Source organism: Pan troglodytes, chromosome 20 (assembly GCF_028858775.2).
Source record: "Pan troglodytes isolate AG18354 chromosome 20, NHGRI_mPanTro3-v2.0_pri, whole genome shotgun sequence".
NCBI classification, from domain to species: Eukaryota; Metazoa; Chordata; class Mammalia; order Primates; family Hominidae; genus Pan; species Pan troglodytes.
The window spans coordinates 20,856,654-20,925,315 of NC_072418.2; the positions used below are offsets into that span (position 1 = coordinate 20,856,654).

At 54.5% G+C, this 68,662-nt stretch overlaps 4 protein-coding genes across 13 annotated transcripts; all 4 read right to left on the reverse strand.

Moving 5' to 3' along the window:
* Positions 1-944: 944 nt before the first annotated feature.
* Positions 945-26,416, reverse strand: PDE4C (phosphodiesterase 4C). 5 transcript variants are annotated; one of them, XM_054673529.2, is made up of 15 exons: positions 25,917-26,416; positions 15,135-15,326; positions 14,276-14,312; positions 14,120-14,193; positions 13,866-13,918; positions 13,392-13,504; positions 13,215-13,308; positions 12,223-12,386; positions 11,929-12,027; positions 11,323-11,487; positions 11,139-11,238; positions 9,733-9,887; positions 6,352-6,474; positions 4,732-4,914; positions 945-4,248 (listed from the first exon to the last, which is right to left on the reverse strand). In XM_054673529.2, the coding sequence occupies exons 1-15, from the start codon at positions 26,156-26,158 to the stop codon at positions 3,901-3,903; spliced, it is 2,142 nt and encodes a 713-aa protein (XP_054529504.1). In that variant the 5' UTR covers positions 26,159-26,416; the 3' UTR covers positions 945-3,900. The 5 variants fall into 5 exon arrangements, with proteins under 5 accessions (XP_054529504.1, XP_016790989.1, XP_016790986.1 ...); XM_016935500.4 differs by lacking the exon at positions 25,917-26,416 and adding an exon at positions 19,258-19,444; XM_016935497.4 differs by lacking the exon at positions 25,917-26,416 and adding an exon at positions 18,514-19,426.
* A 16,504-nt stretch (positions 26,417-42,920) lies between these two features.
* CIST1 (colon, intestine and stomach enriched 1) lies at positions 42,921-48,630 on the reverse strand. Its single transcript, XM_009435018.5, has 4 exons — positions 48,195-48,630; positions 45,027-45,434; positions 43,283-43,443; positions 42,921-43,148 (listed from the first exon to the last, which is right to left on the reverse strand). The coding sequence occupies exons 1-4, from the start codon at positions 48,538-48,540 to the stop codon at positions 43,101-43,103; spliced, it is 963 nt and encodes a 320-aa protein (XP_009433293.1). The 5' UTR covers positions 48,541-48,630; the 3' UTR covers positions 42,921-43,100.
* A 1,447-nt stretch (positions 48,631-50,077) lies between these two features.
* On the reverse strand, positions 50,078-67,476 carry IQCN (IQ motif containing N). 6 transcript variants are annotated; one of them, XM_001173887.5, is made up of 4 exons: positions 67,355-67,476; positions 62,436-62,557; positions 57,884-60,486; positions 50,078-51,086 (listed from the first exon to the last, which is right to left on the reverse strand). In XM_001173887.5, exons 2-4 carry the CDS (start codon positions 62,446-62,448, stop codon positions 50,160-50,162), a joined length of 3,543 nt encoding a protein of 1,180 aa, XP_001173887.1. In that variant the 5' UTR covers positions 62,449-62,557; positions 67,355-67,476; the 3' UTR covers positions 50,078-50,159. The 6 variants fall into 6 exon arrangements, with proteins under 6 accessions (XP_001173887.1, XP_016790995.1, XP_001173906.1 ...); XM_016935506.4 differs by having other exon boundaries at positions 50,078-51,173; positions 67,355-67,455; XM_001173906.6 differs by having other exon boundaries at positions 57,323-60,486; positions 67,355-67,452.
* On the reverse strand, positions 53,778-56,312 carry LOC104003289 (mucin-2-like). The gene is given in 2 exon segments (XM_054673533.2): positions 53,778-54,284; positions 54,287-56,312. Coding segments are annotated over 2 exon segments (2,349 nt in total). The 5' UTR covers positions 56,226-56,312; the 3' UTR covers positions 53,778-53,874.
* Positions 67,477-68,662: the final 1,186 nt, after the last annotated feature.

The following is a 68,662-nucleotide window of genomic DNA, read 5'->3' on the forward strand; positions in this document are numbered from 1 at the left end:
TAAAACAAAAATAAAAACAAAAACCCAATGGGTGAGGCTGGGGGCTGAGAGAGCATTCCAGGTAGTGGGAACAGCTTGTTTGAAGGCCCTGTGGTGGGACCAGGCTTGCAGTGTGGCCAGAGCAGATGCAGTCAGTAAGGGGAGAGGGACAAATGCCTTTGGCTCAAACTGAAGGAGAACATATGAATATTCATTTATAAGAAATATGAATATTCTAGGGCTGGGTGCAGTGGCTCATGCCTGTAATCCCAGCACTTTGGGAGGCCGAGGCAGGCGGATCATGAGGTCAGGATTTCAAGACCAGCCTGGCCAACATGGTGAAAACCCAGTCTCTACTAAAAATACAAAAATTAGCTGGGCATGGTGGTGGGCACCTGTAATCCCAGCTACTCAGGAGACTGAGGCAGGAGAATCGTTTGAACCCGGGAGGCAGAGGTTGCAGTTAGCCGAGATCACACCATTGCACTCCCGCCTGGGCGACAAGGCGAGACGCAAAGAAAGAAAGAAAGAGAAAGGGAAAAGGAAAGAAAAGAAAGACAGAGAAAGAAAGAAAAGAAAAGAAAGAAAAAAATATGAATTTTTTTTTTTTTTTTTTTTGAGACAGTCTCGCTCTGTCACCCAGGCTAGAGTGCAGTGGCTCGATCTTGGCTCACTGCAAGCTCCGCCTCCCGGGTTCAGGCCATTCTCCTGCCTCAGCCTCCCGAGTAGCTGGGACTACAGGCGCCTGCAACCACGCCCGGCTAATTTTTTGTATTTTTAGTAGAGACGGGGTTTCACTGTTAGCCAGGATGGTCTCGATCTCCTGACCTCGTGATCCGCCCGCCTCGGCCTCCCAAAGTGCTGGGATTACAGGCGTGAGCCACCGCGCCCAGCCAAAAATATGAATATCTTATAACAGATGGAGAAAAACTAGAGGGAAATAAGTCAAAATACTGCAGATAATCCATGGGTGGAGATACAGCAGAATTTTATTTCCTTCTTTATACATTTCCATTATTTCCAAATTTTTTACAGCGAACATGGTATTAATTTGTAAGCGGACTGGGGGGAAAAATCTTGGAAAAAAAATTCCCTAAATATCTGCTTTTTAAAAGTCTGGAAGGAAATGCACCAAGTTCGTGAACCCGGATGACTTTTAGTTCTGGCACTGTGGAATTTTATCATTAACTGTGATGATGATGAATTCTGAGTGGTTATAATATTTATGAACGAAGCCAGCTGCTCTGGAAGCCGAGGGCGGCTGTGATGACGCCTGTATCTTGTATAAATATTCAGGCACGCGAAGAGGGAGGCAGAGGGGAGGGATGGATACTGAGGCTTCCGGAGGCGGGGATCGAACCCTAGGCTTGAGCATGGTGCTGCCCACTCCGCTCGGAGGCCCGACCAGCAGGACGAGCTCTTCCTGGCGAGGTGCGGTAAGTGGGACCATCAGGGCTGGAGGATGCCACCCCTCCGACCCACCCCCCAACCCCCGACAAGCGCGCCCCGCCGTGTCTCCCACGCCCGCCACCAGGGGGCGCCGCTGGCTAACATTGGGCGCCCAGATGCTTGACTTTGAGCTGGCAAGAGGACCTCTCTGCGCCTCAGTTTCCTCATCAGTGAAATGGCCAGGACACTCAATTTAGTCAATCGAATGTCTTAAGATGTAAAGATTTTATTTAACCCCAGATAAATGCTCAGTACCCCAAATGTCTAAGATATTTCAGGGAGGTCACAGACAACAACCCCCCACACCTAGTCGGAGTTTATCCAAGTACTAGGATCAGGTTACAGAGGGGAAACTGAGGCCCAGAAGAGGCTATGATGGCAAGAAAGCCTCAGGGGCCTCCCTTCCTCTAGGGGGAGTCTGAGGCAGTTTCAGGAATCAGGAGACCTGCTAGAGAGGGAAAATCGTGTGTTTTTGTTGCTGTCCTAGGGAAGGAGGAACACGTAGGGGACCCACTATGGCGTTCTGAGGACAGAGAAAGCAGGGGGCTCCTACATCCAGAGACAGCAAAGACAGAAAATAAAGCGACTTAAAGCAACAACTGGTGCACAGGTGCAATCAGTCTTCAGAGACATGCCGGGCACAGAGCCCCCTCTTTTCATTGTTGTTGTCGTTGCCCAGGCTGGAGCGCAGTGGCGCGACCTCGGCTCACCACAACCTCCACCTCCCGGGTTCAAGTGATTCTCCTGCCTCAGCCTCTCAAGTAGCTGGGATTACAGGCACCTGCCACCATGCCCGGCTAATTTTTTTTTTTTCTTTTTGAGACGGAGTCTTGCTCTGTCACCCAGGCTGGAGTGCAATGGCACGATCTCGGCTCACTGCAAGCCCCGCCTTCCAGGTTCAAGGGATTCTCCTGCCTCAGCCTCCCGAGTAGCTGGGATTCAGGCATCCACCACCATGCCCAGCTAATTTGTGTATTTTTAGTAGAGATGGGGTTTCACCGTGTTGGCCAGGCTGGTCTTGAACTCCTGACCTCGTGATCCACCCGCCTCGGCCTCCCAAAGTTCTGGGATTACAGGTGTGAGCCGCCGCACCCAGCCTCTAATTTTTTGTATTTTTAGTAGAGACAGGGTTTCACTATGTTGGCCAGGCTGATTTCGAACTCCTGATCTCAGGCGATCCACCCTCACTCAGCCTCCCAAAGTGCTAGGATTACAGGCGTGAGCCACCTGGCCCGGCTATTTTTTTTTTTTTTCTTTTTTGAGACAGTGTCTTGCTCTGTCGCCCAGGCTGGAGTGCAGTGGCATGATGTCGGCTCACTGCAACCTCCGCCTCCTGAGTTCAAGTGATTCTCCTGCCTCAGCCTTCCGAGTAGCTGGGATTACAGGTGCCCGCCACCATGCCCAGCCAATTTTTGTATTTTTAGTAGAGATGGGGTTTCACCATGTTGGCCAGGCTGGTCTCGAACTCCTAACCTCAGGTGATCCACCTGCTTCAGCCTCCCAAAGTGCTGGGATTATAGGCATGGGCCACTGTGCTCGGCCTCAGAGCCCCCTCTCTTTCCTTTCCTTCTCTTTTCTTTTTATTTTTAGACAGGATCTTGCTGTGTTGCCCAGGCTGGAGTGCAGTGATGTAGTCATAGCTCTCTTCAGCCTCCAACTCCTGGGCTCAAGCGATCCCCTTTGTCTCAACCTTCTGAGTAGCTGGGACTACAGGTGCACACCACCATGCCTGGCTAATTTTTTTTTTAAGAGACGGTGGGGGTCTTGCTATGTTGCCCAGGCTGGTCTCAAACTCCTGAGCTTAAGCAGTCCTCCCACCTCAGCTTCCCAAAGTGCCGGGATTACAGGCATAAGCCACTATGCCTTGCCCAGCCCTTCTCTTCTGCTCCTCTTCCTGCCCCCTACCGCAGTTTCGGAAACAAAACTGGGTATGAATGAAGCTTTGGTGCTGAAAATTTCCCCATTCACATTTCCATGCTCTTGCAGAGAGCCGCTTGGTAGAGGAAGACGGAGAGATGCCTTTCGGATGGTCTCCTGACTCCCCACCCTTTGTGCAGGGCTACTACAGAGGCAGAAAGCTGGCACGAAGTAGATGAGCAATAAATATTTGATAAAGAAAGAAATAATTGACAGATGTGACTCAAGAGTGACCACTGGAGAGGGTGGACTAGAGGCTCCAGCAGACAGCACCTCTCCTCACAGGGATAGAAGCCCAGGAGAAAGACACCAAGGGCATCGTAAGAGGCTGCCCCTTAGAGAGCTCTTTTAGGCAAGTCTAGGGTCAGAGTGGACCCCAGCCAGGTGCCTCCAATTAGACCCTGGGAGCCACCTATAACTAAGAGCTTGATTGTCTCCCTAAATGGGTGGGAAAGTGAAGCAGGAGCCACATGGAGCCTCTTCCTGGAAAGTCTGCCTGCCAAGAGCCAAAGGGCTTTACCATCCATTGCCCCTGCAGTTCACGCAGGGCTGGCCCTAAGTCCTCTGGTTGTCGAGGGGTAAGTCCCCAGGGTCTGGGCCGGCTTCAGGGGACAGGAGTTCAGTGTCAGGCAACTCCAAGGCCTCTTTGGCTAAAGCTGTCTCTTCCCCCTCCTCTTCTTCCTCCTCATCCTCTTCCTCTGCCTCCTCCAGAGTCAGTTCAAACTGGAATCTGTCAGGCCCGTCCCGCTCGGGGTTGGTGAGGTCTGAGGGACTTCGGGGGATCTTGCTCTGGTACCACTCTCGATTGTCCTCCAGCGTGTCCAGCAGGTCCTGTGCGTCTGGGTGGACCAGGTCAGCCCAAGTCTCCCACAGTGGGTGAGCAATGTAGTCAATGAAACCCACCTGTGGCGGGGGGTGGGGCAGGTCGACATTTGGTGAGTTACAGTGAACCCTAGACTCAATCCAGCCTCCAGATCTTTAGCCAAGTTGTTCCCTCTGCCTGGAATGCCGCTTCCCAACAACTGCTCATCCTTCAAAACCCTTTTCAAATAACTCATTCTCTAGAATGCCGCCCTTAACCCTCCTGGCCTCCTCCAACCCCAACCCTAACCCCACAGGGCTGAATGTACGTGTCCCCCAGACTGGAAGCCCCTCCAGGGTCCTGCATGTCACCTAGAACAGATGTTTCCAAACCCCAGAAATGCATGTCCCTCTCCCTGAAGCCCAGAGAGAATGGATCCCAGGTCTAACTCGGCCCAGACAGCACCCTTCGGGCACACTCCCTGGCTAGCCAGCCAGGGCCAAACCAGGGCTCGTGGGGTTGGCTCAGCCCCTCCCTTTTACTTCCTCCCAGTGTCTACCAGCTTAGCCCAGTCCCCTGCCAACCTGGGACTTCTCCACTGAGGCCGTATGCTTGTCACACATGGGACTGATGTCCAGGCCCGACTCACGCTCGCGGTCTCCCTGCTGGAAGAACTCGGCCATGATGCGGTCCGTCCACTGGCGGTACAGGGGCAGCGGCTTGGTGGGGTTGCTCAGATCAGCACAGTGCACCAGGTTCTGCAAGACCTACAGAGATCGAGGCTTGGGAGGGCACTGGCGGGGCCCAGCCACACCTAGACCTGGCACCTCCACAGACAGGCTTGGTGCCATGGACACATTCATCTTACAGGTGGGGAAACTGAGGCCTGAGACCTGAAGAAGTGGTTAAGGCACAGGCATGTGACTCTTGCCATTTCTTCAAGTTTGGCATCCAGTTGGCACTTCATAAATGAAGCTAAATGAGAACTGCAAAAATGGAGGCCCTCTCCGATTTTTTTTTTTTTTAATGAGTTAGGGTCTCACTCTGTGACCCTGGCTGGAGTGCAGTGGCAAGATCTTGGCTCACTGCAACCTCTGCCTCCCAGGCTCAAATGATCCTCCCACCCCAGCCTCCCGAGTAACTGGAACTATAGGCATGCGCCACCATGCCCGGCTAATTTTTGTATTTTTGTAGAGACGGGGTGTTGCCCAGGCTGGTCTCGAACTCCTGAGCTCAAGCGATCCACCCATCTCAGCCTCTCAAAGTGCTGGGATTACAGGTGTGAGCCACTGAGCCCAGCTTTTTTTTTTTTTTTTTTTAAGAGACAGGGTCTCACTCAGTTGCCCAGGCTGGAGTGCAATGGTGCAATCACAGCTCACTGCAGCCTCTAACTCCTGGCCTCAAGCAATCCTCACACCTTGGCCTCCCAAAGTGCTGGGATTACAGGCATGAGCCACTGCGCCCAGCCTTCACTCTAAATGTGTAAGAAACCTGGCTAAAATTGTTTTTGTTTGTTTGTTTTGGTTTGTTTTTTTGAGATGGAGTCTTGCTTTGTCACCCAGGCTGGAGTGCAGTGGGGTGATTTTGGCTCACTGCAACCTCCACCTCCCAGGTTCAAGCAATTCTCTGCCTCAGCCTCCTGAGTAGCTGAAATTACAGGCGCCCGCCACCACACCCAGCTAATTTTTGTATTTTTAGTAGAGATGGGGTTTCACCATCTTGGCCAGGCTGGTCTTGAACTCCTGACCTCATGATCTGCCTGCCTCGGCCTCCCAAAGTGCTGGGATTACAGGCGTGAGCCACTGCGCCCGGCTGCTAAAGTTGTTTTTAAAGTAAAACCGGCCGGGTGCGGTGGCTCACGCCTGTAATCCCAGCACTTTGGGAGGCCGAGGTGGGCGGATCTCAATCTCATGGAGATTGAGACCATGGTGAAACCCCGTCTCTACTAAAAATACAAAAAAAATTAGCTAGGCGCGGTGCCGGGCACCTGTAGTCCCAGCTACTCGGGAGGCTGAGGCAGGAGAATGGCGTGAACCTGGGAGGCAGAGCTTGCACTGAGCCAAGATGGCGCCACTGCACTCCAGCCTGGGCGACAGAGTGAGACTCCGTCTCAATAAATAAATACATAAATAAATACATAAATAAATAAATAAAGTAAAACCAAAATTTAAAAAGGAAGCCCCAGTGCCCATCCAGCTACACACCTGGATTCGGTCGGAATAGTTGTCCAGGAGGAGGACACCGAGGCTTGTCACCTTCTTGGTCTCCACCATGGTCTTGAGGTCGGCCAGGAGGTTCATGTGTTTGGACATGTCTGTGGCCAGCACCTGGGGGCAGGCAAGGGAAGGTGACAGGCGCGAGGACCCTGCCCACCCCAACCCTCACTCCCAACTCCCAGATGCCACTCTGGCTCAGACTCAGCCCTCTGGGCCTCAGCATACTCATCTGTGAAATGGAAGGATGCAACTGCATTCACTGCAAACTCTGCTCAAAAGAGGGGCTCAGTCAGGGGCCCCTTTTGGGAGGTCGTTTGGGTTGGCCATGAATTCCACATGTGTGACAGGGTGTAGTGGGGAGGTGATCAAATCTGTGCGCCTGGGACTTGTCAGACAGAGTCTCCCACAGTGGGTGGGCAGTGTAGTCAATGAAACCCACCTGTGGGGTGGGTGGGGCAGGAAGGCATTCGTTGAGTCACAGCAAACCCTAGAACCAATCCAGCCTCCAGATCTTTAGCCACGTTGTTCCCTCTGCCTGGAATGCCGCTTCCCAACTCCTACTCATCCTTCAAAGCCCTTTTCAAATAACCCACCCTCAGGCTGGGCGCCGTGGCTCACGCCTGTAATCCCAGCACTTTGGGAGGCCGAGGCAGGTGGATCACGAGGTCAGGAGATCGAGACCATCCTGGCTAACATGGTGAAACCCCGTCTCTACTAAAAATACAAAAAGTTAGCCTGGCATGGTGGTGGGCACCGGTAGTCCCAGCTACTCGGAAGGCCGAGGCAGGAGAATGGCATGAACCCAGGAGGCGGAGCTTGCAGGGAGCCGAGATCCTGCAACAGATCTGGGCGACAGAGCAAGACTCCATCTCAAAAAAAAATAAATAAATAACCCATCCTCTAGGATGCCTCTGTTGACCCTTCTGGCCTCCTCCAACCCCAACTGTGACCCCACAGGGCTGGTTAGGGGCTAGGGTGACTTGTGCCTGAGGACAGTGGGGAGGATGAGTTCTGTGCAAAGGGGCTGGAAGAGTTGGGTACATGGGAGGGAACTAAAAGAGGTGGCTGTGGCTGGAAGAAGGGAGCTCAAGAGAAAGGGAGGTGAGATTGAAGAGACTGAGGGCCTCTGGCAGCTGGGGGAGATTGTCCAGAGGCTATGGGAGCCACAGGGGAGTTTGCAGCTCACTGTGGGGAGGGATGTGACTTCATACCCCTCAAACTTCCATGTAGCCACCATGTGCCCTGGAGGGCTATTTCTAGGCACAGATGTTTAAAAACCAGATTAACCCAGCCGGGCGCCGTGGCTCACACCTGTAATCCCAACACTTTGGGAGGCAGAGGTGGGTGGATTACCAGAGGTCAGAAGTTCAAGACCAGCATGGCCAACATGGTGAAACCCCGTCTCCACTAAAAATACAAAAAATTAGCCGGGTGTGGTGGCAGGCGCCTGTAATCCCAGCTACTCAGAGGCTGAGGCAGGAGAATCACTTGAACCCAGGAGGTGGAGGTTGCAGTGAGCCAGGATCACACCATTGCACTCCAGCCTGAGTGACAGAGCAAGACTCCATTTCAAAAAAAAAAAAAAAAAAAAAAAAACTTAACCCACCCATGTGGACTCAGCCCAGCCAGGAGTGACTCAGATGTGGTTCACCGGCTTCTCTGAGAGTCAGACAAAAGTCTCAAAACTTCTCCTCAAATCTCTCATCTGTCCCAAATGCTGTCTCCCCACCCTGTGGGTACCCACCACTCAAGACCCCAACTCCACCTCACCAAACGTTTAGTTCTTTCTCACTCCAAGCCTTGGCTTTCTCTAAGCCCTCCTCACGTGGGGTTCCCTCTGCTGAGAACACAGCCTTCCTCATTCTGCACACCCTGGCTTCAATGTTCCCTCTCCAAGAAGCCCTTTCTGACCTCTTTGGCTGGTCTGGGCTCCGAAAGCACCTTGAACCTTCCTCCTCACAGCTCTGCCTGCAGGTCCCTAGTCAAGGGTTAGAATTTCATAATGGCCGGAACTGTCTTTGCACAGATCAAGCACACAATAGGTGCTCAATAAATGCTTGTTAAGTGAATGAATGAGGCATGAGACCCCAAAACTTACTGATGTGCCCCTACCTAAAAAAAAAAAAAAAATTCAAATGGATAGATGTGTATAATTTTTTTTTTGAGACAGAGTCTTGCTCTGTTGCCAGGCTGGAATGCAGTGTGCGATCTCCGCTCACTGCAATCTCCGCCTCCCGGGTTCAAATGATTCTCCTGACTCAGCCTCCCGAGTAGCTGAGACTACAGGTGCATGCCACCACACCCAGCTAATTTTTGTATTTTTAGTAGAGACAGGGTTTCACCATGTTGGCCAGGATGGTCTTGATCTCTTGACCTCATGATCCGCCTGCCTCGGCCTCCCAAACTGTTGGGATTACAGGCCTGAGCCACCGTGCCTGGCTGCTTAATTTTTTTCTTTTCTTTTTTTTTTTTTTGAGACAGAGTCTCATTCTGTTGCTGAGGCTGGAGTGCCGTGGTGCAATCTCCGCTCACTGCCACCTCCACCTCCCAGGTTCAAGCGATTCTCCTGCCTCAGCCTCCCAAGTAGCTGGGATCACAGGTGCCCGCCACCAGGCCCAGCTAATTTTTGTATTTTTAGTAAAAACAGGGGTTTCACCATGTTGATCAGGCTGGTCTCGAACTCTTGACCTCAAGTGATCCACCCGCCTCAGCCTCCCAAAGTGCTGGGATTACAGGCGTGAGCCACCGCGCCCGGCCCAGATGTGCTTAATTTAAGGCTTAGCAAAAGTTGCACCTGACACCCCAGAAACGGTTTCCACATTGCCTGGGTACAGCCAGGATCTGCTGGGCCCAGCAGAGGGCCTGGGGTTTGGGCAGTCACTAGCCCCCCTTTTTTTTTTTTTTTGAGATGGAGTCTCACTCTGTTGCTGAGACTGGAGTGCAGTGGTGCGATCTCAGCTCACTAGCTCACTAGCTCACTACAGCCTCTGCCTCCCGGGTTCTAGCAATTCTCCTGCCTCAGTCTCCCAAGTAGCTGGGATGACAGGTGCACACCACCGCACCCAGCTAATTTTTGTATTTTTAGTAGAGACGAGGTTTCACCATGTTGGTCAGGCTGGTCTCGAACTCCTGACCTCAGGTGATCCGCCTGCCTCTGCTTCCCAAAGTGTTAGGATTACAGGCATGAGCCACCGCCCCTGGCCCCACTGTTCCATTTCACAGATGAGGAAGCTCAGACAGAGTGAGGACATGCCTGGGTCTGGATGAACCGCCGGCCATGCCAATATCACCCCACCCTGCTGTCTGCAGATGAGAAGGATGCCCCGCTCCCCTCTGCCCCTCCCGCCCCGCTTACTGCCCTGGCCTCACCATGTCAATGACCATCCTGCGCAGACTCAGTCGCTGCTTGGCGCTGAGGTTCTGGAAGATATCGCAGTTCTCTGCCTGCAGCAGCTTGAAGCCCACAGCCAGGTGATGGTTCTCCAGCACCGAGGCGTCATTGTACATAAGCGCCAGCTCTGAGTCTGTGAGGGTATGGGACTGAGAGCCCCAAGATCCACCCACCCCACCCACTCTACCCAAAAGCAGCTTTTGGAAATCCTTAGCAAACTCCTACCCATGCGTTGAAGGCCCAACTCTAGCATGCCCTCCTGTAAGAAACCATCCAGGTCCCTGGCGCTTCCCTGACTGCAGGGCTAGGGTTGTCTGTGTTTGGCTCTGCCTACCCAAGACTGGGAAGGCTCCTCATGGACCCCCTATGGCCAGTGACAGTGAGTACTCAGTAATGTTTTTTTTTTTCTTTTTCTTTTTTAGAGACAGGGTCTTGCTGTCACCCAGGCTGGAGTGCAGTGGTGCAATCACGGTTCCCTGCAGCCTCAACCTCCTGGCCTCAAGTGATCCTCCCATCTCAGCCTCCTGAGTAGTTGGGATTACAGGTGTGTGCCACCACACTTGGCTAACTTTTGTTATTTTTTTGAGAGACAGGGTCTCACTGTATTGCCCAGGCTGGTCTCGAACTCCTGGCTTCAAGCAATCCTCCCGCCTCGGCCTCCCACAGTGTTGGGATTACAGGTGTGAGCCATGGCACCCAGTCTCTGGACTCTAGGTCCTTTGAGTGAGGGGCCTCCACTCTCACCCCCAGCACTCCAGGGCTTGTACACAAAAGGTGCCCAATAATTGCCTGTCAACTGAGTTTTTCAGATTCCTCATAGGATCCTAAACTTTAAGATCTTGGTGGAACTGGCTGGGCGCGGTGGCTCGTGCCTGTAATCCCAGCACTTTGGGAGGCTGAGGCAGACAGATCGCTTGAGGCCAGGAGTTTGAGACCAGCCTGGGCAACAGAGCGAAACCCTGTCTCTACGAAAAATACAAAAATTAGCCAGGCATGGTAGTGTGTGTCTGTAATCCCAGCTACTCGGGAGGCTGAGGCTAGAGAATCGCTTGAACCTGGGAGGTAGAGGTTGCAGTGAGCCGAAATCGCGCCACTGCACTCCAGCCTGGGTGACAGAGCAAGACACTGTCTTTAAAAATAAATAAATAAAGGTCTTGGTGGAACCAGATCAGCTCTGCCACAGCTCATTATTCTGTCATTTGTTGGCACCTACTGTGTACCCAGACCTGCTCCAAGACCCTGAAGGGAGGGAAAACTGTCATAGTCATTTCATAGACAGGGAGACTGGGCTCAGGGCAGATGGGAACCCCCTGAGATCACCTGGTGGACAGGGTGGAGGCAGGGTCCACCTCCTCTCCTGCACCCACTTCCCACTCCCACTTACTGGTGTTAATCAGAAACTGGTTGGAGACCCCAGGATGGTCCACGTCGTGGATGGCGCTTGCAAAGAGGGCAGCCAGGATTTCCAAGTCTGTGAACACAGCCTGAGCAGGCAGAGGGCACAGGCGGTGAGGGGGGGTTCTCTGGGCCCTGCACCCGCCCACCTGCCTGCAGTCATGGCGCGGTACCTCGAGGGCGGGCGTAGCCAGCAGCACATGCGTGGACTGGGCCACGTCGGCGGCATGTAGGCTGTTGTGATAGGCCACATTGGCGTGGTAGTGACCCTCCAGCATCAGCAGGTAGGTGGCCAGTGTGTCTGCTGGGATCTGGAATGTCTTCAGCAGGTCCCGCTCCTGGTCCATCACAGATCCTGGCTCAGGGCCTTGGCCTTGGGGCTGCAGCACATGCTGTTCCTACCCCTCTCTTCTGAACTCCTATCTATGCCTCAAGCACCTGCTCCTCTGAGATGCCCTCTGTGCTCTCCTGAACTCCTCCACTCTGTGTTATTTGGTGGTCCATCCCTGACCCTACAGGACTGGGGGTGTCTCTGTCCAGCTCTTCTCTCCAGAGTTCTCTCCTCTTCAGGGCCAGGGGCCGGGCCAGGGCTGAGGCTTCTGGACAACAAACTGTTCATCTGAGTGAACTCCTATTCATCCTTCAATACCCTGCTCAAATTATCCCCTTCAGAAATGTCAGGGAGGATTTGAAAAATGAGTGTCCCTGAGGTCTGTGGTAGGAAGCAGTGAGGGAAACCCCGGAAGTTTTTCCTTGGAAGCCAAGGGCAGGGTAGGTACCTGAAAAATGCTGAATATGATAGCTGTGAGGGGCCGGTTCCCACTTAGCTCCGCCACCTTGAACACGTCAAGTCCCCACTTGTTGGTGTCTTCTAGCTCCTAAGATATGAAGGGCTGAAGCTTAATTAACCCCAGCCCAACTTCCCCAGACTCTAGAGCCTCCATCCTCCCACCCCAGGTTCCACAGTGAGCCCCAACTGCCCAGTATATAGGTGGGCAAACAGGCCCGAGATGGGGCATCCAGACAGAGCCAGGGACCAAACCTTGATCTTGGCATTGTGGTTGGGGACCCACCTTGGCCAGTTGCTCCTCCTGGTCAGTCTGGACCCCAAAGCGTGGGACAGTGGCTGAGGAGAGGCTGGCACTGTGGCAGAGCCCATGTAGGCCACTGATCCGGGACATGGGCTGTGGGGCCTCCTCAGCGGTCACCTTGGGCAGCTCCACCTCGGTCTGCTGGTCTGCGGATGGGCCAGGGTGAAGCTCAGAGAAGCCGATTTCACCTGCTGGGGCCTGGCCTCAGGACCTGAATTTTGCCAAACCCCAGGATCAACCTATTTCCCTTTCTACAGGAACCAAAGTAAGTTCGGAGTAAAGACCCTGTCGGCCGGACGCGGTGGCTCACGCCTGTAATCCCAGTGCTTTGGGAGGTCGAGGTGGGCAGATCACTTGAGGTCAGGAGTTCGAGACCAGTCTGAGCAATACGGTGAAACCCCATCGCTACTAAAAATACAAAAATTAGTCACGTATGGTGGCAGGCACCTGTAACCCCAGCTACTCAGGAGGCTGAGGTGGGAGAATTGCTTGAACCCAGGAGGCGGAGGTTGCAGTGGCTGAGATTGCACCACTGCACTCCCGCCTGGGCAACAAAGTGAAACTCTGTATCAAAAAAAAAAAAAAAGATCCTGTCTTGCCTGTAGCTACCTACCCCTCTCCTCTGTTCACAGCTGATCTCAGTAAACCCTTCTGCTAGGCTTGGCCCCTGGGTGCCTAGGGCTCAGCATTTTCCCCCAAACAGCCTAATATCCTTTCCGTCTCCCAAGCTAGTGTCTGGTTCCCTCCATCTCCTCCTAGGCAAATTTCTACTCATGCTTCAAAACCGTAGCTTTAATGTCCCCTGCTCCTGGAAGTTCCCCTTGTTCCTCCCTCTGATCCAGCCCTGACTCATGGGGCTGAAGGTGTCGGTGTCTGGCTGTATCTCCCCCAGACTGAGGTCTATCATAGGAATCTTTCTTTTGTTTCTTAGTACTCCTAAAATGTCGTCCAGGCAGTGACTCAACAAAGCTCACCCAGGAAGGTCCGGGAGATGTACTCGGACACCTGGTTCCCGGAGCGGCTGGTTTCGGACAGGTGGGTCAACTCCCGGTTCAGGATCCGCTTGAACTGGGGCGGAGGGAAGGTGAAGACCGTGATGATGGGGCACCGTGGGCCGAGGCAGGTGAGCTCAGCGATCTGCCCCACCTCACCTTGTTGGAGGCCATCTCCCCCACCGAGTGCCGGGTCTGCAGCGTCTCCAACTGATCCAGGCACCAGTCCAGCTCGTCTAGCGTCTCCAATGCCAGCTTCTGCCCCGTGTCCTCTGGGAGCCGAGGCAGTCAGGGGCCTGCCCAACCCCCCGCTCAGGGACCCCACGCCTCTCACGACTTCGTCTCTTCATCTGGACCCTGAAACTGTTCCCACGGGGGCCACCCAGGACTCCTGGACCCAAGTTCCAGATCTGTTCCCCGAGTGCCTATGTGACCATGAGATCTCTGGGCCTCAGCCTCCTCATCTGTAATATGAGTGTGGTGGGGTCCATCCCCGAGGGCGTTATTGTTTGTTTTTGCAGGGGCGGGGCTACAATTAGCCCCAGTCTAAGGGGCTCATGGACTGGGGAGGTCACTATGGAAAGGAAGCTCCCAGCTGTCCTCAGCGGGGGAGGGAAGGAACAGGTACTTTACCTGCAGGCGGAGGGAGCTGATTGCTGGATGAAGGGTTTCCGACGGGTCCCTGCCTGCGGTACAGCAGCCTCAGGCGTGGCTGCTCCGCCCATCTCGCCCCGCCCCCAAGTCCACCAGGCCCCGCCCCTCAAACCCACCTGGAGGCGCCGGAGCCCCAGCCTCAATTTGCAGCCCGCTTTCCGCCAGGCCCCGCCCCACCCCGCCCACCTTGTCTCTGCCGGCCCCGCCCCCGCCCCGCCCCGCCCTCTACCTACTTGGCTGCTCCTAGGCATTGCTGGCGGGCAAGGGCCGCCACGTTGCTCCGAACGGTCCGCAGACTGGCCAGGACCTGTTGGGAGGAGGTGGTAGGCGGTGGGAAGGAGAGGCCGGATCCGGAGGGGGTCAGGGCAGGGAGGGCGGGGGACACCCACCTGGGCAAAGGGCGTCACAATCATGTCCTCTCCATGTCTGCGAGGAGACGGCCATCAGGGAGAGCTCTCTCCCATCTTCCAGCTTTTTACCCACACCATATGCCCTCAGCTGAGGGGGTCCTGCTCTCAGGACTTCTCCTCCAGGCTCCTTCTTAGTCCCTGGGGTCCCCTCATGCGACTCTCCCTGAGACCCAGCACAGCCCCTCCAACCATTCACTCACTTTATCGGCATTTCATAAATGGGGAAACTGAGTCCTAGGGGTAAGTAGATATTTCCCTTTTCATTATGCCTACTAGGAAGCTCAAATCAAAGTATTTCTTCATTTGCCGCTAATTGGCCTTAATTTTTTTTTTTTTTTTTTTTTTTTCTGAGGCAGACTCTTGCTCTTTCGCCCAGGCTGGAGTGCAGTGGTGCCATCTCGGCTCACTACAACCTCCGCCTCCTGGGTTCAAGCGATTCTCGTGCCTCAGCCTCCTGAGTAGCTGGGACTACAGGTGCGCGCCACCACACCTGGCTAATTTTTGTATTTTTTAGTAGTGACAGGGTTTCACCATGTTGGCCAGGCTGGTCCTGAACACCTGACCTCAGGTGATCCACCCACCTCGGCCTCCCAAAGTGTTGAGATTACAGGCGTGAGCCACCGTGCCCGGCCGACCTTAATGTTTTTGGATTACCACCCCTACTCCAGCAAAAGGCCAAGTTCTCTACACACTTGATTGAATATATGAGCTGTCTGGCAAACTCCTACTTAAACTTCAAAACCTTCCTTAAATGGCTATTTGAAGGAGCTTGCTGAATAGAGGAACAAAGGAAGGAGGGAGGGTAGAGGCGGTGTCATCCCACCAGCCCCAGACTCACAGGTCGCTGGCCACAGAGGAGTTCCGAGACATGGCCTTGGGCGAGAGTTCATAGTCGCTATCTGAGCGGTACAGGAAGGACTCGCGCCGCTGGCTGTGCGGGACTGGAGCCTGCATAATCCGGCCCAGGCCAGGGCTGGACTGAGGGTCCAGGGCCCTCCTCCCGCACGAGAGCCCATTTTCCAGGTCAAAGCTGAAAGGAGAGAAGGCATGGTCAGAGACGAGGGTCATGACAACTGGGTGCCGGGTCGTGGCCACCGTGTCTGGTGCGTCCTCCCTGGGGCTGCTTGGCCGTCAGGCAAGTGTGGTTTCCAGCTTGTTCACCTGCCCCCGGCTACACCCTCAGGAACCCTGCACCCCTCACACTTTGGTCTTTGAGTCTACACTGGACTCCAGGACCTCAGTTCCAGATCTTCCTCAAAGTGGCTATGTGGCCATGGACAGGTACTGACTTTCTCTGGACCTCAATCACCCTATTTCTTTTATTTTTTTTCTCTCTTTTTTTTTTTTTTCTTTCTCGTTCTTTCTCTCTCTCTCTCTCTCTCACCCTTTCTTTTCTTTTCTTTTTTTTGACAGGGCCCCACTTTGTCACCCAGGCTGCAGTGCAGTGGTGTGATCCTACCTCACTGCAGCCTCAATCTCCTAAGCTCAAGCCATCCTCCAGCCTCAGCCTCCTGAGTAGCTGAGACTACAGGAGCATGCCCCAACACTCGGCTAATTTTAAAATTTTTTGTAGAGACCAGGTCTCACTATTTTGCCCAGGCTGGTCTTGAACTCCTGGCCTCAAACAATCCTCCCAGCTCCGCCTCCCAAAGTGCTGGGATTACAGGAGTGAGCCACCGCACCCGGCCTCCCCATTTCTTTTTTTTCTGTTTTTTGGGGTTTTTTTGAGATGAAATATTGCTCTGTTGCCTGCACTGGAGTGCAGTTATCCATGCTGGAGTGCAGTGGGGGCACGATCTCGGCTCACTGCAACCTCCACCTCCCGGGTTCAAGCAATTTTCTCGCCTCAGCCTCCCAAGTAGCTGGGATTACAGGTGCGCACCACCACGCCCGGCTAATTTTTTTTTTTTTTTTTTTTTGAGACAGAGTTTCACTCTTGTTGCCCAAGCTGGAGTGCAATGGCACAATCTTAGCTCACCACAACCTCCACCTCCTGTGTTCAAGCGATTCTCCTGCCTCAGCCTCCCGAGGAGCTGGGATTACAGGCGTGTGCCACCACGCCTAGCTAATTTTGTATTTTTAGTAGAGACGGGGTTTCTCCATGTTGGTCAGGCTGGTCTTGAACTCCCGACCTCAGGTGATCCGCCCGCCTTGGCCTCCCAAAGTGCTGGGATTACAGGCGTGAGCCACCGTGCCCGGCCAAAGTTTTGTATTTTTACTAGAGACAGGGTTTCACCGTGTTGGCCAGGCTGCTCTTGAACTCCTGACCTCGTGATCTGCCCGCCTCGGCCTACCAAAGTACTGGGATTACAGGCATGAGCCACCGCACCCGGCCTCCCCTGTTTCTAACATGTGCGTGATGTAGCCCATCCCCGAGAGCTCTTTGAGGGGGTTACAACCGAACATCCAAAGACTGCGACTGGATGACCATATTGCAAAGGGACAAACTGAGATCTAGCTCACATGGTGGACACGTGGACTGGAAACAGCTTCTTGGGCTCTTCTACCTGGAGGAGGCCGGGGTTCTGCCTAGCTCCTGCGTGCGCCTTAGTCTAAAGAGACCCCACTCCTAGCCAACTTGCCCACACCCTTGGCTACCTGCCACGCCCCCAGCGTTCCAGGCTCCACCCTCAGCCCACAAGGCTCCGCCCCACAGCCGCCGACCACGCCCCCAGCTAGCCGGGTCCTGCCCTAGGCTCCCCCACTCCTCCACTTCATCTTCAGCCTGAACGTTCCGCCTGTTATCTTCCACCTCCGGGTCTTTGCACAGGCCGTGCTTTCTGCCCGGCCCACCCTCCTCCCTCTCCACACTACCTGTCCCGTTCTACCCTCAAACCCTGTCTTTCCCTCTGGCCCCTCCTCTTTGGGGTCAGAGGTCAGAGAAAGGGCGTAGGGCAATAACTGGGGCGCTAGAGAAGGCGGTGACCTGGGGGTGGGTTTTCAAGAAGGGCAGGCGGAAGCGGCACCGACAGGAAGACAACCGGGACCGCCTGAGACTCGGAGTTCCCGGCCGAGGGCCAGTGTCCGGCTGGTCCCGGCCATGACTTTTGGGTCAAAGGTCACCGTATCCCCGTCCACGAGCTGGGTCGGCACCCCGCGTAGGCTCAGATCTGGGTAGAGGTGGGGGATCTGGCAGCATTCGGTCCAAGTATGACCGGGTCTGAGTTGGGTCTGATCACGTCGAACTGGACTTGGTCACTAAGAGTTTGTTCGATGAGTTCGGGAGAATTCGGCTACGTCCGATTGAGCTCGGGAGACTTCGGATAAGTTCGAGCTTGTTCGCCTAAGTCCGGTTACGCTCGGTCTGCTTCGAACAAGTCCGGATGACGCTCGGGCCGGGTCGGGCATGTTCGGTCACGTCCGGCTACATGAGGGCTAGTTCGGGCATCTCCGACTAAGACCGGCCGCGCTCGGCCTGTTCCGTCCGACTCCGGCGGGTTTAGCAGCACCGGGATGAACCCCACGGCCAGCCGAAGGGGCGGGGCTTCTTAACCCTTCCCTGGCCCGTCTGGGGTGTGCCGTGGGCGCTGTGGTGCAATGGGAGACGCTCTTAGGGGCGGACTGGAGGCGGCGGATAACCCAGATCTGCCCCTCGAGGGGGAGGCATGCGGATCGCGACCCCCTACCCCTCTCTCGGCTCTCCCCAAGGGTTCCAGAAAAGCGCGTCTGTGGACAAATAGGGAAACTGAGGCCAGGAGCGGCCACAGGGCGTGCAAATCCAGATCCCGGGCGCGGAGGGTTAAGGACCGGGCCCGGGTTTTCTTGGGGCGGGGGAGGCTGTTTTTCTTTCTGCTCTAAACTTAGCCGGGAGCGGCGGGGTCAGGCTGTGGTTCCATGACGCGGGCGGTGCGGGGGTAGGGCCCCCCGGCTGTGGGAACGGCGCGGCTGCCCATTGGCCAGGGGGGTAAACTGAGCCAGGGAGGCTCGGACTTGGGTTCGGGTCTGGCCTGCGCGGGGCCGGCCCTCGTTCATCCTCACTTCCTAGTACCCGCGACGCGCCCTCGACGTCCCTGCGCTGTCTCTAGCGCCTTCAAAAGGGAATGTGCTTCGCTAGTGTTTGGTGCCCCGAGGTCGCTCTCCAGGACACGGAACCCCCACTCTCCCACTCCCTGGTTGAAATGGAACCACCAGGAACCACGGTCATACCTTCTCCCTCCAACCCCAGCTATGACCTTGGAGAGGGACCTCCCCTCTCAGCCTTTGGGTGCCAGACTTACCAAGTGGGTGCCAATTCGGCGCGGACCAAGCGCAGGATGCCAGCCACAGTCGGCGCCCACAAGCCCCACTCCGAACCCCAGCCTTGCCCCCATCCCTCCCCACGAGGTCACAGTCGTTTCTGGAAAGGCAGGGATTCGAACCCAGAGGGGTGGACCGAGTGCTTAGAGGATGCAGCGCAAGCAGCTGCCGGGCGCAGGCGCGCGCTCAGCCTGGGACTCCCGAACGCCCTGCCTCGAAAACCCCCTCAATTCAGGTCTTCCTCTGTGGACACCCAGAGTTCATTGTGAGGCCCCCAGGGCATCTCTTTGCTGGCACTGGGACAGGATGCTGGTGGGAGGGGGCACCAAGGGAAGGAGTGCCCCTTCCCCCTCCTCCCACTGCCAGGACGCACAGCCTGCCTGCCCCAGGCCGGCGAGGGTCAGGAGGAGACGTGAGCCTCAGCCCGTCCCACTCTGGGCCTCACAGCTGGAAGGAGACAGACGGCTGGTCCCCTGGGCCTATATCCAGGCGGCGGGTGGAGACAGACAGAGACAGAGAGAGACAGAGTCACCAACTGTGAGACAAAAGTAGGGTAAGGTAGGGTAGAGGGAGAGAGATACAGAGAAAGCGAGGGAGAGGCAGAGCGTCCAAGCCCTGACTCCGGCCCCGGCCCCAGCTGTCCCTGGCCTTGTCCCTGTCCCTGCCCTTCCCACCTCCACACCGGGCGTCCCGGTGACCCCGCCAGGCCCTCTGTCCAGCCTCACCACAGCGGATGGGCCACCGTGAAGCGCCGCTGCAGGCGGATGCTCTGATTCACCAAAAGCTTCCTGAAGAGCCCGGGGGAGCCGCGCGGGGATCCCCGAGGGGAGCCGGGCCCGGGGACCGGGGCGGGCGCGGGGGGGCCCTGCATCGCCAGGACTGCGTGGAGGCTGGACCGAGCGCCGGCTGCGCGGGACCTTTTCTGGACAGCTGCGGGGGCGGGGCCCAGCGGGGAGGGGGCAAAGGGCGCATCGGCCCCGCCTCGAGGCCGGCGGCTCCCTGACGACCCCCGGGACAAACGGGGAAACTGAGGCACAGAGTCAGACGCAACTCTCTGCTCCTTTTTTTTTTTTTTTTTTTTGAGACGATCTCACTGTGTTGCCCAGGCTGGAGTGCAGTGGCACAGTCCTAGCTCATTGCAGCCTCAACTTCCTGGGCTCAAGGGATCCTCCTACCTCAGCCTCCCAAGTAGCCGGGACTACAGATGCACACCACCACGCCCGGGCTAATGTATTTTCTGGAGAGATGGGGGTGTCTCTTTATGTTGCCCAGGCTGATCTCGAACTCCCGGACTCAAGTGATCCTCCTGCCTCAGCCTCGCAAAGTGCTGGGATTATAGGTGTGAGCCATTGCGCCAGGCCCAACTGCACTTCTTTAGGGGGCTGCCCCTAAGATCTCAGAGCCTGGATCTTACTCAGCCTTCCTCTGCACGTCCCTGGTTAGTGCAGCTTGCTGGGCCAATAACTGCTAAAAAGTGTAGAATGAGGGAGTCAGAAAGCAAGGTGCCCAGAGAAACAGCTGTCTTGCCTTCCATTATTGAGGGCGTCACCGAGGTATAGAGTTTGCCAATGTCCGATCCCACGCAATGTTTCTAATCCTCCTCTGCCCATTTTCCAGATGGAGAAACTGAGGCCTAGTGCCATCAAACAGCGCACCAGAAACTACAAACCCTTAATCCTTTACCAAGTGGGGAAACTGAGGCTTCCATGGAAGCGGTCATGGGCATGGGTCTTTGTTGCAGAAAGTGAGACCCAAACTCAGGTCCCCCTCTCCCAGCACCCCTCCACGCAACTCCCCACGTGATCCCCCACCTGCTCTGACATTCCCCAGGCCCTGTCTCTGGATGCCTTCACCTCTCCTGCTGTCTCCTCCTAGACAAACATCCGCACATCACCTCTGCCAAGTCTTCTGTCCTGAGAAACCTCAGCCGCCCACCCCTGCCATCAGAGGGACCTCACTATCCCAGGACTGGGGGGGCCTCTGGTGTCTGGGAGGATTCCCAGAGTCTGTACCAGGTGCTCTACCCTCGGAATGCTGGAGTCAGGCTGGCCTTGTTCCACTTTACAGAAAAGGAAACCAAGGCTTAGCATGTGTCACACAAGGAGGAGGGACCTAGAAACAGCCATGTCACAGGCAGAGGCCCAGGGGACCTCCCAGCAACTGAGGCCTGACCGTGCCCCTTGCTGTGGAATGACCTCTATCTCTCAGCCTGGGCCTTCCCCCCGGGGCGGCTGCCTCAGTCTTGGTGTCCCCAGACATGGTACCCATGTTTCTGGCAGTCCTGGAGAAGCCCATTGATCAGGGATCCTGTAGGAGATCCTGAGGCAACCATGCTAAGGCCAGATACATGAGAGTCTCCCCATTCTACAGATGAGAAAACAGAGGCTCAGAGGAGGAGTCACACAGCCCAGAAAAACAGAGAGCCTCAGGTATCTGGCCAGGAAGCCCCCCTAACCCCCGCAGTCTTGCAACCAGACACCTGGCGGGAACCAGACCTCGCTGTCCCCAAGACAAAAATACCATCATTGTCTGCTGGGGCCAGACCTAATTATAGCCATCCCTAGGGGACACATGCTGCTAGGATTGGCCTTGTGGGGACACTGGAGCCAAGGTCTCAGCAGTCTTGACACCACCTCCCCGCCACTGTGAGAGAAGTGACAATAGTTACATGTCCCCAAGGAGAAACCGAGGCACAGAGATTCAGCCCCTCCCCCAAAATCACAGACATAAAATAGGAGGCTAAGACTAAACAAAATTATGTAAACTGAGTGCTTCAAAAACATGCAGCACTCAGCCAACAGCAGTGAAGGGAAAAGTCATTGGATTTTCACACGAAACCTACAAAGTGTGGACTACTATTCCCATTTCGAGGATGGGGCTACTGAGGCACAGAAAGGCACAGTCATTTGCCTAAGGACACACAGCCATAAGGTGCAAGACTGGGGTCATTTGAACCCGGGCAGGTAGTGTTCTTCCCAGCCTGGGTCCTCCCGCACTGGATGCGTTAACTCATTTCATCCCCTCTGTAGTCCCAGGGGCGAGTCTCACATTAATATTTTATCAATAGGTTTACTATTAATGTTTCATCCATATATTTAATTTTAAATATTTTATTAACAGTTCTAACAGGAAGGTGTTAATTAATAGCTGTTCGGATGGAGAAAGAGTCACAGCAAGGGGTGGCCACAGAGCCAGGACTCAGCATTCACAGCCTGGCTCCTACCTGGCCCTGGGAGGCTCTCCAAGCCCCGCTGGGTAAGGGACAAAAGCTGAAAGAGGTTTGGACAGAAGCACCCCTACCCTGACTCCATCCCTGCATTACTGCATCTCCTGTAGAGGTGCCCAGTAGTCTCTGGTGCCTTTATTTATTTTATTTTATTTTATTTTATTTACATATTATTATTTTTTGAGACAGAGTTTTGCTCCTGTTGCCCAGGCTGGAGTGCAATGGCACAATCTCGGCTCACTGAAACCTCCGCTTCCTGGGTTCAAGCAATTCTCCTGCCTCAGCCTCCCAAGTAGCTGGGATTACAGGCATGTGCCACCATGCCAAGCTAATTTTTTTTTTTTTTTTGTATTTAGTAGAGACGAGGTTTCACTATATTGGTCAGGCTGGTCTCAAACTCCTGACTTCAGGTGATCACCTGCCTCAGCCTCCCAAAGTGCTGGGATTACAGGCGTGAGCCACTGTCCCTGGCCTTACTTTTTTGAGACACAGTTTCACTCTGTCGCCCAGGGTGGAGTGCAGTGGCGCAATCTTGGCTCACTGCAACCTCTGCCTCCTGGGTTCAAGTGATTCTCCTGCCTCAACCTCCCAAGTAGCTGGGATTACAGGCATCTGCCACCACGCCCAACTAATTTTGGTATTTTTAGTAGAGACGGGGTTTCACCATGTTGGCCAGGCTGGTCTTGAACTCCTGACCTCAGGTGATCCGTCTGCCTCAGTCTCCCAAAGTACTGGGATTACAGGTGTGAGCCACTGCGCCCATTCTGATGCCTTTAGCACACCACTGCCTCAGTTTCCCTCATTTGAATGTCCCTTCTCTGGGCAGGCACTTTTCTCCACTGCCACCAGGTGGCCCCAGAGAGATTTTTTAATGGGTGTTTTTGCCCATTTTACAGATGAGTAAACTGAGACATGGAGAGGGGAGATGACTTGCCCAAGTCCCCACGGAGGAGTCAAGCAGAATGAGCAGGGTGGGGGCCAGGTCACATGTGTAGATGTTCGCATGGGTCAAATCACACACTCCTTTGCTGCAGACCCTCCCATGGCCCCCCATTGCCCTCAGATCTGAATTCACACCTCCCAGAGGTCCCATGTGGCCCATCCCCACCTCTCTTCTCTTGGCTTACACTGTTCCAGTCTCTCCCCACTCCTCACTGTTCTCTGAATCAGCCAGGCTTATTTCCACCCCATGGCCCTCACCTGAATGCTTGTCGCCTGCTGATGCTTTGTCTTTTGGGTTACAGTTAGAGTCACCTCCTCCGAGAAGCCCTCCCTGACTAGCCAGGTAAATGCCTCAGAGCACCCTCCAGCCATGGATACAATTTCACATTTATTGTCATGATTATTTGCCTGTGAGTCCCTGGAGAGCAAGGCCAGGTCTGCCTTGTTCCCTGCTGTTCCCTCAGTACTTGGCACTTAGTAGATGCTCAATAAATGCTTGTAGCGGCTGGGTGTGGCGGCTCATGCCTGCAATCCCAGCACTCTGGGAGGCCACGGTATGTGGATCACTTGAGGTCAAGAGTTTGAGACCAGTCTGGCCAACATGGCAAAACTGTCTCTACTAAAAATACAAATATTAGCCAGGCATGGTGGTGGGCACCTGTAATCCCAGCTACTGGGGAGGCTGAGGTAGGGGAATCGCTTGAACCCAGGAGGCAGAGGTTGCAGTGAGACAAGATTGTGCCACTGCACCCGGCCTGGGCAACAGAGTGAGAGACTCCATCTAAAAAATAATAAATAAATAAATGCTTGTAGCATAAACAGAGAGCCTCTCCTTCCATCCTCAAGCCACACTGATCCATTTTCAGCTCCTCACATGCCTGATCTTCTTGAGTCTGAGGCTTTGCACATTCTGTTCCTTCTACTTAGAATACCCTTCTTGCACTCACCCTAGCTGACCTCTTTCCTCCTGCAGGCTAAACTTAAATGTCACTTCTCCCAAGCAGTCCTCCCTGACTCCCACCCCACTGCTGGGTCTGGAACCTCCTCTGGGCTTGTTCTCTGACCTTTCCCTATCAACCTGTGCCTTCTCCACCTGGTATGAGTGTCTCCAACATCAGCCTTAGGGGACACAGCTTCTTATCCATGGTTGTGTCTCGAACACAGGGCCTGCCACCCAGTAGGTGCTTAAATGCCTTCTCAACAAAATGCTTAGACCCTCCCATACCCCTGTGATCCATCTGGGGCTGTGGGGAAGCACATTCTCCCAACAGTTTCTAGGGCTGAGTAAAGAGCCACAAGCTGGGGACCCAGTGTGTACCAGGCTCAGGCACAGAATATTCACCTCTCTGATGAGGACGCCGAGGCTCCGGGAGGCACCACGGCTTGCTCAATACCACACAGCAGGTTGGCCTTGGGGCCTGGCCTTGAACTCAGTTTCTCTGGGCTTCCCCCTGGGGTGAACCCCTACCCTCATATCAGCACAGAGAAGCACAGTGGGCCACATGCATGCTCATCCACGTATGTGTGACTGCAGCGCATACGATGCGCAGAACGACGTGTGTGTGCACACACACGTGCACAGGGACACCCAATCCACCGCTCCTGCCTCCCAGAGCCAAGCGGGGGCTTCCCCTAGAAGAGCTCATACCAAGGCTCTGTTTGTTCTTTCTTGAAAATGGAAAATCATGAGTCACCCGAAGGGATGGGGCAGGAGGAACTAGAAGCCGGGGCGGGAGAAGGGGCTCCTGGGTCACCTGAGAACAGCTCCAACCCCTCTGGGCTGTGGGAACCATCTACCCCAGATGCCTCCCAGGCTGCTGGAGGGCCAGGCTGGGGGTGAGAGGCCAGGCTTGCTGATGGAGTCAGAAGCCAGTGGCCCCTAGGGGGTCCATGCACCAGGACGCAAGAAAGCCAAGCTCCAGAGCAGGGAAGTAACCCATCCAAGGCCACTCAGCCTGGACTGAAATCTGGGATGCTGGTCCTGCTGACTTGGTTCTCCCTCCAACCTAAGGAGGGCTTGGAGTTCCTGGACCCTCCTTCCTGGGCCTGGAGCCTCCACCTGGTAGCTGGAGACCCTCATGTAGGGCCCCCTGAGGATTCTACATTATCTTTCTATGAGTCTCTTCTGTCTCTGTCCTAACCCCACCCCACTCAACTTACACGAAACAGGAGAAGCAGCCCCTCCTTACTTAAGTGAAAGAAACTTCCTGTGCACGAGCTTCCCAAGGGACTTCCCTTCCTCCTACAGGGGAGCAGGGTGGGGTGAGGGAGTGGGGGCGGGGGAGGTAGCAAGAGAAGGCTCCTTCCCCCAACACTGGAGGCAGCCTGCCCTGGCCCTTATATATCTATAATATATTAAATAGGCCAGGTGCTGTGGCTCACACATGTAATCCTAGTACTTTGAGAGACTAAGGCGGGAGGATTACTTGAGGCCAAGAGTTCAAGACCAGCCTGGGTAACATGGCAAAACCCCGTCTCTAGCAAAAATACAAAAATTAGCCAGGCCTTGTGATATGCCCCTGTAGTCCCAGCTACTCGAGACTGAGGTGGGAGGATCGCTTGAGCCTGGGAGGCAGAGGATGCAGTGAGCCATGATCAAGACACTGCACTTCTACCTGGGCAACAGAATGAGACTCTGTCTCAAAAATAAAAACTTTGTGTGTGTGTGTGTGTGCATGTGTGTGTGTATTTATATCCAAGCACCCCAGGGTTACCTCGGGTGCTTGAGGTGGTCACAAACTTCCCCCACAGGCCTGCGGACATTCCACAACCCCGAAAACCTTCGGACCCCCAGCTATGTTAGCACAAGGACAGTCACACTCAGCCACATACCTACAGGCACCACAAGGGGAGACACACAGGCACACCCACAACTACCTGGGACACATGGAATCATACCCAAGCATGAACGTACAGGAGCACCCCAAACACATCTGGTCACCCCAGTCTCACGCGCGCGCGCGAACACACACACACACACTCTTTCAGTCCCAACCGCACGTGGGCACACCCGGTCACACAGACCCACAAGCCATGATGACACCAGCACCCTCAGCTCCACCCCTACGTAGAAATAGCTTTTTCCTTCCAGGCGCCAGCCTCAACCAAGCAGCAGAGACCCCCGCCCCCTGGAGAAGCAAGGACCCTCCCCCACTCCCGCCAGGCCCCGCGCGCCCCTCCCCCGCGCTGCAGGAGGCCCCTGCCCCGGCCACCTACCGCCTGCAGGAGGAAACGGGCCAGGAGAGCCGCGACTTCCTGAGCTCCGGCCGCGGGCTCAGGTCCCTCTCGCGGCAGCCCGCGGACTTGTCCGGATCCGAATAGAAGCGCTGTTGGATGCGGATGGGGCGCCGGGGTTGCCGCCACAGGTGCTTCGGGGCTCTGGTCATGCTGTGGCGGCCGCGAGAGCGACTCAACCTGCTGCACGCCTCTGCCCCTTCGCCGACCCCCAGGTTCTCCATGCGCCAGAGAAAGGGGTCTGGGATAGCAGGGAGCAGGACTCGTCCCCGTGAGCGGGCGCCGAGGAGCGTCTGCTCCCGGGTCCGGCCCAGGGCCCGGAGTGGAGGCGACAGCGAGGAGCTGTCCGCGCCGGAGGTGCTGAAGCGGTAGAAGGTGGAACGGGGGCTCAAGGTGGGGCCGACACCGAGGAGCTGTCGATGCCCAGATGGTGCTGAAGGGTAGAACAGGGGAGAAGAACGTGGCGAGGGGGTGTTGAAGCTAGGGGCTGAAGAGACCCCCCCACACACCAGCCCCGAAAACCGTCTGCCGTCCCCTATAGCGCTGCATGGAAAAGAACCAAGACAAGGACTTGGAGTGGAGAAGACAGAAATTGTCCACTGATCGCTGCTAAATGGAGGGCAGGGAGACAGGGTCTCAGGAGACCCCCGGGGCCGAGACGGTGTCCCTCGCACCGTGTTGAAAGAGAAAAAGGTAGCTTTGGGTTCTCCGGGTGGATGAGACAGCGAAGAGCTGTCCGCGACCTGATGGTGCTGAAGGCAGGGGAGGGAGAGCGGGGTTCAGGTGCACCCCCAGACCAGGGCGTCATCCGCCCAGGAGGTGCTGAAACATGAGCAGTGATGGGCCCTCAACCTTCCCCAGCAACAATGGCAACAAGGAGTCTGGAAGCAGTCAAGGTTCTGGTCTTCGGAGGTACGTACAGATAGCAGTCTTTCTGCCAAGCCCAGGAAGGTAGACTCCGCGGTTCAGCCCCAGAAGGGGTCTCTTTGGAGCCCTAAAACCCCCACCCATGCCAGGCAGGGATATGAGAAGGACAGGGAAATTGGCAAGGCTGTGAGGGGGCTCCCATGTCTGGGATGGGCACACAGAGGCTACCTCTGGCCAGAGCTCCAAACAGCTACCAGTAGGGATGGGCAAAGAGGGGAAGTCAGGTCTCTCTAAGAAACATCCTAGTTCTGCTTCTAAGACCCTCCCCACCCCAAAGCCATGCTGCAGCTGAGTTGGGGGAGGACTGGCAGAAAACCCACCTTTTGTGGAAGCTCAGGACAGGCAGGAGGAGTATCTCTGAGACTCTCGTGCTTTTAAAGCCACACCAACACACAGACCCTCAGCGGAAATGGCAGGATCTCATTCGCCCTGAGAAAGGCCCAGGCCCCACCTCACAGCCACGATTCCTGCCCTCAAACCCCAGGCCTGCCCCTCCCTCCCAGTTCTGGAAACTCAAGTCTCCACCCACCAGGCGTCTTAGTCTCGGGGGTAATTTCCTGGGAAGTGCAAGGATGGGTAAGAACATTTTCCATCATGGTTAACTGAAGTAGGCATGAACAGCAGCAGGGCTGGGCGGGTGAGTGTGGTGCAGAAAGAGGTGAGATTTTGTACTCCCAGGGTCATGACTTGGTGGAGGCCTCCTGTGGGCTCTGGGCTTGGGCAGGGAGGCATTTAAGGCCATTAGGGTGCCTCTTGCTGCATCAGATTTGAGAAGAGCCCCGATGTTTTTGGAAGTCTCAGAAGCACTCAACAAGGTCTTTCCCATGGAGACCATCTCCCAGTGACCCCAGCCATGTCCCCAGGTTGGAGAAAAGGAAAACATTTGGGCCAGGATGTCAGACAGACTGAATTCAAGCCCCAGTACCATCATGTCTTGCTGTGTGACGCATGACAAATGACTCCCTCTCTGTTCTATGCTTGGGTGGTTCAGTCCCTGTTCTCCACCCCCCCCACCACTCCCAAGAACTGACTGTGGGAGACAACTTGGCTCAATGGTGAGGGACATGGTCACTGGCTGGCTCTGTCACTTCCCCTCCCAAAGTCTTTTTTTTTTAATATTCTGGAAAAGAGGAATAATAATGGTGTCTCCAACTCTTGGCATCATTGCAAGGACTAAAAGTGATGCCAGATGTAAAGGGTCTGAGACCAGGAGCTGTGCATACCAGTGCCCCCTCTCCCCAGCTCCTGCTAGCATCCACCAACAACTGGTGTGTCTAGTTTGTTTGTTTGTTTGAGACGGAGTCTCACTGTGTTACCCAGGCTGGAGTGTAATGGTGCGATCTTGGCTCTCTGCAACCTCTGCCTCCCAGGTTCAAGTGATTATCCTGCCTCAGTCTCCCAAGTAGCTGGGATTACAAGCACTCGCCACCACACCCAGCTAATTTTTGTATTTTTAGTAGAGATGCAGTTTCACCATGTTGTCCAGGCTGGACTCAAACTCCTGACCTCAGGTGATCCACCCGTCTTGGCCTCCAAAAGTGCTGGGATTACAGGCGTGAGCCACCATGCCCAGCCCTGGTGGTGTGTCTACTTTGTAAATGTCATCCAAATCTCCTCAGTTCTCTCCAGCCCATGGCTCCCACCCTGGTCCAGCACCAGTATCTCCTGCCCAGACACTGCCCAAGCCTCCTTCCTAGTCTCCTTGGTCTCCTTCCACTCCTATCCCTGACAGTCAGTGCTCCACAACAGCAACCACAGGGAATTTTTAATGCCAATATTGACCAACTCTCTCTCCGGAAGACACACCTCTCACTCTCCAGGGCACCCCATGAGGTCTGGTGTGTGGTTTCAGCTCCTGCCTACTTCCCGGGGCTCCCCTCCCACCCTCCAGCCACACTGATCTGTTTTCAGCTCCTGACACACCTGATCCTCTTGAGTCTGAGGCTTTATACATTCTGTTCCTTCTGCTTGGAATGCCCTTCCCTGCACTCCCACTGGTTGACTTCTCTTCATCCCTCAGGCTAAGGATTTGTTTTACTGTTTTTTGTTTGTTTGTTTGTTTGTTTTGTTTTGTTTTGAGACGGAGTCGCCCAGGCTGGAGTGCAGTGGTGTGATCTCAGCTCACTGCAAGCTCCGCCTCCCGGGTTCACGCCATTCTCCTGCCTCAGCCTCCTGAGTAGCTGGGACTACAGGCACCCGCCACCACGCCTGGCTAATTTTTTTGTATTTTTAGTAGAGACAGAGTTTCACCATGTTAGCCAGGATGGTCTCGATCTCCTGACCTCGTGATCCACCCACCTCGGCCTCCCAAAGTGCTGGGATTACAGGAGTGAGCCACCGCACCCGGCCTGTTTTTATTTTTTTAAGATGGTGTCTTGCTCTGTCACCCAGGTTGGAGTGCAGTGGTGCAACCTCGGCTCACTGCAACCTCCACCTCCCGGGTTCAAACAATTCTGCTCCTGAGTAGCTGGGACTACAGGTGCACCCCACAACTAATTTTTGTATTTTTAGTAGAGACAGGGTTTCACCATGTTGACCAGGCTGGTCTCGAACTCCTGATCTCAAGTGATGGACCGGCCTCGGCCTCCCAAAGTGCTGGGATTACAGGCATCAGCCACCACACCCAGGCCCTCAGGCTAAGTTTAAATGCCACTTCTTCCAGGTAGTCCTCCCTGAGCCCCCTCGATGTGAGGTCAGGAGCCTCCTCTGGGCTCCTCTGGTCTTCTCCATCACAGCATGATTACTTTGTCCTGTCTCTGCCTGGTATGATCTGTCTCCACCATCAGCCTGTGGGCACCTCCTTGTGCATGGCTGTGTGCCCACTGTGTGCCAAGTACAGGGCCTGGCACACAGTGGGTGCTAACTTAATAAATGCTTTCTGGATAAGGTCAAGAAGGGTTCAGATGGACGAACTGCTCTTCCTCTCCTGGGGCCGGCCCCTTTAATCCCCATCAGCCTTCTCACCTATCTGGGACCACGCTGTCTTTTCTCTGTCCCTTAAGCCTCAATGGTGAACACCACATGGGTACTGGGCTCGACCTCTCCAGGCGGCACAAGGCGGCTCGGCAGCGATGGCAGCAATGGGGTACCCGAGAAGCCTCTCCGGATGATACCATCACCAAGGGGGCTCACAGGGGCCAAGCCAGAATCCACCAACTCCCAGAACCACTGGAAGAAACCAGAAAGACATGAGCAAGTTCTTGGTCATGGGACCTCTCTAGGACCCTGAAGTGCCCTCACCCAGACACCTGGACTGGCCCAGAGAGCTGTATCTCAGTCCTACTCTCCTGAGTGAATTTACCTCTCTGAGCCTCAGTTTCCTCATCTGTGAAGTAGGGATCTCAAACGTGGGGGGATATAAATATTGCCTGGTCCAGGCCAGGCGCTGTGGCTCGTGCCTGTAATCCCAGCACTTTGGGAGGCCAAGGCGGGAGGATCACCTGAGGTCGGGAGTTTGAGACCAGCCTGACCAACATGGAGAAACCCCACCTCTACTAAAAATACAACATTAGCCAGGCGTGGTGGTGCATGCCTGTAATTCCAGCTACTCGGGAGGCTGAAGCAGAAGAATCGCTTGAACCTGGGCGGCGGAGGTTGCAGTGAGCCGAGATTATGCCATTGCACTCCAGCCTGGGCAACAAGAGCGAAATTCCATCTCAAAAATAAAAAATATAAATAAATAAATAGTGCCTGGTCCAGCCAGGCCCAGTGGCTCACGCCTGTAATCCCAGCACTTTGGGAGGCTGAGGCGGGCGGATCACGAGGTCAGGAGATCAATACCATCCTGGCTAACATCGTGAGACCCTGTCTCGACTAAAAATACAAAAAAATTAGCCGGGCGTGGTGGCGGGCGCCTGTAGTCCCAACTACTCAAGAGGTTGAGGCAGGAGAATAGTGTGAACCCGGGAGGTGGAGCTTGCAGTGAGCTGAGATCGGGCCACTGCACTCCAGCCTGAGTGACAGAGCGAGACTCCGTCTCAAAAAAAAAAAAAAAAAAAAAAGTGCCTGGTCCACAGTACACATTGCAGAAATATTTATTTATTAACTAATAATAGCATGCTCAGTAGGGCACGGTGGCTCATGCCCATAATCCCAACATTTTGAAAGGGTGGTTTGACCCCAGGAGTTCTAGACCAGCCTGAGTAAAATAGTGAGACACTATCTCTACAAAAAATAAACAAAATTAGCCAGGCATCGTGGTGTATGCCTGTAACCCCAGCTACTCAGGAGGCTGAGGTGGGAGGACTGCTTCAGCCCAGAAGGTCAAGGCTGTAGTGAGCCAAGATCATGCCACTGTACTTTAGCTTGGGTGACAGAGTGAGACCCTGTATCTCTCTCTCTCTCTTTTTTTTTTTTTCGAGATGGAGTCTCGCTCTGTCAACCACATTGGAGTGCAGTGGCACAATCTCGCCTTACTGCAACTTCCGTCTCCCAGGTTCAAGTGATTCTCCTGCCTCAGCCTCCTGAGTAGCTGGGATTACAGGTGCCCACCACCATGCCTGGCTAATTTTTTGGTATTTTTAGTAGAGAGGGGTTTTCACCATGTTGGCCAGGCTGGTCTCGAACTCCTGACCTCAAGTGATCTGCCCACCTCGGCCTCCCAAAGTGTGGGAATTACAGGTGTGAGCCACTGCGCCCGGCCGAGACCCTGTCTCTAAACATAAAAATAAATAAAACAGTATGTTTATTTTTATAACATATTATATGCCATATAATGCTATTTATTATAATGCTATGCACCATAGTGATATTCTATTGTATATTTTTTCTTACATTTGAGATTCCAATATATTATTTATTAAAATATAAAAGTAGGGCCCAGCACAATGGCTCATGCCTGTAATCCCAATACTTTGGGAGGCCAAGGCAGGTGGATCACAAGGTCAGGAATTCGAGACCAGCCTGGCCAACATAGTGAAACCCCATCTCTACTAAAAATACGAAAATTAGCCGGGTGTGGTGGCACACGCCTGTAGTCCCAGCTCCTCAGGAGGCTGAGGCAGGAGAATCACTTGAACCCGGGAGGCGGAGGTTGCAGTGAGTGGAGACCACACCACTGCACTCCAGCCTGGGTGACAGAGCAAGACCCTGTCTCAAAAAAAAAAAAAAAAAAAAGTAAAACAATAAAATATGCAGTAAATAAGCAAATGAATAATAACGATAGTACTAATGGCTAACATTTTCTGCACAATCACCCTGTATAAATGCCGTTCCAATAGTACATGGATGGGCTCATGAAGGTATAATGAAGCCATTTAGCGCCATTATTTCCATTTAACAAAGGAGGAAATGAAGGCTCAGAGGTTAAGTAACTAGAGCCCAAGGTTGCAATTCATAAATAAAAGCAATTCTGAGCTTCAGTGCCGAGTTCCTTGAAGGAAGGACTGAATGGGAGAAACTAAATGAGATGCTGTTTCCAAGCAGGCTCTGGGTAAATGCTGGATACATTTTAAGAACAGGCAGAATCAGTCTGAACGGATGCGTTGGGAGTGTGAGCTCTTCAGCGCAACAGATCTGGGTTCAATCCAGGCCACGTGGTCCAGGGCAAGCGGCCTCAGTTTGCCCATCTGGGAAATGGAGGCGAAAGGGGTACGGATCCCTCAGAGGTGTTGATGATAAAACAATGGGACCCACGTGCGCCAGACACAGGCTGTGTGCTGTCCGCGGTGCTGACCCCAGAATGGGGCACAAAACTGGAACTCACAGCTTTGGGGTAAGGCGATCAGTGAAGACAAATGTGGAGATGGGAGAGGTGGGGTTCAAAGAGATGGCCCAGTCTTCCCCTACTGTCCTCCTGAGCCTCACCAATGAGCCTATCTCCACCACCAGACTGAGCATTAAAACTGGGAAACTGGCCAGGCACGGTGGCTCACGCCTGTAATCCCAGCACTTTGGGAGGCTGAGGCAGGCAGATCGCTTAGGGTCAGGAGTTTGAGACCAGCCTGACCAACATGGCAAAACCCTGTCTCTACTAAAAATACAAAAATTAGCCGAGCATGGCGCTTTGCACCTGTAATCCCAGCTGCTTGGGATGCTGAGGAAGCAGAATTGCTTGAACCCAGGGGGTAGAGGTTGCAGTGGAAAGATCTGGGCAACAGATCTGGGCAACAGCACTCAGGCTGGAGTGCAATGGTGTGGTCTCCGCTCACTGCAACCTCTGCCTCCTGGGTTCAAGTGATTCTCCTGCCTCAGCCTCCCGAGTAGCTGGGACTACAGACACATAGTCCCCATCTCAAAAAATAAAAAAGTAAAAATAAAAATAAAAAAGCTGGGAAACTGCCAGGCATGGTGGCTCATGTCTGTAGTCCCAGCACGTTGGGAGGTTGAGGCCAAAAGTGAGTTCAAAACCAGCCTGGGCATCCTGTCGCTACAAAACATTTTATAAATTAGCCAGGTGTTGTGGTACATGTGCCTGTTGTTCCAGCTCCCAAGGAGGCTGAGGCAGGAAGATTGTTTGAGCCCAGGAGGTTGAGACTGCAGTGAGCTATGATTGTGCCACTGCTCTTCAGCCTGGCTTACAGAGGGAAACTCTGTCAAAAAAAAAATGGGGCTGGGCACGGTGGCTCATGCCTATAATCCCAGCACTTTGGGAAGCCGAGGTGGATGGATCACAAGGTCAAGAGATCAAGACAAGCCCAGCCAACATGCTGAAACCCCATCTGTACTGAAAATACAAAAGTTAGCTGTGCCTGGTGGTGCGCACCTGTAGTCCCAGCTACTCGGCAGGCTGAGGCAGGAGAATCGCTTGAACCTGGGAGGCAGAGGTTGCAATGAGCCGAGATCATGCCACTGCACTCCAGCCTGGCAACAGAGCGAGACTACGTCTCAAAAAAAATATGGGGAAACTGAGGTCCAAGACCATGCTGCTAATCAGGACCAGAGCCAGGGCAAAGTGGGTTGGGAGAAAGAGGGTGCGGAGAATGGATGTGAGTTGAACTTGAACTTCTGTGTGTGTAAGGGATGCAGCATAGCTCATTTCCTTGCCTATGAGTGGGGGGTCCTCTGACTCTCGTGTTGTGGAGGAAGACATCAAAGCTTGGAGAGAAAATGACCTGCTTGCTGGGAGTCACACAGCTGGGAGCTTGAGCCACGCTCAGATCTCATCCTTCTAGGACTGTTCCCCACATTTGAGCACAACTCGTCCCCACCCTTTCCCAGGGGCACCTGAAATTGAAGGCAGAAATGCAAGTGCTCTACAAGAGGCCTCCCTCGGGAGAGTTCCTGGTAGCTGGGAGGGTGTGTCGGGAAGGAAGAGGGTGGGGTGTATGGGGACAGTTAACATCTCCCAGATGGGAGGCCCCTGAGATGTCAGCTGCTCATTTTCTTTTTTCTTTTCTTTCTTTCTTTTTTCTTCTCTTGTTTTTTTTTTTTTTTTTTTTTTTTTTTTTTTTTTTTTTTGAGATGGAGTCTCACTCTGTCTCCTAGGCTGGAGTGCAGTGGTGCAATCTCGGCTCACTGCAAGCTCCGCCTCCTAGGTTCACACCATTCTCCTGCCTCAGCTTCCCGAGTAGCTGGGATTACAGGCACCCGCCACCATGCCCGGCTAATTTTTTTGTATTTTTAGTAGAGACGGGGTCTCACTGTGTTAGCCAGGATGGTCTCGATCTCCTGACCTCATGATCTGCCCACCTCGGCCTCCCAAAGTGCTGGGATTACAGGCATGAGCCACTGCGCCCGGCCAAGACAGGGTCTTTCTCTGTCACCCAGGCTGGAGCATGCAGTGGTGCAGTCTTAACTCACTGCAGCCTCGACCTCCTAAGCTCAAGGATCCTCCCACCGCAGCCTCCCAAGTAGCTGAGACTACAGTCACACACCACAACTCCCAGCTAATTTTTGTATTTTTTGTAGAGACAGGATCTCACTATGCTGCCCAGGCTGGTCTTGAAATCCTGGGCTCAAGCGATCCACAAGCCTCAGCCTCCCAAAGTGCTGGGATTCCAGACTTGAGCCATGGCACCAGGCTTGTCTGCCCATTTTCCTGCTGGGAAAACAAGGTTCCAGATGGGAGAACTCCCTGCACACATTCCTATTTGTTCACGTATTCATTGAACAAATGCAAAAAAATAGTTCACCTCGTGTTAGGAAGAAAAGAAAACTGGACAAGGGTCTGGGAATGAGGGAGTGGATCACATTGCTGGGGTGAGTTAGGGAATTTTCTGAGGAGGTGGCTTTGAGCCGAGGCCTGAAAGAGGAGAAAGAGCTGGCCAGGAGAAAGATAGGGGAACAGCATACCAGGCAGAAGGAACAGCACCTGCGAAGGCCCGGAGGTGGCAACAAGTTGGTAGGTTTAAGGAATGGGAATTGGTAAGCCAGGCACTGTGGCTCACGCCTGTAATCCCAGCACTTTGGGAGGCCGAGGCAGGCAGATCACCTGAGGTCAGTAATTCAAGACCAGCCTGGCCAACATAGTGAAACCCTTGTCTCTATAAAAATACAAAAATTACCTGGGTGTGGTGTTGTGTGCCTGTAAGCCCAGCTACTCGGTAGGCTGAGGGAAGATAATTGTTTATGCCCGGGAGGCGGAGGCTGCAGTAAGCCGAGGTTGCACTGTTACACTCTAGCCTGGGCAACAAAGGGAGACTCCATCTCAAAAAAAAAAAAAAAAAGCCAGGCACAGTGGCTCACACCTGTAATCCCAGCATTTTGGGAGACCGAGGTGGGCAGATTGCCTGAGTTCAGGAGTTCAAGACCAACCTGGCCAGCATGGTGAAACCCTGTCTCTACTAAAAATACAAAAAAAATAGCCAGGCATGGTGGCATGGGGCAGTAATCCCAGCCACTTGGGAGGCTGACGTAAGGGAATTGCTTGAACCAGGGAGGTGGAGGTTTCAGTGAGCCAAGATCGCACCACTGCACTCCAGCCTGGGCCACAGAACAAGACTTTCACCTCAAAAAAAAAAAAAAAAAGAATGGGAATTGGGAGCCAAGGGCCAGGGTGGAGGGAAGTTCGTTGCTTCAGGTGCTGGGTGAGGACTTAGGATTTGATTCTGGGAGAATGTTGAGGTTTTGAGGAATGTGATCTACTTGGGGATCACAGGAAGCCTGCTGTGGCCAATTTGGGGAGCAGGGCCTATCCCTGGGGCAGAGGCTAGAGCAGTGGCCATGTGAGATATGGACCAGAGCGGGGCCTGTGAGTGGATCTGAGATATGTTTTGGGGGCTGAAAGACAGGCCATAGCCACGGAGTGTGAGAAAGAGAAGATTCAAGGGTGCCTGGTGACTTTTTTTTTTTCTTTCGAGACAGAGTTTCGCTCTTGTTGCCCAGGCTGTAGTGTAATGGCACAGTCTCACTGCAACCTGCAACCTCTGCCTCCCATTTTCAAGCAATTCTCCTGCCTCAGCCTCCCGAGTAGCTGGGATTACAGGTGCCCACCACCATGCCCAATTAATTGTATTTTTAGTAGAGACAGGATTTCACCATGTTGGCCAGGCTGGTCTCGAACTCCTGACCTCACGGGATCCACCCACCTAGGCCTCCCAAATTGCTAAGATTACAGACGTGAGCCACCACATCCGGTGGTAACTGGTGATTATTAAGCATGATTACTTGTTTTTCAGAAAGCCAGGAGTCACACAGTTACCTGGGGAATGGGGCTGCCATTACTCGCATGGGAAAAATTGAGGGGAAGCACCAGGCTTTGGGTGGGTTCCAATTTTGCTGGAGCATCACATGAGTCCCAGATGGAGCCAGCAGAGGCAGCTGAATGTTTGGATCTGGAATTATGGGGGACCTGGCTCAACTGAAGGTGAAACAGATCTAACAGGTCTGGGGGCAGTTGCCAGCATCTGGCTGTTGGTCAGATGCGGGGGTGCTCCCGAGAGCCCTGATTCCTGGGACCCAGCCAGCTATCCCTCCCCCATCTGGAGTGGAATGGGGTAAGGATGGGGCTCCCAGGGACTAGGGATGGGGTATAGCGGGGTGTCCTCTGGTCTCAGCTGCAGCACACATCAACCTACCACTCCTGATTTTTTATCTTTTATTTTTGAGACAAAGTCTCACTCTGTTGCCTAGGCTGGAGTGCAGTGGTGCCATCTCGGCTCACTCCAACCTCCAACTCCCTGTTTCATGTGATTCTCCCACCTCAGCCTCTTGAGTAGCTGGGATTACAGGCGCCCACCACGATGCCAGGCTAATCTTTTTTTTTATTTTTTATTTTTTTATTTTTAGTAGAGACAGGGTTTCACCCTGTTGGCCAGGCTGGTCTCTAACTCTTGGCCTCAAGTAATCCACCCACCTCGGCCTAAAGTGCTAGGATTACAGGCATGAACTGCTGCACCTGGCCCTGCTACTCCTGATTAATTGCCCTCTTCATTAAGAAGCTGGGATGGGGATGGAGGGCCTGATGGGAGGCTCCTGGGTGGGGAAGGCCTTCGTAGGAGACCCAGAGCTACCTCCTCTTTTTTTGTTTGTTTTTTTTTTTGAGACGACATCTCACTCTGTCACCCAGGCTGGAGTGCAGTGGCGCAGTCACAGCTCACTGCAGCCTCGGCCCCCTGGGATAAAGCAATCCTCCCACCTCAGCCTCCCAAAGTTCTGAGATTACAGGCGACCGCGACCACACCTAGCTGAGAGCTCCCTTTTGTTGTTGTTGGGTTTTGTTGTTGTTGTTGTTGTTGTTTGTTTTGGTTTGTTTTTTGAGACAGGGTTTCCCTCTTGTCACCCAGGCTGGAGTGCAATGACGCGATCTTGGCTCACCGCAACCTCCGCCTCCTGGGTTCAAGCGATCCTTCTGCCTCAGCCTCCCGAGTAGCTGGGATTACAGTCATGCACCACCACACCCAGGTAATTTTGTATTGTTAGTAGAGACGGGGTTTCTCCATGTCGATCAGGCTGGTCTCAAACCCACAACCTCAGGTGATCCACCTGCCTTGGCCTCCCACACTGCTAGGATTACAGGCATGAGCCACAGTGACCAGTTTTTTTTTTTCTTTTTCTTTCTTTCTTTTTTTTTTTTTTTCTGTTGAGATGGAGTCTCACTCCTTCACCCAGGCTGAAGTGCAGTGGCACGATATTGTCTCACTGCAACCTCTGCCTCCCAGGTTCAGGTGATCTTCCTGCCTCAGCATGCCGAGTAGCTGGGACTGCAGGCGCGTGCCACCACGCACTGCTAATTTTTTGTATTTGTAGTAGAGACAGGGTTTCACTACGTTGGCCAGGATGGTCTCGATCTCTTGACCTCATGATCCGCCTGTTGTGGCCTCCCAAAGTGCTGGGATTACAAGCATGAGCCACTGTGCCTAGCCTGTTGTTGGTTTTTTGTTTGTTTGTTTTTTTGTTTGTTTGTTTGAGACAGAGTCGCACTCTGTTGCCCAGGCTGGAGTGCAGTGGCACAATCTCGGCTCACTGCAACCTCCACCTCCTGGGTTCAAGCAATTCTCCTGCCTCAGCCTCCCAGGTAGCTAGGATTACAGGTGCCTGTCACAACACCCAGCTTATTTTTTGTATTTTTAGTAGAGACAGGGTTTCTCCAGGTTGGCGAGGCTGGTCTCAAACTCCTGTCCTCAGGTGATCCACCTGCCTCAGCCTCCCAAAGTGCTGGGATTACATGTGTGAGCCACCGTGCCTGGCCTCTTTGCTGTTCCTTAAACCTGCCTCGGGGCCTTTGCATGTGCTGTGCCATCTGCCGGGAACACCCTTCCCCTGGCTGTTAAAATGGTCAGCTGCTTGTTTCCATCCATACTTCAGCTAAAATGTCAACTTCCCGGAGAAGGCCCTCCTGCCCAGCTCGAGTAGTCTCATGAGCACTCACCCACCCCCACATTTTCTCTTTTTTCTTGCCTTAACATCTGTCTCATGAGCCCTGTCATTTTGGGGCCTGTCACTGCAGTTCTGTGTCCTACACACTCAGCATGTGGCTTGGCACACAGCGGGTGCCCATGTGCAGGTGCAATGACTGATGCTGTGAGCTGAGTGTGGGAGAGGTCATCAGAAGGTCCTTTATTTATTTATTATTATCATTATTTTTTGAGACGGAGTCTCGCTCTGTTGTCCAGGCTGGAGTGCAGTGGCGCAATCTCAGCTCACTACAAACTTCACCTCCCAGGTTCAAACGATTCTACTGCCTCAGCCTCCCGAGTAGGTGGGATTACAGGCACCTGCCACCATGCCCAGCTAATTTTTTTTTTTTTTTTTGAGACAGAGTCTTACTCTGTCATCCAGGCTGGAGTGCAGTGGTGTGATCTTGGCTCACTGCAACCCCTGCCTTCCGGGTTCAAGCGATCCTCCTGCCTCAGCCTCCCGAGTAGCTGGGATTACAGGTGCCCGCCACCACGCCAGGCTAATTTTTTTTTTTTTTTTTTTTGAGATGGAGTCTCGCTCTGTCACCCAGGCTGGAGTGCAGTGGCATGATCACGGTTCACTGCAGCCTCAACCTCCCATGCTCAAGCAGTCCTCCTACCTTAGCCTCCCAAGTAGCTGGGACTACAGGCGTACACCACCATGACTGGCTTTTTTTTTTTTTTTTTTTAAATAGAGATAGGGTCTTACTGTGTTACCCAGGATGGTCTTGAACTCCTCGGCTCAAGCGATCCACCTGCCTCGGCCTCCCAAAGTGCTGAGATTACAGGCGTGAGCCACCGCGCCCAGACTACCCTTTTCCTTTCCTCTTCCTGCAGATGGCTGGAGTGTGGATAAATAAACATTAAGGCATATGCAGCTACGCCTGCCCTAGGAGACCCGAGGCTCACCCTGAGCACCCTCATTCCACACAATGTTAGCCCAGTTTTTTAACACACAAAAACGCTGAGTTCTGGCCAGGTATGGTGGTTCATGCCTGTAATCCCAGCACTTTGGGAGGCTGAGGCAGGCGGGTCACTTAAGATCAGGGGTTCAAGACCAGCCTGGCCAACATGGAGAAACCCGTCTCTACTAAAAATACAAAAATCAGCCGGGCGTCAAGGCTTGTGCCTGTAACTCCAGCTGCTCGGGAAGCTGAGGGAGGAGAATCACTTAAACCCGGGAAGCAGAGATGGCAGAGAGCAAAAATCACATCACTGCACTCCAGCCTGGGCGACAGAGTGAGACCCTGTCTAAAAAACAAAACAACACAACAACAGAAACCACTGAGTCCTAGAGAGGTTACCAGCCACTCAGGTGATGGGCCTGGGATTTGAATCCAGCCCCCGCAGGGTTTTCCTCTTGGCTCAGTTTCCCAGAATGGGGGCACTGGCTGTGATCCGAAGTTGTGACCTCATGACCCATTGCTCAGGCCTGGTGGCAGCCAGGTCCCCTTTTCTTGGGTGAGTCAAAACCTTGTGTCCAGGCACAAGGGATCTCCTGCTCCCAAAAGCAGTGGCCACAGCCCTGGGCTGGACAGTTGGATCAGGTCCCCAATTCCCTGGTGGCCTCTCTGGGCCTCAGTGGGCCCCTGTGAGCTGGTCCCCAAGCAGCTCTAAGTGTTTCCTTTTTTTTTGGTGGTGGGGACAGAGTCTCACTCTGTCTCCCAGGCTGGAGTGCAGTGGCGTGATCTCGACTCACTGCAACCTCCGCCTCCCAGGTTCAAGCAATTCTCCTGCCTCAGCCTCCAAGTAGCTGGACTACAGGCATGAGCCACCATGCCCAGCTAAGTTTTTTGTGTGTCTAGTAGAGACGGGGTTTCTCCATGTTGGCCAGGTTGGTCTTGAACTCCTGACCTCAAGTGATCCGCCTGCTTCGCCCTCCCAAAGTGCTAGGATTGCAGGCGTGAGCCACCGCGCCTGGCCAGCTCTGGGTATTTCTCAGTAGGGGGTCTCTGGGATCTCCCCACCATGGCCTGGGCCACCCCCACCCCCTACTCACTTCACTCAGCAGGAAGGAGAGTGTTGTCCTGCTGTGCCTCATGCTGCTGGCACCTGTGGCCCTGCAGAAATGGCTCTGAGACCTCCAGACCACTGGGAGCCCAGGTACGGCCCTGTGGGACACCCCCTAGACAGAAACTCACTCCCACACTCTCTGCACCCTCCCTTGAACCCCAAGGACACTAAATCAAGGTGGCATGGACCACACCACAGGCACCAGTGTGAGACACCCGCCCGGACCTTGCAGCGGTCCCCATCCAGGGACAGCAGCCAGGTGCCCAAAGCCCCTCCCCACACCTGTCCAGGTTCAGCAGCCTGGGTGGGGGCATCAGGACTGGCGAAACAAGGTCTCCTGGCCCCAGACACATGGGAGACCCATTCAGCTCCCAGAGTGGCTCTGATGGTTTCAGGGGGATTACGACACCCCAGCCCCTCTCCTGAGATGCCCCCAAGCTCAAGAATAAGCTTGCTCCAGGAGGCCCAGGCATGTCTGGCACTTACCACCACTGCGGAGTCCTGCCTGGGTCCCATGACCTCCTGGCTAGTGAGGGAAGGAGGGGAGAAAATGACCTGACCAAGAGGGAGGCCCAGGGCTCCCTCAACACCCACTCAGCGGAGCCCCTTAACTGTCTGGGCACCAGGCCAGGACATAATCCACACACTTTCCTTGGGTGAGGCTCCCAGTGGGTGGAGGGCAGAGTGTCCAAGAGGGCCTGAGGGGACGAGAGAGTGGCCAAGAGGGTGGCCAGGCATGGAGGGGGAGGGGCGGGGAGGGCAGAGGAAGGAGGGGGGAAGGAGGGAAGGGAGGCGTAGGAGTGAGGAGGCTGGGTGAGAGGTGTTAAGATTAATTGTTCATGTGTTTGCATATGATAGAGTGAGAGAGAGGGCACGAAGGAAGATGGTGGTAGGGGACCAGCAGCTCTGGGAACGGGGGGATTTTATCAACTCAGGGTCTAGGATATCTGCTTCCAAGCAGAGCCCATGGGGTGTGGCCTAAGGAGCTTGGGGGCTCCAGGAAAGTTGCCTGCTGTGCTGTGCCGCCCCAGGCAGATCAAAGACCCTCTCTGGTCATTGGCTGGGCGCGGTGGCTCACGCCTGTAATCCCAGCACTTTGGGAGGCGGAGGCGGGTGGATCACGAGATCAGGAGATCGAGACCATGCTGGCCAACATGGTGAAGCCCCATCTCTACTAAAAATACAAAAAAGTAGCTGAGTGTGGTGGCAGGTGCCTGTAATCCCAGCTACTTGGGAGGCTGAAGCAGGAGAATCGTTTGAACCCAGGAGGCAGAGGTTGCAGTGAGCTGAGATCGTGTCACTGCACTCCAGAGTGGGCAACAGGAGCGAAACTCCATCTTATTAAAAAAAAAAAAAAAAAAGAATGGCTTGAACCCAGGAGTCAGAGGCTGCAGTGAGCCAAGACTGCACTACTGCACTCCAGCCTAGGTGACAGAGGGAGACTATCTCAAAAAAGAAAAAAAGAGAGAGAGATGGGGTTTTGCCATTTTGCCCAATTTGGTCTCAAACTACCAAGCTCAAGCAATTCACCCACCTCAGCTTCTCAAAGTGCTGAGATTACAGTGGTAAGCCACCATGCCCGGCACCCCCAGTTTTGTTTGTTTGTTTTGAGACAGGGTCTCACTCTGTCACCCAGACTAGAGTGCAGTGGTGCAATCTCAGCTTACCGCAACCTCTGACTCCCAGGCTCAACCAATTCTCCTGCCTCAGCCTCCCTAATAGCTGGGATTACAGGCACACACCACCACGCCTGGCTAATTTTTGTATTTTTAGTAAAGATGGGGTTTCACCATGTTGACCAGGCTGGTCTTGAACTCCTGACCTCAAATGATCCACCCACCTTTGCCTTCCAAAGTGCTGGGATTACAGGTGTAAGCCACTAGGCCTGGCCCTATTTTTTTTTTTTTTTTTGAGATGGAGTCTTGCTCTGTTGCCCAGGCTGGAGTACAATGGGGCGATCTCAGCTCACTGCAACCTCCGCCTCCCTGGTTCAAGCGATTCTCTGCCTCAGCCTCCTGAGTAGCTGGGATTACAGGCACCTGCCACCACGCTCAGCTAATTTTTGTATTTTTAGTACAGACAGAGTTTCTCCATGTTAGCCAGGCTGGTCTCAAACTCCTAAGCTCAGGAGATCTGCCCGCCTTGGCCTCCCAAAGTGCTGGGATTACAGGTGTGAACCACCGCACCCAGCCAAGTGAGCTCCTGATTCTTATCTGTCCCTGCCTTGAGTCTGTGGATCCCCTGAAAGTAAAGACATGGTCCCCACTGTGACCCCAGCACAGAGCCCAGCACATAGTAGGTGCTCAGTTAATGTTTTCACATGAGTCCATAACTCGTGTTTTCACATGAGGCCTTGGATGAATGGTAGGGGCTTTATTTCCTCAGGTTCTGCTCCTCCCCAGGAACCCCAGCCCCATCCATGCCCCCATCTCTGTTGGCTCCTCAGGGCTCACTCCTGGAGGTGGTGGGCAAAGGACAATCTGTCATTCATGGATCCCTGAGGAAGGAACACACAGGGAGGCATTCAGACACCAAAAGGCTCTGCAGCCCAGGCTGGCCCTGCTTGGGATAGCAGCTCCCCCAACCATGCCTTGGCCCCAGGGCTGAGCCCCCAGCCCAGCCCTACCTTACCATGGACACCTCGTCCAGGTTCTCAAACTTGGACTCATTCCGGTGACAGAATCTCACAGCCATGACCACAGACCCGATGAGCAAAAGAGACACCAGCAAACACACGACCACCACCACGCTCGGGTTCCTGTGTAACTCACGGGGCCCAGTGTCACCTGGAGCTGGGGAAAGGAGCTCAGAGTCAGCACTGGGTCCTATTTCCCACAAGCCTAAGACACCCACCAGGGCCCAGAGCCTTTTAAATCTGTTCTCAAGAAGCTGACCTCTCTTCCCTCTCCAGTTGAGGCTGCCACTTTTTAATCATTTATTTTAGAGACAGGGTCTCACTCTGTCACCCAGGCTGGAGTGCAGTAGTGCAATCACAGCTCACTGCAGCCTCTATCTCCTGGGCTCAAGTGATCCTCCCACCTCAGCCTCCCAAGTAGCTAGGATTACAGGCATGCACCACCATGCCTGGACAATTTTTTTTTTTTTTTGAGACAGGGTCTTGCTCTGTCACACAGGCTGGAGTGCAGTGACATTATCTCAGCTTACTGTGACCTCCATCTCCAAGGATCTAGTGATCCTCTTACCTCAGCCTCCCCAGTAGCTGAGACTACACGTGTGTGCCACCACACCCAGCTAATTTGTGTATATATTTAGTAGAGATGGGGTTTCACCATGTTGCCCAGGCTGGTCTTGAACTCATTGGCTCAGGTGATCCACCCGCCTCGGCCTCCCAAAGTGCTGGGATTACAGGCGTGGGCCACTGAGCCCAGCCTAATTTTTAAATTTTATTTAATCAATTACTTTATTTATTTTTGAGATAGAGTCTTTTTTTTTCCCCCCTGAGATGGAGTCTTGCTCTGTCTCCCAGGCTGGAGTGCAGTGGTTCAATGTGGGCTCACTCCAACCTCCGCCTCCCGGGTTCAAATTATTTTCCTGCCTCAGCCTCCCAAGTAGCCCGGATTACAGGCGCCCGCCACCATGCCTGGCTAATTTTTGTATTTTTAGTAGAGACGGGGTTTCACCATGTTGGCCAGGCTGGTCTTGAACTCCTGACCTCAGGTGATCCTCCCACCTTGGCCTCCCAAAGTGCTGGGATTACAGATGTGAACCACCACGCCCAGCCATTTTTATTTTATTTATTTATTTATTTGAGACAGAGTCTTACTCTGCCACCCAGGCTGGAGTGCAGTGACACGATCTCAGCTCACTGCAACCTCTGCCGCCTGGGTTCAAGCGATTCTCCTGCCTCAGCCTCCCGAGTTGCTGAGATTACAGGCGTCAGCCACCACGCCTGGCTAATTTTTGTAGTTTTAATAGAGACGGGGTTTCACCATTTTGGCCAGGCTGGTCTTGAACTCTTGACCTCGTGATACACCCCCCCCCCCGCCCCCGCCCCCGGCCTCCCAAAGTGCTGGGATTACAGGCTTGAGACACCGCGCCCCGCCATTTTTAGATTTTTTTGTAGAGACAAAGTCCTGCTATTTTGCCCAGGCCCAAATACATAATGTATAACCTGTCTCCCCACCACAGCAAGTATTAGTTTCTCTCTTTGCCCATCGCTGCGTGCCCAGCCGTGACATACACTAGGCACTTAATAAATGCGCATAGCATGAAGGGCTTTAGACAATGGAGCAGAGACAAGAAGCCCTTCCTAGAGCATTCTCGGGGCTGTACCTCCCCCTGGTGGTCAGTTCCAAAACTGCAGCCTGTTACACCCGCCACCTCCCTACAAACACCCCAATCTCTTAATACTCACCTGGGCCAGGGGGCTCCAAGGTCTGGTCAGTGGAGGTCAAGGGCTCCGTTCCGGGGCTGTGGGAAGTGGGGCTCCAGTGCGGGGTCAGGGATTCGGAACTGGGGAGGGTGGAATGGGAAGAGGGGGTGAGCTCTGCCCTGGGGGAGCCAGAACTAGGGTGCGTGATTGTCTCTGGTTGTGGGGAGGAGGGAATCATCCTTGAATCTGTGGAGCTGGGGCTCGGCTGGATGGTAGGGGTTGCCCCTGAACTTGAGGGGCTGAGGTGGGTTATGGAGTCTGTCTCCAAACTCATGGTGCTGGAGTAGGATTTGGGGGGTTCCCCTGAACTATGGGTGCTGTGGGCGAAGGGAGAAGAAATCAGAGAGCTGACAGGTGATGTCTCCGTACTGTTCTCTGAGGTCACAGTATCTGGAAAGAAAAACATCATTGGAAACTGGGCGCGGTGGCTCACGCCTGTAATTCCAGCACTTTGAGAGGTCAAGGTGAGAGCATCACTTGAACCCAGGAATTAGAGACCAGCCTGGGCAACATAGCGAGACCCTCTCTCTCTCTCTTTCTCTCTCTCTTTTTTTTTCTTTTTTTGAGATGGCGTCTCGCTCTGTCACCCAGGCTGGAGAGCAGTGGTGCCATCTCAGCTCACTGCAACCTCCACCTCCTGGGTACAAGCAATTCTCCTGCCTCAGCCTCCCAAGTAGCTGGGATTACAGGCATGCATTACCACGCCTGGCTAATTTTTGCATTTTTAGTTTCACTGTGCTGGCCAGATTTGTCTCGAACTTCTGACCTCAGATGATCCACCTGCCTTGGCCTCCCAAAGTGCTGGGATTACAGGCATAAGCCATCATGCCCAGCCTTTTCATTTTTAATTAATTTATTTTTTTGTCCAGGTCATAGGGAGACCTGAAAGATTTAGGACACCATGTGAGCTCTCAGTGGGAAACTGAAGCTCCCACTCAAATTCATGCTCCTGGTCTGAAGTCCCACAGCCCGGGTTCAAGTGCAGATCAGCGTTCCCAGTCCTCTTGGCTGAGAGCTCTAGAAGCCCTTTGGATATGGGAAGTGACTGCATCCCAGGCAGTGCTGGGCAGCTCCTTTAAATTTTCTGGGACTCAGTTTTCTTTTCTGTAAAATGGAGTTCATGTGGAGTTGGTGCCTCTGACAGTTCATCAGTCAGGTTCATAGTGGGTGTACACAAGCTGGGTGCTCCCAGCTATTGGGGAGGCTGAGGCGGGAGGATTGCCTGACCCCAGGAATTCAAGGCTGTAGTGCGCCATGATTGCGCCACTGCACTCCTGCCTGGGAGACATAATGAGACCTTGTCTCTACAAAAAAAATAAAACAAAAATTAGCCAGGCATGGTGGTGCATGCCTAGTCCCAGCTACTCAGGAGGCTGAGGTGGGAGGATCGCTTGAGTCCAGGAGTTCAAGGCTGCAGTAAGCCATGATCATGCCACTGAACTCCAGCCTGGGCAACAGAGTGAGACTCCGTCTCAAAAAAAAAAAAAACACACACACACACACAATAGAATAGAAACACAGTGGGTGCACAGTGACACTCAACTATAAAGATCCACCTATGAGCTCAGAGAGGATCAGCCCTAATTTTCTCCAGGTAGCCCTAGGCTAACCTCAACTTTAATGGAAGACACAAAGACACAGGCGCTGGGAACATGTCTCCGGAACCCACCCTTCTACGTGTTGGTCCAGCTACTTCCTGGCTCACATCCCATCCCAGGCATGGAGTCCAGGGACCAGGCTGGGGGCAGGTAAGCAGTTCATGAGCCACCTCCCACAACGACTTCCCACCCAGTTCCAGGTGACTGGGCCTCTTAGGCACTTACAAGTTCATTCATCAACTCTCTGCTCCACCCATGCACTCTGCTCTGGGCCAAACTTTGTGCTTCCTCCTTGACTCACCCTAGGCAGCAGAAATGCGGAAATAACACACAACACTGGCCCTGAGAGGGGGCTGGGTCCACATGCCACCCTCCCCAGATCTCTATGTAGCCCCCCAGGCCCTGTGGGGATGACGTCTGAGTCTAGAAGAGGCATGGAACTCAGGCTGGGCTTCATCCCTATTTGACAGATGAGAAACTGAGGCTCAGAGTAGCAGAGGGTCTGGCCTGAGGTGACTAGGGAGCTGGGCAGAACGCCCCTCAAGGACCCTTGTCCTCTGTTTCTGCTGAAATGAAGATGATTCAGAGGCCAGAGTGGACCCCAAGCCAAGTCAGAATTCTGGGGAGCTGAGTGCTTAGTGAACTGAGGAAAAGCTGTGGACTTGAAAAAGGAAGAGTTGGAGGACACAAGCCCTGCTGAGTGCCTGGCACTGAGTAGGCACTGGTGAGCTGCTGAAGGGTTGACCAGAAGGTAAAAAGAAAGATGTTTCTAGGCACTGTGCTGGGTGTTTGCTCTCCCCAGAGACTCCTAGACTGGGAGGCTCACATGAGCCAAGTCAACCAGTTCTAATCTGGGTCTGGGACAAGCTGGACTGAGCCTCAGTTTCCTGAGCTATGAAATGGGGATAAAAGTGGTGCCTTCTGAATGAAACCCCTCCCTGCAATGAGCATTTCAGCAGCCATGGTGGCCTCTGCTCTGCTATTACAGGTCTGTGGGGTAGGACACCGGTCAGAGAGAGTGACAACATAGTGGCAGGTAAAGGGCAGAAAAAGGGAATGCAAGAAGCTCAAGGCTCCTCCCCTCCACCCTAGGCACTGTCTTATAGGAGAGCAAGAGGGAATTAAGTCAGACACCCAGAAGACCTTCTCATGGGAACCACAGATGTTTGATGACCAGGAAGTGAGTCCCTGTTCCCTGGAACCCCCATGGCCCTGAGGTCTTCACCATTCTCCCTTTGGGGACTGGCTAAAAGGAACAGATTTGAAAAGGAGCCCAAAAGTAGGTGTGAGGCCATCTGCGGCCTCCAGCAGGTTCAGGGCTCACTGGAGTTGCAGGACCCACAGCCCCAGGGCTTGGGAGCAGCGGTGCCTCATCTGTCCTCACAGCTGCTCCGTTTGCTTCTGGGAGAGAAGCCAGCCTTCCTCGGAGGGCTGGCAGACCAGCGTGGCCTGAGGGAGGGGTCCAGAAGCCAGGTGTGTGACTGGGCTGTGCGTCCCCCACCCCCACCCTTCCGCTTTCTGGAAGCTGAGCCTCCTTTTTACCAGCTCTTACCTGTAAGGGAAGTATTGTAATTCCCATCAGCTTTCAGCAGCACCACCAGCACCAAAAGCAGAAGTGGCGGCAGCTGGGGGCACGCCATTCCTGTGCCGGGAGGGCCTGCCACCGGCTCTGCACAGGTGTGTGGCCAGGTGTGTGCCCAGGTGCCAGCTCCTTGCACCTGGGTGTGCGCTCCCTGCTGGTGGAGCGTGGGGCTGTGCAGGGGCGAGGCGCAGGTGGGGCTGCAGGGTGTGGGACCTCCCTGGGGCGCTCCTGTTCCCCCGGGTGCGGTTCTCGCCCTCTTCACCTGGACTCCACCCCTTCTAAACACGACGACCCAGAAGCTCTCAAAGCCAGTCATCCACTAAAGACACCCTGCTCCTGCCGTCCTTTTTCCCCCTGCTCCTGGTTCCACAGCTGCCCAAACCCCTGCTGTCACTCCCTCTGCCCCTCGTCCAGCCAGGTTGTCCCCTCTGGGAGCACCAATTTCTCCCACCTCCCTCCTATCCCTGAACCCACAGGGCTGGGGATGTCCTTGTTCTCTGTCCTCGTCCTCCTCTGTCCTCTGTCTCACCCAGACTGGGGCCTTTTGGGGACATGACTAAAACCTTCTAACCTTCTAGCATTTCTATTATGGATTTCTTTTTCTTTCTTTTATTCTCTTTTTTTTTTTTTTCGAGACGGAGTCTTGCTCTGTCACCCAGACTGGAGCGCAGTGATGCAATCTCGGCTCACTGCAACCTCTGCCTCCCGGGTTCAAGTAGTTCTCCTGCCTCAGCCTCCCGAGTAGCTGGCGCCCGCTACCAGGCCTGGCTAATTTTTGTATTTTTTAGTAGAGACAGGGTTTCACCATGTTGGCCAGGCTGGTCTCGAACTCCTGACCTCAAGTGATCCACCCGCCTCGGCCTCCCAAACTGCTAGGATTACAGGCATGAGCCACCGTGCCCAGCCCTTTTTTTTTTTTTTTTTTTAAGAGACGGGGTCTCACTCTCGCCCAGGCTGAAGCACAGTGGCACAATCACAGCTCACTGCATTCTCAAACTCTGGGATTCAAGCAACCTCCCGCCTCAGCCTCCCAAGTAGCTGCGATTACAGGCGTGTACCACCATGCCCGGCTAATTTATTTTTTTTTTTTTTTGAGACTGAGTTTAGCTCTTGTTGCCCAGGCTGGAATGCAATGGCACAATCTTGGCTCACCACAACCTCCACCTCCCGGGTCCAAGCGATTCTCCTGCCTCAGCTTCCTGAGTAGCTGGGATTACAGGCATGTGCCACCATGGCCGGCTAATTTTGTATTTTTAGTAGAGATGGGGTTCCTCCATGTTGGTCAGGCTGATCTCGAACTTCTGACCTCAGGTGATCCGCCCACCTCGGCCTCCCAAAGTGCTGGGATTACAGGCGTGAGCCACCGTGCCTGGCCTTTTTTTGTTGTTGTATTTTTTTTAGTATAGATGGGGTTTTACCATGTTGGCCAGGCTGATAGCTCTAACTCCTGACCTCAGGTGACCCACTCATCTTGGTTTCCCAAAGTGCTGGGATTACAGGCATGAGCCACCACACCCAGCCATCCTGTAGGATTTTTTAGGGGTGAGGGACTTGAGGTGAGTGCTCTGGGCCGGGTCCCAGGCACATTTCTAGAGTGCACTGGGGACAGTTTCCATCTGGGACGGGCTGGACACCACCCCACTACCCGTACGTGGATATGGCAGAGGCACAGCTGAGACCACATTGGCAGTGCCTGACCTCCAGGAAAGATTTGAGGTCCCCATGCTGGCCACAGACCCCAGATGCATACTGCATGGTTGGAAACTTCAGAGTTCTCTTCCCTCTGGGATGTTCCAGATTCCCCCACTATACCCAAGCCACTTCCATTAACCCAGAACACATCACCCAAGATCTAGGCTGTGGAGGACTTTATTCATTAGGCCCAGAGAGCCATGAGTGCCTCCCACGAAGTCCCCACTGCAGGGAGCCAGGGTCCTAGACGCCGGGCCAATGCATGTGCCGTGAGCTGGCCCAGGGGTCTGCTGGTCCCAAGAGCGCCTCTGTGTTCTTCAGACAGCTCCGGGTATGGTGGCCTCGCCAGGTGGCTTGAACTATCTTCGCTGCCATTTGCTGCTGCCTCATCTGCTGGCGGATCTTAAAGCCCCTCCAGGTGGACTGGATGGCTGTGGCCGCTTTGTCCTGGTGATGCGGCTGCCTGGGACTCAGGGCAGCCCGCTGGTAGGCGGAGGCCCAAGACACTGCCCCGGGGCCCTCAGCGCCCCGGCCCATGCCCTGCACCACGCGGGTGGGCTGTGTGCGTCCACAGGTATGACAGGTGCGAGGGCTGGAGCCCACTAGCATCACCACGCTGGGCGGGCTCCCGATCCTGGAGCTCAGGGAGTGGCAGACGCTGCAAGCGTGTGCCTGGCAGGACTGGAAGCAGCGATGGTCAGATACTGTCCTGGCTCTGCCATCCTGGAACCAGCTTCGGTCAGACATGACCCCGGCCCGGCTGCCCAGCTCCACCCACGTGACGGGGTGGAGCATCTGCCGGTGCCGGGCTTGGTCCCGGCGGGTGCTGTAGCCGCGCCAGGCAGACTGGATGGTCGTGGTGGCTCTGCAGAGGTGTGCCAGGTTCCGCCGCACACGGCAGCCACGCCAAGTAGCTTGGATGACCGTGGCCCCCCGGTGCCACAGCCGGATCCTGCGACGCACCAGGTAGCCACGGACGCCCGCCTGGATAGTGATCACTGCGAGGATACGGATCTCCTCCGCAGCCTGCATGGACACCATCGGCTCCCCGGACCGCCTGGGAGGCACCACTGCCTTGTTGCGCCGGGTGTCCCAGGACGCAGCACCCCTGGCTGGCTCCCACGCGCGGTTCCACGATTGGCCACCAACCACACCAGCGTCCGCGGGGCCCTGGAGTATAGTGGAGTTCAGGGACGCCTTGTGACTAACGGCAGGATTCTGGGGGCTATAGGAGTCCTGCCGTCTCCACGGTGACTCCTGGTTAAAAAGGGGTGGCAGGGAACCACTTGGGGAAGACTCATAGCCTACAGACACCCTCCGAACTCCCGGGGCCAGCGGAGGAATGACCGAGGAGTGTGTCATCTCCCCAGTGCGGATGACGGGCCTTACCTCTGCAGAGGGCCTGTGGGTGGGGTTTGCACCACCTCGGGCTGAGGCCTGGGATGGTTGTCTTTACACATACTGGAAGGGCCTAACCCTGGCCACAGAACTTTCTAGCAGTTCTGGAACAATCCTACCATGCACGGATCTGTAGGAATTTTTAGGGCCCATGGAGTCCCAGCGGCTGCTCGGAGCCATGTTTCCAGACACTGTTTTCTGGAGTGGATTGGGGACAGTTTCTGTCTGGAAGGGACTGGACAATGCCCTTCTAGCCGAGGACGGATATAGTGGCACATGTGAGACCATGCTGGTGGTCGCTGACCTCTAAGGAAGACTAGGATTCCCCATCCTGCCCACAGACACTGAAAGCAATCTGAAAGCCTCAGTACTGCCACGGGCCAGCTGGGGTGATCCTGAGACTACATTAGAAGCAACTGTACCCTGAGAGTGATTTTGGGGTATGACGTGAACGACAGACGCCTGTTGATAAACTGAGGGGGACTTAGTGGCTAAACCCGGGGCCTGGAAAGGGACAGGGACCATGCCACTAGCATGGCTGGGAGCCACCTCCCTTGGGGAAGAGACCCTTTCTCAGACAGGGACCTATGATCATGGCCCCCATCAGCTCCCAGAGGACTGGAGTACATCCACGGGGTTGCGCCAATGACCCTGGCTTTGCTGAATAGGTCATTGGATCCACTTGATCCTGACACTTGGGACACAGCCTCATCCAATTCTCCTAGCTTGGCTTGGTCCCCTGCGACCCCAGATGGCATTATCCTAGCATCTTGGCTCAATTGTAAGGCTCTTGATAGAACCGTGGGCACTCGGTATAGACTCCTCACTGTGCCACTAGCTGCCGGGGCTGAGGAGTGACCTGGCGCCAGACTGGTAGTGTGGGGCATCTGCAAGGGGGCTATAGACCTCTCCCCAGCCAGGGCTTTGAGGTAAGGAGGGGCAGTGATGTCAATCACCATGGGCCCCTTGGAGCAGCTCTGAGCCACACTAGAGGCCCCCATCATTGGCACAGAACCAGGGGGGACAACTGGGCTCACCCGACTCACTACTGAACCTGGGAGCAAGTTTGGAGCAGCTAAGCTAGCGGAGGGTCTTACAGATAGACTCGGCTTCTTTCTGTCTGCCATCAGACTGGGAGCCACCCAACTGGACACAGAGCCTGCGGGAAGGCTCTGACCCATGCCTCAGATGGTGGAGCCCGGGGGAAGGCTGGAGGTTATGCCACCAGGCAGAGTGCCTGGGACTGCGCCCGTGCTCACCCTACTGGCTACAAAACCTCCTGCCGCACCACGACCAGCCCTGCTCTTCAGAGAGTCCTGCGGAATCACATATCTCTGCTGGTAACTGGGTGGGACCATGGATGCCTCAGAAGGGTGCCAGCAGTCTATGTTTTTTGGAATAACCACACTGATCTGGGAGCTGCTGGGGCCCATGCTGTTCAGGGAAAGATTAGACTGAGTCACGGCCAGTCTGTTGGGCGCTGAAGCCAGAGAGGGGCTGGGGGCCATCCCTGTGGTTCCAGAGGGATGTGTCAAAGGGCCACCTGCCTCTAAGACCTGGGATGCAAGGGAAGCCATACCATTGGCCACCTGACATTGACTTTGGCCCATGCCAGTTGCTATGGTTCTCCAGGGGAGATTCCCAGCTAGGCCAGGAGACGTGGTCCCCTGAGACCCACTGAGGAACATAGCATCAGCCAAAGGCTCCTGGGGATGGCTTACAGCCACACCCCTGAACAGAGGCGTGATTCACTGGCCTACACAACAGGCCTCCTCATCAGCATGAGAGAGATTTGGTGTTGAAACACTAACCACAGAGGGTGGACATACATGCCTCCCACCAACCCTGGGTGGATGATGGAACCCAAGGGACACGTCGTTGAACTTGAAGTCCGGGGGGCTGGATACCATCTCACTAACAATCAGAGGTTCTTCACATAGTTTCACCCCAGTAACCAGGGATGGCTGGTTCGGACCCTGGTCCATATTTCCAGCCACAGAGGGATATGGTCCACCCAGGCTAACTGAAACAAACGCTGATGGGTGACACAGACACGGGACTACTGAGTCCACCCTTGAACACTGCAGATTTGAATCCAGCCTAGAGCCCCAGCATGGCTCATTGAGGCCATGACATGTACCACTGACCACAGATGGCTGGGATCGGCTTGGGGCCAACCTAGTGTCCGGGGGTGACTGAGCCAGGCTTAGGGCTTCCGTGTGGGCCACAGATGGTGGGAATAGGCTGGGGGCTATGGCTGGCTTGGCTAGGCTGGAGGCTAGGGAACAGGATGAATATGTCTTGCCTGGGCTGGAGGCCACGGATGGTTGGGCTTGCCTTGGGGATACTGCAGTGGTCTGAGATGGGTGGGCTAGGCTGGGGCCCGCCCCCTGGCCACATATGGGTGAGCTAGACTTGGAGACAACCCATGGGGTCCTGATGGGTGGGCTAGGCTTGGGGACACACCAATGGCTTGAGATGGCTGGGCTGGGCTTAAGGACACCACACAGGTCATAGGTTGGTGGGCTAGCCTTGAAGACATCCCTGTGGCTTGAGACGGCTAGGCTAGGCTTGGGGATACACCACAGGCCATAGGTTGATGGGCTGGTCTTAAGGGCATTGCAGTGGTGGCTTGAGATAGCTGGGCAAGGCTTGGGGACACCTCACTGGGCATAGATCGATGAGCTTGGCTTGGGGACACCATACAGGTCATAGATGCATGAGCTCTGCTAGGGGACATCCTGCTGGTTATAGATGCGTGAGCTTGGCTTGGGGACACCCTGGAGGCCACTGGTGGGTAATCTTGTCTAGGGGACATCCCACTGGCTTGAGATGGCTGGGCTAGGCTTGAGGAAACCCTACTGGCCACAGATTGGTGGGCTACACTTGGGGACACCCCAGTGGCCTGAGATGGCCAGGTCAAGCTTGGCGATTCCCCAGTGGCCTGAGGAGGCTGGGCCAGGCTTGGGACTCCCGAATGGCCGTAGATGGGTGAGCTAGGCTTGGGGACACTCCAATGGTGTGAAATGGCATGACTAGGCTTGGGGACACTCCAATGGTCTGAGACGGCATGGCTAGGCTTGGGGACACTCCAATAGTCTGAGATGACATGGCTAGGCTTGGGGACACTCTGATGGTCAGAGATGGCTGGGTCAGGCTTGGAGACTCCCCAGTGGGCTGAGATGGGTAGGCTGGGCTTGGGGACATCTCAGTGGGCTGAGATGGGTAGGCTGGGCTTGGGGACTCCCCAGTGACCACAGATGAGTCGCCTGGGCTTGGGGACACCTCAGTGGCCATAAATGGGTAGGCTGGGCTTGGGAACACCTCAGTGCGCTGCTATGACTGGGCCAGGCTTGGAGACTCCCCAGTGACCACAGATGGGTAGGCTGAGCTTGGGGACACCTCAGTGGGCTGAGATGGCTGGGCAAGGCTAGGGGACTCCCCAGTGGCCACACATGGATAGTCTGGGCTTGGGGACACCTCAGTGGGCTGAAATGGGTAGCCGGGGCTTGGGGACACCTCAGTGGCCATAGATAGGTAGCCTGAGCTTGGGGACACCTCAGTGGGCTGAGATGAGTAGTCTGGGCTTGGGGACACTTCACTGGCCACAGATAGGTAGCCTGAGCTTGGGGACACCTCAGTGGGCTGAGATGGGTAGCCTGGGCTTGGGGACACCTCAGTGGCCACAGATAGGTAGCCTGAGCTTGGGGATATCTCAGTGGGCTGATATGGGTAGGTTGGGCTTGGGGACACCTCAGTGGCCACAGATGGGTATCCTGGGCTTAGGGACATCTCAATGGCCATAGATAGGTAGCCTGGGTTTGGGGACACCTCAGTGGGCTGATATGAGTAGGCTGCACTTGGGGACACCTCAGCGAGCTGATATGGGTGGGCTGGGTGTGGAGATACCTCAGTGGGCTGAAATGGCTGGGCCAGGGTTGGGTACTCCCTAATGGCCTGAGATGGGTAGGTTGGACTTGGGGACGCCTCAGTGGGCTGAAATGGCTGGGCCAGGGTTGGGTACTCCCCAACAGACTGAGGTGGGTAGTCTGGACTTGGAGACACCCCAAAGGCTTGAGATGGCTGGGCCAGGTTTGAGGTTACCCCAGGGGCTTGACATGGCTGGGCTAGGCTTGAGGGCTCCCCACTGTCCATAGATGGCTGGGCTAGGTTTTGGGACCCCCAGTTAGCCATTGATTGGTGACCTTGGTCTGAGGCCACTCTAAAGGTCCTTGATGGGTGTCCTTGGCTTGGGGACCTCCTAGTCACCACAGATGGCTGTGCTGGTCTTGGTGTCACTCTATTAGGCACAGAGGAGTGTGGTAGCCTTGGGGTCACCCAATTACCCATAGATGGGCAGGTTAGCCTTGGGGATACCTTACTGGATGCTATATGCTGGGATAGGGTTGGGGCCAGCCTACTGAACCCTGATGCCTGGCCTAGGTTTGGGGCTACCCTACTGGCCAGTGTAGCCTGGGACACAATTGGGGCCAAGCTCTTGGCCACAGATGGTGGCTTATATGCAGTGGAGACCACAGTACCTAAAGACAGAGTCCTCCTCAGCTCTCTCTTGACGGTTGCCTGGGACACCTCAATCAGATTCACAGAGCTCTTGCCTAAGGAGAACTTGTGGATCTCAGCCTCTGAGCCCCAGTGAACACGCAAGGTCAAGCAGTTAGACACTGAGCTGTGTTGGAAACTGGGCACTTTCTCCGAGGCTGGAGTGGGCCGGTAGGGGAAGTGTAGGGTCATGTACCTATAGCCGGTTTCAGTCTCTTGCGTATCCTTAAACCTCTGGAGTGTCCTCATGGACTCCGGAGGAAAAACGGACTTCACCGCAAGGTCCCCTTCTAAATTGCTTTCCCGTGACTCATCTATCTTGCTGACGGCAGGCAGGCTGGCCACAGACATAGTGGAAAGGCTGAGGGAACTAGAACTTTGCAGAGAGCTTTCGGAATTGTTCTCCTGACTGTAGGTCACAAAGCCCTGGGAGAAGCACTGTCTCGATCCTGTGGCAAACCACCTACTGGCTCACCGAGGATGGATGGCTGGTGGTCTGTTGCTAGCTTCTGGGGGCAGAGCAGGGCAGACACAGAACCCTGTGTTCGATTCCTCCCCTGTCCACAGACAGATGTCTTGGGACGAACTTGAGCCAATGCACTGCCGGGGGAAGCTTGAAACAGACCATGAGTCTTGGATGCCTGAGTTTTGGTCACCACGGTGACCTGCAAGGGACTTGGGGCCCCCTTGTCTATCACCTCCCTAGTACCCGGGGGGGCCTGTTTGCGATTTGGGGGCTACTACCTCCTCCCCAGGCTCTCCTTGGAAGCCCTGGATGCCTGCTGCTGGCCTCTGGCCACTGAGGGTTGGTAGAGACCAGGATGTACCCCTGAGGACTGACACCAAGGCAGGCCCCCACAGGCAGGGTAAGGCTGGTGAACATGGGCAGCCCTCCCACCACCCACGCTGCAAGGAAGCCTACCCGAGGCCACCCTGCCCTCCCTGGTCGATAGACGAGAGGCCACCCTGGGGACCACATGTGGCCTGTGGCAGCTCGGGGCTGTGCCATAGGTCACGGAGGGCTGGTTCATGCTTGGGCCCACACAGTTGGCAACGAGAGGCTGCCACAGACTCGGGGGTGGCTGCACGTGGGACAGCTTGAGCAAACTGGGGCCCTCCCCACTCCCCTCGGGGTTAAAATCTGATGCCAATGTGCCAGGCTCCAGGGTCGGGCGTGCTTTTTCCTTTTGGAACTTGGGGCTCAAATCCAGGTTTGAGGAGAAGTCCCTGCTGGACTCCATCTCCCGGGACAGCATGGGATACAGGCCAGTGATCAGGGGGCCCTGGTGAATGCTGGTGATGACGCTACCCATCACGGAGGCTCCCACAGTGACCACAGATAAGCAGGGTGACCCCCACAAGATGGCCCCATCCCCCATCTCCTCCAAGGGCCCGGCAGGTTGGCCCATGGTGAAACAACCCCAGATCCCAACCTGGGAATCCCTGACCTTGCTGGTCTGTGGTCTCACGGGGCCCAGGGAGGGCCCCCATGCGGCCGATGGACTCCTCCTGCAGGCCACCTCCACCAGGGCCAGCGTCTTAGTCACCCCGCTTCCTGTTGATTTCGAGGCGGCCTTGGGGAGGATGGTTCCAGTCCTCAGGGCCACCCGACACCAAGACTGGCTCAGGAGAGCACCCAGCTCACCCTGACACAGGGCCTGGCTCAGAGCCGCCCACTCCTCCTCCGTCAAAGCCTTGCTAAGCACCTCGGCCAATTTACCCTGCATGACCTTGGTGAGTTCCGCCCGCAGCTCGCCCCGGGACAGGGCTCGGGACAGGGTCAGGCGCAGCTCACTCCAGGACAGCGCCTTCACCAGCACCATGCTCAGCATGCTCTGGGGCAGGGCTTTGGTGACAGTGGCACCCAGGACCTCCTTGGACAGGGCCTGGTTCAGAGCTGCCCAGACTTCTCCCTGGGAGAGGGCTTTGGCCAACAGAGTGCGGAGATCCTCCTGGGATGCCAGCCCACCAGCTACTTCAGCACACAAGGAGGCCAGCAGGGAGCTTACCGTGTCCTCCTGGCAGGGCACCGCCTGGCCGGGCATTGATGGCTGGGCACGTGTGGCTCCGTTGTCTCGCCAGGACTCAACATTGCATGTGGAATGTCTGGTGGGTGCCATCAGCGGCACCAGCATACCCTGGACCTCACAGGCTGCCGGGCATGGTCCCCCCTGAGTGGTCTTCCCCGGCACGTGTCTGTGGGGCTGTGGCTGGGTCTGTCTGTCCTCTGGCTTGGCCCAGGGTGGGGCGCTGAGGCCACCGAGGCGCTGGCAGGCGTGGTTGGACATCTTGGACCCTGTTAGGAGCACCTGGGAGTGGGTGTTGCTGCTGAGATCAGCAGCCTGGTGCGCTGGGATGAGGCACGTGGTTATGTCTGTGATCGGCTGCCCCCGGGACTGCGTCTTGGTCAGACAGGTGGCTAGAGGTGCTTGGGATTGGACCTTCACGGCACCTGTGGCCAGATGTGTCTGGGAATGCATCTTGCTCAGACAGGTGTCCAGATGGGCCAGGGATGGGGTCTTGGTCAGCTCAGTGGGCAGATGTCCCTGAGATGAGGCCTTGGTCAGCGGGGCGGCCAGCGGTCTCTGGGACAGGCAGGGTGGATGTCTCTGGGATGAGGCATTGGTCAGTGGGGCAGCCAGCTGTCCCCGGGGCAGGGTGACAGCCATGTCTACAGGCACATACACGTGAGGTGGCTTGTCCCCTTCCTCAGCAACTTTTGTCCAGGATGGAGCCCCAGCCATTTCCACTGCCACACTGGTCTTAAATGGCATGTCTGTTTTCACCTGTTCCTGGGGGCCAGTCTTGATTTTCTCAGCTCCCAAAGGAAGCTTAGCTGCAGCCCTGGGGACCCCAGTTCCCGGATGTGGTTGAGCCAGGCACCTGATCCTCCCCTCAGCCAAATAGGAGGCGGACGAGGCTTTCACCGCCTTTGCAGCCTGCTTCACATTCACGGCGGCCTCGGCCTTGGGTGGGTTCTCATGGATGGAGCCTGAGGCGTTGGGAGTTCCGGCTGCTACCGCCACTTGGGGTGGAGCCTTGACATTTGCCGCTGTTGGAGAGGCCAGACACAGAGTCTTGAGGATGGTGGCCACCGAGCGTAACTGGGCTGGGGTCTTGGTTATCATGGCTGCCAGGCGAGTCTGGGGTGAGGGCTTGGTCACCCCAACTGGGCTCCTCTGGGATGAAGTCTTGGACATTGTGGCTGACAGACATGTTTGCAATGGGTTTTTGGCTGAGGTGGTGACCGGGTGCATCTGGGGTGGCGTCTTTGCCATCGCAGGCCCTGGGCATACCTGGGGCAGGCTGTTCATGATGGAAGCCAGAAGGGAAACCTGAGGTTGGTTCTTTGCCGTGATGGTCGCAGGGCATGTCTGCCGTGGGGTGCCAGTTCTGGAGGCTGTGGGGTGTACCTGGATCTTGGTCATTGTGGGCATGGGGCATGTGTGAGGTGCAGTTTTGGTCACTGTGGGCCCCGGATACATCTGGGCTGGGGTCTTGGTTATTGTTACTTTGGGAACTGGGCTAGTCTTGGGTAGGGTGGTGGTCATCATGGACGCTGGATATGTCTGCGGCAGGGTCACGGAGACCACTGGATATGTCTGGAGTAGAGTCTTGGTGATCATGGGCCCTGGACATATCTGGAAGGGGGCTTTGGGGGTCTCTGCTTTCACAGGGCCCTGGGTTTGGGCTCTGGATGGTTTCGTAACTGCCTGGTCATACCTTCTGGACAATGGTGTCTCCGGAGCTCCGGCTTTGTTGGTCCGGGCAGTTACATGTTTGGTCTTCACTGAGTCACCCTCTATGTGGATGAGGCAGGTGCTTCTGATGGTTCTGGTCAGCAGGCATGGCTGGCATTTTGCGTCCAGACTCACTGGGCAGGGAAATCTGATGGTGACCATCTGGTGTGGCAGGAAGGCCACCCCCCGGACTCTGGCAGCATGAGGAGCCTGCACACAGGGCTCTGGGGTACCTTGAGCTGCTGGGGGCTGCAGGAGGGGGGACGACTGGGGTCTGCAGAGGACCAGATTGTCACAGGAAGGGAACTGGGTCTCCTTGTTCACCATGATGGGCGGGGACAGAAGACGGTTCTCTTCCGGATGCTGGAAGCGCACCTGCTGCGGGGCGTGATAAGGTATGTCCCCCTCCTCCGCCCTCGTTTTCTTTACCAACGACTTGCTGGAGTGAAGGATGTGTCTCTTGTTGAAGCGCCGCCAGGCCTCCTGGATGGCCTTGGCCGCCATCATCTGGGAAATCAGCTTCTGCCGGAGCCAATAGCCCCTCCAGTTGGCTTGGATGAGCGTGGCTGCACGGGCGTGCATCATGTCCATCTCGTCTACCAGGATGTTCTTGAAGGCCTGGCTCTCGACCACAGCCCGGAGGCGTGGGACGCGGCGGGACGCCGTCTTGGCTTCGGCAGGCTGTTGCGGGAGATGCTTCTTGGACTTGAGGCCCTCGTGCTGGGGCTGTGGAGGCGCTTTCTCCATTTTGTCCGGGAGACTGGGGTGGGCGGGGGCTGGAGGATGCACTGCCCACGGGGTGACAACTGGCTCGTGAACTGTAGCTGGGCGGCCGGCTGCACTGCCTTGATTACGGGACAGGTCAGCTCTGCCTGTGGGGGCGGCAGGGGGTGGTCAGGGTATAGCAGGTCCTGCAAACAAGAGGTCTCCTGGCTGGGGTGGACACTGGCCCCCCAGGCCCAGATCTTGTTCCTGGCACCTTGCAATCTTCCGCCTCCCTTTTTCCATCCCTCCCTCTCCCAAGTGGCCTTTGCCATCCTTATATCCACCTCTCATCACCCTACGGCCACTTCATCTTGGCACACAGTGTATGACACCTGAATGCCCGACCACTTACCTGCTTTTCTTTTTTCTTTTCTTTTTTTTCTTTTTTTTTTTTTTTTTGAGACAGAGTTTCGCTCTTGTTGCCCAGGCTGGAGTGCAATGCTGTGATCTTGGCTCACCACAACCTCCGCCTCCTGGGTTCAAGCGATTCTCCTGCCTCAGCCTCCCGAGTAGCTGGGATTACAGGTGCACGCCACCATGCCTGGCTACTTTTCTGTATTTTTAGTAGCGACAGGGTTTCACCATTTTGGCCAGGCTGGTCTCGAACTCCCGACCTCAGGTGATCCACCTGCCTCAGCCTCCCAAAGTGCTGGGATTACAGGTGTGAGCCACCGCGCCCAGCCTGCTTTTCAAACTTTATCTTGGATGTACCCCGGGTTTAGTACTGATCACAATGTTTTGGAAATTTCCTGTTTGCCTCTGTGTGTGTGTGTGTGTGTGTGTGTGTGTGTGTGTGTTTGAAAAAGAGAGAGAGAGAAGTGTGGTGGGGGAGATTATTTGCCTCTCCCCATTGATTGTGAATCCTAGAAGACAGAGTCATTTCTGTGTCCCCATCTCAGTCATAGAGCTTGGTTCCAAGCTGTGAATGGGTAGGTATTGGGTGGGGGGGGCATCTTGACTGATAAATGGTGAGTGGATTGGAAGTTGGATGGACAGATAGATACAGGACTAGATACTGAATGGATGAATCAGTCGATGAGTGAATGGTAAATGGGTTGGAAAGACAGATGAAGGTTTGGATGAATAGGTAAATAAAGCTGATGAATAAAGTGTTAAAGGCAAATTGGCCCGGCGCGGTGGCTCATGTCTGTCATTCCAGCACTTTGGGAGGCCAAGGTGGGCAGATTGCTTGGGGTCAGGAGTTCGAGGCCAGCCGGGCCAACATGGTGAAACCCGTCTCTACTAAAAATACAGAAAAGTAGGCCGGGCACAGTGGCTCACGCCTGTAATCCCAGCACTTTGGGAGGCCGAGGTGAGCGGATCACAAGGTCAGGAGTTTGAGACCAGCCTGGCTAACGTGGTGAAACCCCATCTCTACTGAAAATACAAAAATTAGCTCGGCATGGTGGCACGTGCCTGTAATCCCAGCTACTCAGGAGGCTGAGGCAGGAGAATTGTTTGAACCCGGTAGGCAGAGGTTGCAGTAAGCCGAGATCATGCCACCTCACTCCAGCCTGGGTGACAGAGCAAGACTCTGTCTCAAAAAAAAAAAAAAAAAAAGAGCCAGGTATGGTGGCATGAGCCTGTAGTCCCAGCTAGTCGGGAGGCTGAGGCAGGAGCATTGCTTGAACCCGGGAGGAGGAGGTTGCAGTGAGCCAAGATCACGCCATCACACTCCAGCCTGGGCAACAGAAGTGAAACTCCGTGTCAAATAAAAGGAAAGAAGGAAGTAAGCAAGGGAGGGAGGGAGGGAGGGAGGGAAATTAAAGAGAGCTGGAAAGACTGGTGAAGAGATAACCCAACAGGAGGTAGACTGATGGGTGGATGGGTGGGTGGGTGGATTAGGGGATGGATAGGTAAATGGCATATGGAAGGATGCAAAGAAGGAAGAAAAAGTGGTGACTGTGGCTTTCAGAAGTAACTAGGATGCAGAGAGAGCTGGGACACTGTCAAGCCACCCTGATGCATAGCCTGGAGCACAGCACACTTGTTTGGCAGAAGCCCCTCTCTTCAGGTTGGACTAGCCAGACCCCTTGCCCATAGACCATCTTCTTACCTTGAAGGGTCATAGATTTGGAGGAGTAGCAGGAGAAGAAGGTGCAATCTCAGAAGCCAGCCTGCAAGAGGAGGCAGCCTTCAGCCTTTCATCCATGCAATATGCAGCAACACTGCCCTGGGCTGGCTCAAGACCAACACAAAAAGAAATGTTAAAAGCAAAAATGCTAAATTCTAAAATTTCTAAATTCTAAAAAAGCTAAATTCTAAAAAAAAAAAAAAAAAAAAAGTGCAAAGATGAGGAAATTTATTCCAGTGTTATTTTGTAGCTAGAAATCAAACAAAACAACTGGAAATAACCAAAACAGTGATTAGTAGAGGTTCTGCTACAAATGAATACAGAAGTATGTTCAAGGATGTTTAACACTGTATTGTTTAGCAGAGGAAAAACTGGAAGAAACCAAAATTATCAATGGAGACAGGCTTAAATTAATCATACAAGGGCATGATATCCAGGCATCAGAAATGGCGTCCAGGCTGAGCACAGTGGTTCTTGCCTGCAATCCCAGCACTTTGGGAGGCCAAGATGGGAGGATCACTTGAGGACAGAAGTTTGAGACCAGCCTGGGAAACTAAGCAAGAACTGTCTCTTAAAAAAAAAAAAAAAAAAAAAAAAATTGGCCAGGCGTGGCTCACGCCTGTAATTCCAGCACTCTGGGAGGCCGAGGAGGGTGGATCACCTGAGGTCAGGAGTTCGAGACCAGCCTGGCCAACATGGTAAAACCCCATCTCTACTAAAAATTCAAGAAATTAGCCAGGCATAGTGGTTGACGCCTGTAATTCCAGCTACTTAGGAGGCTGAGGCAGGAGAATATCTTGAACCCGGGAGGCAGAGATTTCAGTGAGCCGAGATCGTGCCATTGTACTCCATCTGGGGCAACAAGAGCAAAACTCTGTCTCAAAAAAAAAAAAAAATAGGCCGGGCACAGTGGCTCACATCTGTAACCCCAGCAATTTGGAAGGCCAAGGTGGGTGGGTCACTTGAGGCCAGGAGTTCCAGACCAGCCTGGGCAACATGGTAAAACCCGTCTCTACTAAAAATATAAAAATTAGCCAGGCATGGTGACATGCACCTGTAGTCCCAGCTACTCGGGAGGCTGAGACAGGAGGATCATTTGAGGCCAGGAGGTTGAGACTGCAGTAAGCTACGATGGCACCACTGCACTCGAGCCTGAGCGACAGAATGAGACCCTATCTCTTTTTTGTTTTTAAAACAGAGTCCCACCCTTTTGCCCAGGCTGGAGTGCAGTGTCACAATCTCGCCTCACTGCAACCTCTGCTTCCCAGGTTCAAGTGATTCTTGTGCCTCAGTCTCCCAAGTAGCTGGGATGACAAGTGTAAGCCACAGTGCCTGGCTGAGACCCTGTCTCAAAAAAGAAAAAAAAAGATTGTGATTAAAGAGTAAGCATAAGATAAAAGGTAGCCTGGGAGGCCAGGCATGGTGGCTCACACCTGTCATCCCAGCACTTTGGGAGGCCAAGGCAGGTGGATCACAAGGTCAGGAGTTCGAGAACAGCCTGGCCAACATGGTGAAACCCCGTCGCTACGAAAAATACAAAAATTAGCCAGGCACAGTGGCATGCACCTGTAATCCCAGCTACTTCAGAGGCTGAAGCAGGAGAATCGCTTGAACCCGAGAGATGGAGATTGCAGTGAGCCGAGATCATGCAACTGCACTCCAGCCTGGGCGACAGAGTGAGACTCTGTCTCAAAAAAAAAAAAAAAAAAAACCAGGCACAGTGGCTCACGCCTGTAATCCCAGTGCTTTGGGAGGCCGAGGTGGGTGGCTCACGTGAGGTCAGGAGTTCAAGACCAGCCTGGCCAACATGGTGAAACTCTGTCTCTACTAAAAATACAAAAATTAGCCAGGTATGATGGCAGGTGCCTGTAATCCCAGCTACTTAGGAGGCTGAGGTGGGAGAATCTCTTGAACCCAGTAGGCGAAGGTTGCAGTGAGCTGAGATCATACCATTGCACACCAGCCTGGGTGACTGAGCGAAACTCAGTCTCAAAAAAAAAAAAAAAAGATAAAAGGAAACTCTATGTGGTACTTTAGGGCTGAGGGAGTATCCCCAAAAAAGGGGCAAATTTGGAGAGCATTCAGACTTCCTTGGAGAAAGTATGGTCCCGCCTAACAAGTTAACGGAGATAATTGCTGGATCGGCCAAGCCAGAGCTGGTCTGGAGTTGCAAAACAAGCAAAAGGCCCACCCTCCAGGGTGCAGATGTGGGAACAGGTTATCAACAGTTGGTGCTCTGGATGTGCACTGGAAACCTAAGTGTTGTTGGGGCAGGAGGCCTTCAATGTGTATGGGCCACCGTGGGGGCTCTGTTCTTTTATTATCATTTATTTATTTATGATTTTTGAGACAGAGTCTCACTCTGTCCCCCAGGCTGGAGTGCAGCGGCACGCACCATCTTGGCTCACTGCAACCTCCGCCTCCCGGGTTCAAGCGATTCTCCTGCCTCAGCCTCCCGAGTAGCTGGGATTACAGGCATGAATCTCACCACACCCAGCTAATTTTGTTTGTTTTGTTTTGTTTTTGGAGGGACGGGGTTTCACCATGTTGGCCAGGCTGGTCTCAAACTCCTGATCTCAGGTGATTCGCCTGCCTCGGCCTCCCAAAGTGCTGGGATTACAGGCGTGAGCCACCGCGCCTGGCCTTTTTTTTTTTTTTTTTTTTTTTCTCTCTTTTGAGTTTTGTTCTTGTCGCCCAGGCTGGAGTGCAGTGGCGCGATCTCCTTTCACTGCAACCTCTACCTCTCGGGTTCCAGCGATTCTCCTACCTCAGCCTCCTGAGCAGCTGGGATTACAGGCACCTGCCACCACGCCTAGCAAATTTTTGTATTTTTAGTACAGATGGGGTTTCATCATATTGGTCAGGCTGGTCTCAAATTCCTGACCTCAGGTGATCCACCCACCTTGGCCTCCCAAAGTGCTGGGATTACAGGCATGAGCCACCGCGCCCGGCCTTAGGGGCTCTATTTTTTGTGTGTGTTGAGAGGGCTGCGGAAAGGTTTTCACCAGGTCAAGACTGCAAAGTCACAGGACCACGTTCTGGATCCAGGGCTCGGGCAGGCTTCACCTGGTGTCTTCACACCTCTATCCCTAATGCCTCACCAGCGCCCTCTATTGAGAAATCTTAGCATTGTGCTCACTTTTTTTTTTTTTTTTTTGAGACGGAGTCTCGTTCTGTCTCCCAGGCTGGAGTGCACTGGCACCATCTCGGCTCACTGCAAGCTCCGCATCCCGGGTTCACGCCATTCTCCTGCCTCAGCCTCCTGAGTAGCTGGGACTACAGGTGCCCGCCACCACGCCCAGTTAATATTTTGTATTTTTAGTAGAGACGGGGTTTCACTATGCTAGCCAGGATGGTCTCCATCTCCTGACCTCGTGATTCGCCCACCTCGGCCTCCCAAAGTGCTGGGATTACAGGCGTGAGCCACCGCGCCTGGCCGAGCATTGTGCTCACTTTAAACAAGACATAACGAAAGAAATTCCTTTGTTTATCACATATTGAAAGGGTCCATTTGGAGACAAGAGGCAATGCATGGATAACTGACACACATATATTTATTATTATTTTTTTTTGAGATGGGTGGAATCTTGCTCTGTTGCCCAGGCTGAAGTGCAGTGGCACGATCTTGGCTCACTGCAACCTCCGCCTCCCGGGTTCAAAGTGATTCTCCTGTCTCAGCCTCCCGAGTAGCTGGGATTACAGGCACTTGCCATCACACTTGGCTAACTTTTGTATTTTTAGTAGAGTTGGGGTTTCGCCATGTTGGCCAGACTGGTCTCGAACCCCTGACCTCAAATGATCCGCCCGCCTCGGCCTCCCAAAGTGCTGGGATTACAGGCATGAGTCACCATGCCCGGCCTAATTATTATTATTATTCTTTTTGAGACGGAGTTTCACTTTTGTTGCCCAGGCTGGAGTGCAATGGCGCCATCTTGGCTCACTGCAACCTCTGCCTCCAGGTTCAAGCGATTCTCCTGCCTCAGCCTCCCAAATAGCTAGGATTACAGGCATGCGCCACCACACCTGACTAATTTCGTATTTTTAGTGGAAACGGGGTTTCTCCATGTTGGTCAGGCTGGTCTTGAACTCCTGATCACAGGTGATCTGCCCGCCTCGGCTTCCCAAAGTGCTGGCATTACAGGCGTGAGCCACCTTGCCTGGCCTAATTTTTGAATTTTTAGTAGAGATGGGGTTTGACCATATGGGTCAGGCTGGTCTCAAACTCCTGAGGCAGGAAAATCACTTGAACCCGGGAGACAGCAGCTTTGGGAGCTGAATGGGCCCATTCCAGGGGCTGAGGTTTCATCAACCAAACGGTGCAGCTCTTTAGAGGAACTCAACCAGAAGGGGTGAGAAACGGGATTGTGGAGGATGAGAAGAAGGAACAGGGGCCCCCTGGACACAGAAGCCAAGCGACTGGCTCGGTAATTTTGAGTCTCAATTGAGCCTCAATTTCCCTATCTGTCACAAGACATAAGATCACCATCCTCAGGTTGCCAAAGAGACACAACAGGCCCAGCTGGGTGCAGTGGCTCCTGCCCGTAATCCAAGCACTTTGGGGGACCAAGGTGGGAGGATCGCTGCAGCCCAAGAGTTTGAAAACAGCCTGGGCAACATGTCTCTATTTATTTAAAAAAAAATAATAAAGAGACATAACAGGCTCTCCAGGATGTCCCCCATCACAGGTGAACAAATCCGCCATCAAGGCTTTAGAGGTCCCTAGAGCCCCTGCTCTGAGGGGCCAAGGAGCTGACCCATCATTTGCAGTCACCCAGAAGGCCCAGAAGGGCTCTAAAGGCACTGGGGGCCAGAGGAGAACGACAGGGTCCCCCACGAACCCTCGCAAACAAGTCCTCCACCAGCCCCACTCACCCGCCCCCAAAGCCACCAGCCCCACTCACCTGCCCCTGAAGCTAAACCCAGCAGTCTGAACGGCCAGTCTTGGAGCCCTGGTGCCGCAGCAGCTTTGTGACTCAAAGCCAAGTTCTGGCCAATCCCTGGCAGCTCTTAGGGGGTGGGGATTCTAGAAGGCACAGCCAGAGGTTGGGGAACAGGATGCAGGGCAGGGCCAAAGGTCATGGTGGTTGCTACCTACACCGGCTCATCCTGAGTACAAAGGGTTCTCAGCACAGAGGGAACCCCAAATCTCCCCCTCCATGTACCTAGAGGCAGTTTCAGTCTTTCATCCCACGGGCATTTTCTGAGCACCTACTATATGCTGGAATTTGCCCCATGTCTGGGGATACAAACAACTCAAAGAATTTGGGGCTGTAAAATGGCTAGATGGGAAGGGACCAAAAAGGGGGTGCAACGGGCCAGTCAGGGTTCTCACTGATGTCTTGGGTGTGGCTCTGAGACTGCGGGCTCCTTGGGGTGGGGCCGGACTTGATCTCTTGGGAACCCCACTGGGCCCGGCAAAAGTGGGTACTGACCCTGAGCCGCAGCGCTATAAGGGGAAGTCAGGCCGCTGTCCTGGATCACCTCCTGGGGCTGGGCTGGGGCCCAGCATGAGTCACCGCTGGCTGGGCCAAGGCTGACACGCACCTTGGACTCAGTGCAGCTGGCTCCAGCCAAAGCCAGCCTGGCCCAGACGCCTCTGCCTGGCTTCCTTGGGGAGCCGCTGAGGGTTGCCGGGACAAGAACCAGCAGGGGTGCCTGACCTCCCTCTGCAGTGATCACCCCCTCCAAAACCTTCCCTATACTGTGGGTGTGACTTTGGACAAAATCAGGGACATGGCAGATGGCAGTTGGATGGGGTTTATATCCTTTGTCTGTTTTTTGAGATTGAGTCTCGCTCTGTTGCCCAGGCTGGAGTGCAGTGCTACGATCTCGGCTCACTGCAACCTCCACCTCCCCGGGTTCAAGCAATTCTCGTGCCTCAGCCTCCTGAGTAGCTGGGACTACAGGTGCATGCTATGACGCCCAGCTGATTTATGTAGTTTTAGTAGAGATAGGATTTCACCATGTTGGCCAGGCTGGTCTCAAACTCCTGACCACAAGTGATCCGCCTGCTGCGGCCTCCCAAAGTGCTGGGATTACAGGCATGAGCCACTGCGCCCAGCTCATCCTTTGGATGTTTCATCAGAACAGGTCCCTTCTGTGCTGTCAATGAGCTAAACACAAACTGGGAGTTCTCAGGGCAATTTGAGACCGTAGGAGCCCAGTAAGGTGCTGGCCTAGCCTGAGGGTTACTACGGACAGGCTTCCGA

Coding starts and splice junctions, on each gene's coding strand:
- PDE4C (XM_054673529.2), bottom strand. CDS start 26,158: ATGGAGAACCTGGGGGTCGGCGAAGGGGCAGAGGCGTGCAGCAGGTTG. Junction 14,194..14,275: donor TTGTGACGCCCTTTGCCCAG/GTGGGTGTCCCC, acceptor TCCTCCCAACAG/GTCCTGGCCAGTCTGCGGAC. Junction 9,888..11,138: donor CCAGTTTCTGATTAACACCA/GTAAGTGGGAGT, acceptor ATACCCTCACAG/ACTCAGAGCTGGCGCTTATG.
- CIST1 (XM_009435018.5), bottom strand. CDS start 48,540: ATGACTGGCTTTGAGAGCTTCTGGGTCGTCGTGTTTAGAAGGGGTGGA. Junction 45,435..48,194: donor TTACAATACTTCCCTTACAG/GTAAGAGCTGGT, acceptor TTTTCTTTCCAG/ATACTGTGACCTCAGAGAAC. Junction 43,149..43,282: donor ACCTGGACGAGGTGTCCATG/GTAAGGTAGGGC, acceptor TTCCTTCCTCAG/GGATCCATGAATGACAGATT.
- IQCN (XM_001173906.6), bottom strand. Junction 51,087..57,322: donor TGAGACCACAGACCAGCAAG/GTCAGGGATTCC, acceptor ACTATACTCCAG/GGCCCCGCGGACGCTGGTGT.